General features: G+C 32.9%; 6 protein-coding genes across 6 annotated transcripts; 4 read left to right on the forward strand and 2 right to left on the reverse strand.

Moving 5' to 3' along the window:
- Nucleotides 1-10,661: 10,661 nt before the first annotated feature.
- HELRODRAFT_169601 (hypothetical protein) lies at nt 10,662-14,638 on the reverse strand (the record flags this gene model as incomplete). The annotated part of the gene is made up of 3 exons (XM_009015439.1): nt 10,662-10,693; nt 11,687-11,714; nt 13,718-14,638. 3 exons carry the CDS (start codon nt 14,636-14,638, stop codon nt 10,662-10,664), a joined length of 981 nt encoding a protein of 326 aa, XP_009013687.1.
- A 1,815-nt stretch (nt 14,639-16,453) lies between these two features.
- HELRODRAFT_169602 (hypothetical protein) lies at nt 16,454-18,549 on the forward strand (the record flags this gene model as incomplete). The annotated part of the gene is made up of 2 exons (XM_009015440.1): nt 16,454-16,571; nt 16,862-18,549. 2 exons carry the CDS (start codon nt 16,454-16,456, stop codon nt 18,547-18,549), a joined length of 1,806 nt encoding a protein of 601 aa, XP_009013688.1.
- Nucleotides 18,550-19,260: 711 nt separating this feature from the next.
- HELRODRAFT_169603 (hypothetical protein) lies at nt 19,261-22,659 on the forward strand (the record flags this gene model as incomplete). The annotated part of the gene is made up of 11 exons (XM_009015441.1): nt 19,261-19,297; nt 19,388-19,626; nt 19,934-20,019; nt 20,141-20,240; nt 20,365-20,451; nt 21,107-21,216; nt 21,349-21,456; nt 21,535-21,634; nt 21,741-21,849; nt 22,065-22,198; nt 22,471-22,659. 11 exons carry the CDS (start codon nt 19,261-19,263, stop codon nt 22,657-22,659), a joined length of 1,299 nt encoding a protein of 432 aa, XP_009013689.1.
- Nucleotides 22,660-23,254: 595 nt separating this feature from the next.
- HELRODRAFT_190806 (hypothetical protein) lies at nt 23,255-26,810 on the forward strand (the record flags this gene model as incomplete). The annotated part of the gene is made up of 6 exons (XM_009015442.1): nt 23,255-23,596; nt 24,120-24,298; nt 24,871-25,039; nt 25,302-25,356; nt 25,856-25,935; nt 26,172-26,810. The coding sequence occupies 6 exons, from the start codon at nt 23,255-23,257 to the stop codon at nt 26,808-26,810; spliced, it is 1,464 nt and encodes a 487-aa protein (XP_009013690.1).
- Nucleotides 26,811-37,133: 10,323 nt separating this feature from the next.
- Nucleotides 37,134-39,975, reverse strand: HELRODRAFT_75172 (hypothetical protein; the record flags this gene model as incomplete). The annotated part of the gene is made up of 6 exons (XM_009015443.1): nt 37,134-37,345; nt 37,599-37,780; nt 38,492-38,646; nt 39,068-39,262; nt 39,548-39,750; nt 39,828-39,975. Coding segments are annotated over 6 exons (1,095 nt in total), but the record flags the coding sequence as incomplete, so codon positions are not given.
- Nucleotides 39,976-65,003: 25,028 nt separating this feature from the next.
- HELRODRAFT_128318 (hypothetical protein) lies at nt 65,004-65,213 on the forward strand (the record flags this gene model as incomplete). Its single annotated transcript, XM_009015444.1, has 1 exon — nt 65,004-65,213. A coding segment is annotated over one exon (210 nt), but the record flags the coding sequence as incomplete, so codon positions are not given.
- Nucleotides 65,214-72,089: the final 6,876 nt, after the last annotated feature.

Here is a 72,089-nt window from a genome sequence, read left to right on the forward strand (position 1 = left end):
CAAAATATTTCCCATCTAAATAAGAAACTAAACTAAATATTCTAAATGAAATAAATAAACAAAAACCAATTCGCAACAGAACAGCAGTAATAAATAAACGAAACCCCCCAAAAATCGCAAAAAAATATTGGAACTATCATCAATTACCAAATGAGCTAAAAAAACCGCAGAAACCGAACCTAGAACCGTTATCCAAAACACTAAAATACTAATCCAACTGGGAAACCATTCATTTTCAAACATACCAACGCGCAATACCATACCAAATTTCACACAAAACCAATTCACACAACAAACTACCAGCATGCACACAAGACCAATCCATGCAAAACAAGCGCGCCAAACAAACCAACATACGCACATGAACCATTCATTCAATATGCGCGCCAAAAAAACTTCACAAAAAACAAATCTATGTTCTTTCCTGACGATTTAGTTATGCGTGATAAAAATAGTTCAAAAACAATAATTTACGTGTTCCTACTTTCTTGTGAGTGCACCGAACAATACAAACGTAGCAGCACAATAAACATTTTGTAAGGAGAGCATACACGCATTCCACTTTAGCAAGAACCACAATACAAAACAACGAAAAATCAAGAATACATCGATCAATTAACGACAGCTACCAAATGAGTCGCACAAAATAGCCATAGTTTGTTCACTTTAGTCTTACCATGTGTACAGACTGAAATTCACACGTAGAAATTTCCTACAAACACCGTATACCAGAATGGCAAAATTAAATTGAAATGAATACTAGAAATGTAACATATACTAACACATAAACAAGTACATACCCACAAACATAAACCCATATATACACACACAAAAGGATAAAATACATAAACACCCCCCCACACACACACACAGAGAATAGGGCACAATCTTTTCAATAATTTATCACGCACAATCCTCAATCAACCACACACACACAATCTTTATAATAATAGACATCATCACCCCAGAGATGACAAATAAGTGAAGACAAACCAAAATTGGTTCAGGTAAACGGAATACACGGCGAAGAAATGATTAAACCACATCAAATGCCAACTCAATTCCATATATACACTCCGCATTCCATACATTCCATATATACACTCAATTCCATATATACACTCCATATATACACTCCGTTTCTGATGCATGTATCACCGTGTGCCTCAATAAACATGCGTAGGAGTGATACTTGCCATCTGTTTTCGCATAAATTCACCGATAAGAAAATTGGTAAATTTTCGGAAAAACGAACCAACAAAATTATTTTTTAAAAATAGTAAAAAGATTGGTATTAAAGCGAAAGAAAGCCTTTTGAAAAGTTTCAATAACATTTCTGCAAAAAAGGTGAAGTATAGAAATAACTTGTTTCATTTCTTATCTGTGGTTACATCCAAATATATCAGAATGTTTGCATTTCATCTTACAGTGTTTGTTTGTATTTATGTTTGCAAATATGATTGTTAATGTTTTGAGAATAATATTTTATATAAAGTTATATATATATATATATATATATATATATATATATATATATATATATGTATGTATGTATATATATATATATATATTGATAATATATATAATCGAACAATATATATATATATATATATGTGTGTGTGTGTGTATGTGTGGTGTGTGTAGTTTATGTTGTTTGCCCATTTTTTTATGTACATTGGAATGCTGGATTAGTTTACATTAACTGATTAAATATCATAAACAAACACACGCCGGCAGACACACACACACACACACACGCACGCACACACACACACACACATACACAATACATCGCAGCGCCAATTTGCTCCAACCAAATATTTTTGATACATCAGCAACACAATAATATTATAATAAAAGCAAAAAAACATGCAAAAAAATTCGTACATGTAATTCTATGATATGTAATTATGACTGTCTGAAAAACAAAATTATAGTTACATAAGTGTTAGTCTCAATTTTCATTAATATATATGAGATTCTCATGAGAATTGTGTGTGCTTGTGTGGCTGTGTGTACGTGTGTGTGTGTTTGTGTTGTCATCTACTTGTTCTTTCTTCCGTTTTCGGCTATAATCAGCGCTGAAGGGTTTTACACTGTCAACGTGCTTCCTTTGAAAGGTCAGTGTAGAAGTGTGAAAATGATGAATTCTCATTTTTCTCAGGTAAACGGAATACACGGCGAAGAAATGATTAAACCACATCAAATGCCAACTCAATTCCATATATACACTCCGCATTCCATACATTCCATATATACACTCAATTCCATATATACACTCCATATATACACTCCGTTTCTGATGCATGTATCACCGTGTGCCTCAATAAACATGCGTAGGAGTGATACTTGCCATCTGTTTTCGCATAAATTCACCGATAAGAAAATTGGTAAATTCATAGGGGTTACAGATGAAATACATTTTTTTTCCAACTGTAACACAGTTGGAAAAAAAATGAATGAATGACAATATTCAAAGTTTGGAATAAAAAGAAAAAAAATATCGAGGATATGGTATTTGTTTAGAGACAGTATATTACTGTTGATAAAACATGTATACTATGTCTACATGTCTCTTGGTATTTGGCTGGTATTTGGTACTGAAGCCAGCAAGAATTTGATAGATACATATTCGTAGTTTTTTTTTTAAGAAAAGTTTATTACATGCACATCTATCTTTTCCAGATATCATTTCTAAAAGGTAAACAAAGGAAAACAATCAACGAATCACTTGTCACCATCACTGTGTATCTATGCCCCAGTGTGTACTTGTGTGTCTGCGTGTGAGTGTGCATGTGCGTTTGTATGTGTATGTCCGTGTTTCTCTCAAGTAATGAGTCATAAAGTCAGTTGGTGGATATGATGATTGTCTTTTTTAAGTTTTGTTCATATTAGTATTTTAATAGTTGTCGATAATGGCCAATCTAAGTAAACATTAACGTCAACAACAACAACAACAAAAACAACAACTGATAATGACATCTCAACAGAATGAAAATGATCAGGTTGAAAAAGATTGAACGTATAATGGAGTGCGAGATGTTGATATGTTGGATATGTTGATGGCCTCTCCAACATGAACATGTAGAAGTTTCTTCAATAATTTTTAGGTGCTTCGTGAATAGCTAAAAAAAATTTATAAGCTAAAATAAATTAACTCACGTGTATAATACATGTATGATATGATATGATGAGAAATGCTGAACAGTTTGAAATCTCCAGAAGTATGACTCTATATTTAGGGAGTATTTAAATAAATGCGAAATTATGAAGAATGACAGATGTAGAAAGAACCATCTCTGCAAGTAAATAAAAAAATACTACCTGAAAAATAATACTGATAATAACGTAATTTAGCACAGTAGTAATGATGACTACAGCTTCTAATGAATCAATTGATCCGAAAATGAACTTGTACAAGAACTGAATGAACTAAGCACTGAAAATTGGAAATGCGTTAGTATACTCCACATGAATTCTGCGTGATCAATATAAGTGGAGGACATTGCTTCGACAACTCTGCCTACCTATCACGTCTCAGTTGTACACTTGCACATGTGTTGTACACACTTGTGGACATGTTTTTATGTACATTTTTTGAAAGTGGTACGATTTAAAAGTGTGTGTGCGTATTGTGTGTGTGTGTGATGAAAACTTTTTGTATGAGTGTTGTATGTATGTATGTATGTATGTATGTATGTATGTATGTATGTATGTATGTATGTATGTATGTATGCATGTGTGTGTGTCTGTATGTTGTATGAGTTAATAGTATGCGTTATATGTGTTTGAATGAAATGCATGACATTGTACAACACATAACTTTCCGTGTCGTATCGCTGAACTGAAATTGAATATATCACAACTCTAAACATCAATTTTAAATAAATAAAAAAATTTATTAATCAATTAATCACACATCTATATAATGGGTATTTGAATGTACAACAAGTTTAGATAATAAATTGAGAATGATATGATCGATACACTTCTATTTGTTTCACGATCACTAAAAATAAAAAAAAGTTAAATTACACTGAAAATGAATCTATAGTTGTAAAATAAACAGACTTGTAAGTAAAAACGTCAGATAACTAATTAAAGAGAAAGGAAAAACAATAGCGTAAACATAAAAGCAGATAGAAAAGATAGAAAATTTATGTAAGCAGATCATGTTTGAGTTCACAAAAATTTAAGAAAAAAACAGCATTACATAAAAAGTAGAAAGACAACAAAATGAGGCAAAAATACCAGCCAATAAACTAAACAATTAGTTATCCAGCTTGTATTCAGAATTCATAGAAAAAAAAGTATCATTACTCATTATTTTCATCATCCACTTTCATGGGCACCAACACCAACATCATCGTCGTCGTCATTATTTTTTTTCGTCATCATCGTCATCAATATCACCATATCAACGCAAGAAATATCCAATCCTCCTCATCAACCATATATGAAGACACCAAGAAAATGTTCTGAGCAAACTTAAGTGAACAGAGCAAACAGTATAACCATGACGTGGCAGTGACGTCATGTCATGATGTGATGATGTGACACAAATGAGGTGATGATGATTTGATGGTGATGTGATTATGAAGTCACGTTGCTGTAATATCATGATACGTGATGATTATTTGATTATAAAGATATAATAAAAATAATTTCATCAACACTTTCCTTCATTGGCTGATAGTCATTTAAAAATCTTTCACTCAATTAACTATTAATGAATTCTAGGATTACGACTACGATTAATGATATTAATAGCTTTATTATTCACAATTATAATTACTATTATAATTATTCCTACTATGACTTAGTAATTATTCTATGACTTACTATGACTTAATAATTATTCTTACTTAATGTTGCTCGGATTAATGATATATATATAGCTTTATTATTCAAAATTATAACTCTTACACAGAAAAATAAACAAATAAATATATCAATGTAACAGATGTCTACAGTGTATAACAGTCATCCTATTATTGTTACCATTAACATCATCGTCGCTTTCAACATCACATCATCATTTTCATCATCAACATCATGAGATTCGGTGAATGTGAAATAAAAAAAAGTATGAAGCAATTGGATATGGGCTGGCTCAGCTGGATGAAGCATATGGGTTTCGTATTTACTGTATACAGTACACAAAAACAATGCGTATTTATGTGTATATCTTTATGAATTTGTATGTGTATGTATGTATCTGTATGTGCATTTATGTATTTGTAAATGTATTTATGTATCTGAAGGTGGTATGTATGTGTGTTTGTACGTATACAAGTGTATCTGTACCTACGTAGTTGTACATGTATGTATATGTGTATATATAACTATAGGTTTGTATTTAAATTTATGTGTATCTACTATAAGTATATACATATAATGAATGTTTGTATGTCTAAATAAAGGTATCAATATGATACATATAGAGATAGAGACTTGTGTAGTGTGTATATGATTACCCAGCAATGTGAAGTTCCAACAACATAAATTATTATCAAGTAGAAAGATGGTTATTTTGAAGTTTAGTGAGCTGCGCCATACTATTAATAAATATACGTTTGCTCATGTACTATTTTTAAACAAACACGATCATCATTGTTATCACTACATTACAATAGTCACTATAACATTTTCATCATCATCAGCTGTAAGATCAACATTATCGGGATCATCATCATGATAACCATTAACTTTAATCATCAACATTATTATAATGATAATAACTTGAGCCATCGTTTCATCATCATCATTACGCATATAATCATATTAGCATGGAATCACCATTACGATCGATTATCATCGCCTTAACAATCAATATCATCTTCATCATCCTATGAAACAATAACATTAGCATCACAACACAAACAAATATAAAACAACAAACAAACAGACAAAAACATAGAAGAGCAAAAAGTGGATAAACACAAGAACTTAAAATAGCAACCAAATGATAGGTTGAAAACAACTCTTGTGCAAAATGAAATATAAAAATGTTTCTGGAACATATGCTGTGGAATGTTACCGTATAAAAAATGTGCAAAAAAATCATCCAACGTACAAAGGTACACATAAATCCCTACACATAAACAAACACACATACGCTGCAAAAAAACAAATACATATACAAATTTAAACAAATTCATATATACATGTAAATACATGCAAACATAAAAACAAACACACATACATGGGTTAGACAAGCATCATTCAAAACATTACGTATATATAAATATAAGGGACACATTTCTGAATTAACATCTTATTCAATTATTAACTACATGCTAAGTTTTCATTTAAATTTTTATGACGTTATTAACGTTATTCATAACTACGTTTCACATACATACATACACGCACACAAACACACACATAATGGAAGCAATAAATAACAATATTATAGTATTTATTATAGTTGAATGTAGGTGAGAAAAATATGCCAAAACTAGGTTCATAAACATTACAGGTACATCATACATCACACAATTTTAACACAGGCAAACTGTATGCATGTGAAATTATTTATTATTATTATTATTATTATTATTATTATTATTGTCATTATTATTATTATTATTATTATTATTATTATTATTATTATTATTACAGGTAAAACAAAATGTGAAAATATTTATTTATACAAAAAAAATGTTGGTGACTAACGCAATAATCCATTACTTTAGCCTCAGTTATTTAATTTGAAATACAAGAGAAAAAAAAATCCCATTATTCTACTCCATTCATACAAAGTTAATCCTATTCATGATTGTAATCATCATTGTTCTAAGACATCATTACACATATCAAATTTTTTTTTCTTTACTTTCAAGCCGCATTTTTCATGAAAACATGGATAACATCTTAGCCTGCAAGTAAAACCAACATTCGTCTTTATCTTATAATAACATAGCCACATACTACACACAAAGCAGACACTCCCAAACACAACACACGTGCACATCACAGGCACGCCGCACACACATACACATACACGCACACATACTTCTTACCTATACTATGTAACTGCAAATGTATAGGAAAAACACATAAAAAAAACACATAACAGGCTGCAACAATGCGATTTAAAAAAATATTCACATGGGCTAAATGAATTACTGAAACACATGAAAACGTAGACACAATAATGATGAATAGGTAGCAGCAACTATGAACGTGCATTCAAACTAATGCATTCAAACAAAATAGAACAAGGGAGAGTAAAAACAACATGAGGAATTTATAGAAATACATAAACAGAATGCGTGATGAAGAGAGAATAAAGAGAGAGAGAGAGAGAGAGAGAGAGAGAGAGAGAGAGAGAGAGAGAAAGAGAGGCATGCATAGAGACAGAGAGCAACAGTGATATGAATATCAATGAATTCCCATTACATAAATAATCAAATGGAAAATACACTACACTACAATGTTTTTCTACTAGCCCATGCATACATCACACAAACTTAAACACACACGTACACACACGCGCGCGCATACAAACACACACGCATACAAACACACACAAACATATACTATTCCAAAGAGATATCTAGGGCTTCCTTTACGATCCTAAAAAGCTGTTAAAAAATGAAAACGCTAAGAGGAACATAACAGTTGAAACTGACAAGTTACACGTGGGAGCAGAAATATTAATGTTATTATTGTTGTTGTTGTTGTCGCTGCTGTTGTTGTCGCTGTTGTATTAATAGTAGTAGTATGGGTTTTAATGCTATCATTATTACTTTTATTAATGATATTGTTAATATTTTTAAAAATGTTGTTAATATTTTTAATCCTAGATGAGAAGAGCAATGATACAAAAGATGTGCGGGTGAATGCGCATGGTCATTCTTTTCACTGCACATAACAGAGAATTAAATCATAACGTGGCAGGTGTTTTCTAGTCAAGACAGATTGATCAAGATGGTACTAATGAGGAAAAGAGATTGGGAGAAAAAAAATTGGTAGATCTGCAAAGAAATGGATAGACGACATTACTGAATGGACTGGTGTTGGTATTCTGAATTCATAAAAACTGACCAAAGATAGAAAAGGTTTTAGGAAAGAAAAAAGGAAAAAATAAAAATAAAAAGCATGCTTAGATGTACACCATTGGCCTCGACTGTTTCTCGATGGACAAAGGAGGATCATTGATTGATTGATTGTAGCACAACCACCTTGAATGAAGAATTAATTGTATGAAATTAATAAGAAAAATGACTTTTACATAAGATACCCTTGGATATAATATAAAACTATCCACAATAAATGAAATGAACAGAAAACCTGTACCATCATATTAAAACATCAAACAATATTAACTTGAAAAAACAATTTTTTTCCACTCAACTTCGAAACAACGAGCCATTTATGAGAATAAATATACCTTCATGTATGAAGATTTATTTGATTACTATAGAAAGCTAAAAAAAAAAACAAAAATTTACAAAGCACATACACGGCACATACACACACGCGCGCACATACACACATATGCACACGCACATACACACAAAATTTGTACGAAAGAATGTCTGTTTATTTGGTGCATGTAATAATAGGCTAAAATATCCTTTACTGAACTACCAACTAACTGAATATTTGTTTATTTATGAACTGTTTACATTTTTACAATCTGGATAAAGTACCATATTTGGCATGATTTATTTGCTATTAAATTCACATTGATAATCTTGTTTCAGACCATCTGAAAACTTCCTGTACGTTATGTTATAATAAAACAAGCAACAATAAACAAACAACATGGCTTATTTCATTAATAATATGAAATCAACTCAGTGCAAAACTATTTAGATATGAAATCAATTGCAGTCTAAACAATTTCAAATGGCATCATATCAAAATTACAAAGATTCAGTCAGGAAATAAGGTCACTCATGTTTGCCCTTTATATTGTTAGCACAAATAAAGAACATGTAGGAATCTGACTTGCAGTGGACACATAATAAAAATTTATTGAGTACAAACTGCTGCAGATCTGAATGCTCACACACACACATATATTAGCCCTCAACTATCAAACTTTGGAAGTGATAGTGGGTGTTGTAGAGTGAAATTATTTTGTTAGAGTAAGAGAGGGTACAAGTTCATTTGTTTCTGATGACAATTCATCAACCAACCGAAGTCATTTTGGTTGCAACACAGTAGGTACCAAGCAACACTAATAACACAAGTAACTACAGCAATTATAAAGTTAAATGAGTTACATTATCGTAATTACTTCGTTGTCACATACAATATAAGCATCATCTTCCTCATCATATCATCCACGTATATGGTCTGTCTGGTAACTACTCTGGTTGCCAGCATTTTCAAATAAATTGAGTGTACAAATTAAGTGTACAGCAGGATTACCATAAAATGAAATTACAACAAATCAGGCTGACCCATTCGTTCTCATTTGGTGGTCACTCTTTCTCACTCTCATTTTCTTTTCTTCGTTCTCTCTCTCTCTCTCTCTCTCTCTCTCTCTCTCTTTCTGTCTCTCCATTTTTCCCTTTTTCAATTTTTTTCTTTCTCTCTCTCCCTCTGCCTCTCTCTCTCTCTCTCCCTCTGCCTCTCTCTCTCTCTCCCTCTGTCTCTCTCTCTTGGGGTTTCTCTCTCAAGTTAGTTAATTAGACCACAAAAAATTATTTAATTCAAATCCTAACATGAAACGTAATTACATTTGGCCTAATAAAAAAGACAGCATAAGTTCAAGTTTACATTAACCATTTTTTAGCAATACAGCTAATAAGAAGAAAAAGAATAACAAAACCCCAATAATAATAATAATAAGAAGAAGAAGAAGAAGAAGAAGTAGAAAAAGAAGAAAAAGAAGAAGAAGAATAAAGCCGACTTGAATAAAAACAAAAATTTCTGTGTAAAAACAAAATTGCGAAAATTGAAAATTGAAGAGCACTCAATAATTTTTGAATGGATTTTTGACTGAATGTAGATGCAGTCTCCAATGGCAACCATACAAATTGTCACATACATTTCATTCAATGAAAATTGATTTGGCTTCTTTATAAAATTTATAAACAATAATTTTATAACATTATTATTATTGTTATTAATAATATTTCATATATTATTAAACCATAATTTATAACGCTTCCTATCTATCGATGTATAATCCATACCTGCCACCAGAGAATTTATTTTGTTCAATAATGCTATAAATAACATTGATTATCATCAATAATTTTAAAAATTAATAATAGAAATATACATTAATATGTTATAAAAATGTTGAATAAATAAAATTATTTGAAAAGTCACATCAGAAATATATATTAACATGTTATATGGATGATATATAAGTAGCAGGCTTGCAATTCAAACTGAGAACTTCACAAATACACAAAGATAGGCAACACAATTATAAAAATTATTTCCTACATACAGATGTGAGCAAATAAATAAATAAACATAACGAAGTCAAACCATAAGTTTACATAATTAAACCAACATAATAAACAATAAACAAGTACAAATACATAAGAAACACAATTACTAAGTTAGTACTGTGCAACCTCCTACAGCATAAGTATTCCAAGTTTAAATTAAAAGTACAATAAAGGAACATTAATTGTAGAATCAGAATCAAAGGTTTATTTTCAACTGCATTTACAAGTGCACGTAGTTTAAGAGTAGAAACTCAACTGTATTTCAGGAGCTGAAATGAATTAAATTTGGATTGGTGTTTCACTGAAGATTTTAACATAAACTTTCCTGCTGATTTTCTTGGTTGTCAATTAAAATAATGCCATCATGTCATATGTAACAAACATCAACATGAGCCGAATGCTATGTGCACTGAGACACAGATAATAAATATAAATTCATCTTAAAAGAAATAAAGTTGAGTAGTTTAAAAGAAAACAACATTGAAGTTATTTATACATTTAACACATTTTTTTGTAGCATATATATTTGACGATCAATTCAACACGATGTTTTTGTTTTTATTTTTGTTTGTTCTACTTGTTATTTATTCAATTATTATTTATTTCAAGTTTAGCTTGTTGAATGCACAAACTAAAACAGCTTGCTAATAGGCAAGAAATCTTTTAAGAACCAACCCAATCTATCAAGCCTCTTATTAAATATTATATTATGTATCCATGTATATAACAATATTGTATAACAGCAAACAACAACGAAAGATCTATAAAACATATAAAACTTATATAACAACGTACAAATGTGTATACAAATCTATTCAATGATTTTGTGTAAAACATAAAAATAAGTTAAGAGTTAAATTAAGAAAAATGAAAAAATTGGAGTCAATTCTATTAGAATTGCAATAGACACATAAACACATATACAACGTTAAATAAAAAATAAAACTTTAAATTTTTTTAACAGATAATAATGACTACGATGATGATGATAATATATGTGAAGATGACACACAAGATGACTTGAACTAATAGCACAGTGATGAAAGAGTAATAATAGATAAAAGAATAGTTTTAAGGGTAGAGGTCAAAAATAAAGTAAATGATGATGATGATGATGGGATGATGATAAGACAACAATGATAATAAATGAGTGAAGTAAAGGGGCATTACATTTCTTTACAATTAATGCATGTTGAATAATGCTGTGATAACAATGTGATAATGAATTAACAAAAAGAAAAGAACTATACAAATATTCTAACCTTTAGAAAAAGTTGGGCTTGAAGAAAGCTGTTTATAAACAGAAAAAAGGGTTAATTAATTATTATTTATTGGTTATCAGGTTAAAAATAATAATAATAATAATAATAATTTAGTATATTAAATATTATACAAGTCTGGTAGTGGAAGTTCTTTATAAATTAAAATTAACCTCAAAAAATATGAAATAGTGAAACAAAAAAAACACAAAAACACACACACACACACGCACGCACACACACACACACACACGCACACACACACACACACACAAAGTTTTACAACGATTAGCTTGATGTTATTCTTGTAAATTTTAAAAGCAAAAAATATAATTACATTAAAGTGCAAATATGGGGAATAATTAACATTCATAATTAAACCATCCAATTATCCATTTTTTCCTTCCAATATACACTCATTCAATCCTTCCTAAATTCAATAATTCATTCACTCATTCATCCATTCACACATGCATGCATTCATTCATTCAACAATGCAACCAATCCATGAACGGCCAAGCCAAGACTGGCAGGCAGACCGACAGACAAGCAGATCCAACCTCATAGGAAAATACCCTTTGATTTATACCAACCCTGTTTAATGCAGTTTTCTGATGCTGCTAATGTCAGTGCAAATAACTACAGCCACAGAAAAGGCAAATATGAAAAAAGCGTGCACACATATGTATGAAAATGTATAAAAAGAAATTAATATTTGTATTAAATATAATACATCAGTGTGTATTTGTACAAGAGTATTTCATCATCTAGCCTCGCTAGAGGATGAATGAATGAATGAATGAAAAATGAATGACAGAATGAATGAATGATTGATGAATAAATGGAAGAATGAATGAACGACAGATTACAGAATGAGTGGTGTATGTGTGTGTGTGTGTGTTGTGTGTGTGTGTGTGTGTGTGTGTGTGTGTAGTGTGTGTTAGTGCCTATCTATCTGGTGGCCAGAACTTAAATTTTCCTCTATTCAATCCTATCCACCTGACCATGTGAACAAATAGGCAGATGAACATATAAATAAATTACTCCATGAGGAAAACAGATGAAAAAATGAAAAAGATAAATTAGAGAAACGTTATGAATACTAGATAGATAGATGGATGGATGGATGGATGGATGGATGGATAGATGGATGGATGGATGGATGGATAGATATATAGATAGGAACACATAAAAATAGCAAGATGAATTGATATAAGTGGAGTTATAAAATGATGAATAGGTGCATGCATTATTTGATGAGGATGGCCTGTATAATGGAGGAATAAGATGTGGAGGTTGATGCATTGATGAATTAATGTATGAATAGATGAAATATATGTAATAAGATAAATGGATCAATGAATAGACTGATAAACAGGTGAATGAATAAATGAATGAGTGTATGAATGAACGAAGGAACGAAGGAATGACAAATAAGACATATTAACAAACATAATATGAAATAAAAAGGTTCATTTACAAAATATAAACCAATGAGAGAGAAAAAGAGAGAGAAAAAAAGAAAGAGAGAGAGAGAAATAGAGCTAGATAGTAGATAGGTGGATAAGTGGAGAAACAAATGAAAGAATGCAACAAGCATTTTAGCAGCAGCAGATAGAATCATCACAAAAATACAGGTATCAATTCAACTGTAAATGAACCACACAAATCACTGAATCCATAGATTGCAATATCATTAATGAATGCAAGCTACCATCATCACCATTATTCGTCATCATCATCATTACATATGTCATAAATAACTATCAACATTATTCATCATTATTACAATTATCATCATAACCATTATTATTATTATTATTATTATCTATCATCATTACCACTATAAATCACAACATTATCATCCCCATACACAAAGACATTATCTTTCACATCACTAGTCAGTATATAACATAACTTTCCTAATTTTCCTAATTCTTCGAATTATCATCATAATTTATAACATCACCGGTATTATCACTCTTTTCGTTATCACCACCATCCTCAACATCACAATTTTTATCATCTACTCACTTGGTGAATACGACTTATCCGTTTGGACTCTGAATCAGCTCTATTCTTTCGATACATTTCAATGAAATTGTTTGGTCCAAACTGCGTGGGGTCATCTTCAAGGGCTTTCGTCACTCGAAACTTTTTCTTCTTCTTACCTCCAGGTGCATAAACGATTGTCGTACCTAAAATTGAATTCTGCGTGGTTGGTGAAATCATGGCAGCCACCTCAGGCGTCGTTTCCCTGGAAGATTTCTGCCTGAACGAATCAAAAAATCCTTTAACCTTGGTGGACGTCGGCATCAGACTGCCCAACTTGCTCGACGAAGGTGTCACAAATTTTCTGGCATCTGATCCGATGGAAATGTGTCGACTGCGATGCATGTCCGGTTTGTGATGGTGTTTGTCATTGCTGTTGTTGCTAGCATTGTTGTTCAGAGCTGCTTCTACCTCAGTTGGAGATGGAGACCTCTCCTCTTTGATAATATCCTTTTTTGATCTGAATTTAAACAAGGTCCCAAGTGGACTGCTGTGAGAAGGTTTGCGAGTTTTTTCTGTTTCAAAATTTCCACTGAATCTCACTGAAGAGCGATACTTTTTGTTGAACATATCCTTCAGCAGATTGGCTCCAGTACCTGACACCGTGGCATAATTGCCGTACACATCTTTGCTTTTGCTACTACCGCCAGGCATCTTATCTGTTGGAGAAGGTTTCGGTTTTACTGATTCCGAAGTAGCTTCCATTTCAAGTTCGTTGTAATCGTTTTCGTTGTTGCTGCTTGTTGACTTTCGACGTCGCCTGAAAAATCCAACTAATCCTCTTGCTGTGGGCGAAGGAACGGGTGTGATGCTGGATGGAGATTTTGAACCGGTGTTACTTTCTAATAATTTATTGTCAGGTGATTGCATCCCACTCGCAAACAACTTACTGTGAAATTTCATTGTTTTCAATTGTATATATTTAGCGTGCATAATAAATTAGGTAGAAAAAATTACAAATTCAAATTTTCAGCCACACAATTGGTGTGTTGTTCTCATTATTTCCGTGTGTGTATGGAATACTGAATTAAAACTCATTGATGCTAGTAATTATAAAAAAAAGTGCTTTTATAGAATATCAAAAAGTTATATATTCAACTCTAAACAAATACTACACATACTATTTGCATATATGTTTATACAAAGGTTATATATACACATATGTAACAAAATATATATATATATATAAATGTGAATGTGTGTGATGTGTGAAAAACTATCTGAGATGAGGCCACCCATTAGCATTAAGTAGTCTAAGTAGTCTATACAGTACTATTTATTTTACATATATACCTATATATATATATATATATATATATTTATATTTATATTTATATATATATATATATATATATATATATATATATGACATTTAGATAGATTAGATGCAGAGTTGATTTTAACTGTCTCATGAAACCCTCTGATCTTCATTTATGTTCACAAAAGTCACAGACTGATTTAAAGTAGAATATATATATATATATATAACTTAACATGAATAAATTAAATAACCTGTGCTGAAATTTAAGTTTAAACAAAGTTGAATTGAAATGAATTGAGAGAACACAGCAGACTTAATTAAAAATTCTCATCTCATCCAATCAACCTTACTCAAATTACTAATACTAGTAGTACACGTCATAGTAGTATAATTAATTATATTATTATATTATTAATTTATTATAATTATAATAATACAAGTCCTTTATATTTATTTATACCAATCCTCTTCAAATTGCATAGATGTTCTTCTTCACTTCTCTATAATAAATTTTATATATACTCTTGTTTTATACTTGTTAAACAAGATTACAAGAGTATACAAAATAAATTTAAATAACATAACATAGCACTTCAAAGTAACTTACTTTCGAATTAAGATATAATTTTTTCAAATATAAATTTGATATTTTATTACTACTTCATTAAGTAGTTATTATCAATTGCATATTTATTGAAATTTAAAATATTTTTTTTCTAATTTTTTATTTGTTATAGATTTTTTTTGTGAGGAATAAAAAATTTTTCAGATTGCGAAATGAAAGTGCATGAAAACCTTTCAGCCACTAACATTATGCAGACTGTTCAAAAAAAATTATTTTAATCTTGAAAAAAAATATCTAACCAGAGCTAATTATATCGTCTTATTTATAAATAAATTTGAAACCATTTAAAAAGCTCCACAAATTCGAGGAATACAAAGAAATGTAATAAACAAATATCCGAATAATACCGACAACCAGCAATTTCGGTTGTCGAGTCGAGTGGTGTCGGTATTGATTTAGTCTTGAATTAAATTCAATAAAAAGCGTTATAAAACAGTCAAACATTTATTTCAAACGCACCGTTTAATGTCACTTTTGAGTTTTCATTAGAGTACAACCAGAAAATTAAGATAGTGTAACAAAATAAAGAAAAAAATGTCAAATTTAAAGCGTAATGATATTCACAATATACTTAAAAGCTATATTAATTTTTTTTAAATTTAATAATAAGCATCTCACAACAACTATACTTTGTTATCACAGTTTTTATTTTAGTCAAAATTTGTTAGTTTGAGCTGGATGAACTTTTAAACAGAAATTGATTTAAAGTTTAAAAAACGTAAAGACCGGTGGACAGTTAATGTAGACTTGCACACCATATTCCTAACTAATTGTCAAATTAACTGAATTAAAATAAAAATTAATTTATTGTATTTTATATAAAAAAACGAAAATGTTTGAGAATGACTACTGGTCCGTGCTGTACGTTTTGCGATTGATCCTAGCTTCCCTGCCACTAAATGGCTACATTCATCCAGATGAATTTTTCCAATCAGCAGAGTTGGTTGCTGGTACGTTTTGTTTGTGATTGGTTGCTTGTTACTGTTGTTGTTTTTGTTGTTGTTACTCTCATTTATTTTATTGCAAGATTAATTTATTCAATAAAATATATGAAAAATGATAAAATAAGTTGTAGATTATTAATATATTAATAAAATAAAATGAGTAGTATCTACTAATGAACTAATCTAATCATTTTTTATTATATTGTGTTTTTTCTCAAATTAATCAATGTTTTTGTCCATATAAAAAATTACAATATTAATGGTTAAATCAAATGACTTTATTTTATTTTTTAAAGGTGAAGAATTCAACATACAGGCTCTCAAAACATGGGAATTCACATCCAAGTCACCGATTAGAAGCAGAACATCAATGCTGATTATGGCATATCTTCCATTGTCTCTACTGAAATTCATTCATCAATATATGCCATATTTTTCTCTAGTAAATCCTACAAACCTGTTGAGAGCTTATAGAATTTGGATAGCTGTTTTGAGCTGTTCTGTTGATTACAACGTTCGAAAAATTTTAAAAGAGCTGAATGTGTTTCCTCAGATGTACATTAATTTTTGTGTCAATGTCTTAGCCTCGTCATTTATCATGGTCATCTTTGCAACCAGAACATTCTCAAACTCTTTGGAATTGTTTCTCTTTGCATTTTTATTTAGAATTAGTGTTGTCAATACTTCAAACAAAACAATTTACAATGCTATTTGCACATCTTTAATTCTTACAGTTGGTGTTTTTAATAGACCAACTTTTCTTGTCTTTGCTTTCATTCCATTTATTGGGTTTTTGATAAGAAACTCCAACTTGAAATTTTTACAATTTTTGAAAACAATTATTTTCACAGCAATATTTAGTTTCTTATTTTTTGTCTGCCATGTTTTAATAGATTCCTTGTATTACAAAACTTTAATTTCTGCATCACCTAGAGGCATGTTCAACACACTGACTGACAAGGGTGTTTATTACTTCATCAAAAGCAACCTGACAGTTACAGTGTTAAATTTCATAAAGTACAACACTGACAGTGACAACCTGGCAACACATGGCATTCATTCACGATTTACTCATCTCGTTGTAAACTTCCCATTGCTATTCACGGGACTGACTTATTTTTCGGTGTACGATTCGTTCCTAAGAACCAAAAAGTCGACAACGGTATTTTGGTGGGAGAGTAGAAAATTTGAATTCCACATTGCCTTCTTTTCGTGGTTGGTCCCACTTTTCCTGTTGTCGTTATTCCCGCATCAAGAACCTCGTTTCTTGCTGCCACTGATAGTCCCACTTGTCATTTTATATGCTTCCCAATTTTACCATGTCAAGACCATGTTCTTTTTTATGTGGGTCCTTCCAAACCTGCTGCTCATTCTATTTTATGGATTTGTTCATCAGGCTGGTGTGGTGCAATCAATACTGTCCAGTCAACGAGATGTTGTTCATCCATCTCTCAATTCTGGAAAGACTGTGATCACCGTTTTCTGGCATTCGTACATGCCTCCAAGACATTTATTTTTCGGACCTATTGATGAGTGTCAGCAATTTAAATCTAATTCTGTGAAGGTATCCGTTCGTTGTCCAACAAATTTCACAAAGTTAAAAGTGTTTGACATGAAAAGTGCAACTGAAGACGATCTTTTGAAAAGACTTGGAAAATTTCTCAATATAAAGAAAAAATTTGAAATGGAAAATAGTTTAATTGAGAATGCTGATTACTTCACATACAACAGAACAGTTCTCCTCTACGTCCCTGGATCAGCTATGTATGGTTCCAACTGCACGCTGGGACATTACCGCTTTGAACTCATCAGTTCTCACTGGCCGCATTTCAGCGGTGAGAAACCGCCGACGATATTTGCGTTACAGGCGATCAACTGCATGGATGGTGATCAGAACAGTAGGGACTGCCCTTATCTGCCCAATATATTCTACGAACTATACGTTTCCAGCTCTTATAACGTTTACAATGTTTCTTTGATTTGATATACATTAAATTTAATTGGTTTTATTTTTTACGTGTTTGTTTTCAATTTGTTTAAGAAAATATAATTTAAAGTTACGCTGACATTATTATTCATGAAATATGTCTATTGATAATAACATTAGTTTATGAGTATAATTGCATATTCGTTTGTCTTCATGAACATTCCATCATTTGCGAATGTTTGAACGTTGTGATGTTCTTGTTGGTTGCTATGTCACTCACTGAACCATATTGATTGCCTTCCATTTGCCTGTCGGTTGCTGAGTGTGCCAGTTCACGTTTGCATTGCATTGATTTCTTAGTTTTTACTTTGCTTTTGTTTCGTTTTTTTCTCATTTTTGTTGCTGAAAACAAATTAATAGTTATTTATGTTTCGTGGTTGAAAGGTTTTTACGCTCAGTGACGCGATATTTTGTACAATGGATATACTGCATTCGACATTGATTCATCAAAAAATTGCGGATAAATTACTTTTTAATACGTTAGTTGCCAATAGATATTAAGTTTTAAAGACAGATATCAAACTATTTTAAATCATTTTTAGTAATTCTGGGAGAAGTGATAAGTTTGCTCTGCCTCGCATCGCCAGCAAGGTGTCCTTTAATCCAGGTGGGTGTCTGCCAATCCAGGTGTTACATTTACACTTTCGTTGAAAAAGTTCGAGTTGTAATCTTTTAATGATTGCACTGTTTGTAATTAAGGGTTCGATGATGGCAACAGTATTAAGAGGAACAGATCGACCGAAAGGTAAGTTTTCGCTCTTAATCGATAAGTTTATTGGGAAAATATTGGAAGATGAATCGATTTAATTATTATAAAGTTTGAAAAAATCGGAAGCGGGTAGTCTGTCGTTAGGAGGGTTGCCACCACTCCCACTCACGAGACCACACTCGTCCGCCTCCCTTGTGTTGCCTGAAATTTCTACAAAAACAAATTTGTCACCACACGTCTATGACGAAAGTTTCATGTCAATTAAACTGGTTCCTATCAGGATTCATGATGATGTGCCGAAGTATGGAAGAGAGTGGGGACCGACATCTTACACGTCACACGTTCAGATGTTGCACTATTTCGTGGTTGGTCATTCTAGTCTACGAAAAGTGTTCATTAATATTTGAAATGTGATTAATATATCGCTGGTAATACTGTTATCGCTTTGTGAAACAAAATTGTATTATTTTCTATACGTTTATACATGGTTAGTTCTTAAACAATCCACATCTTTATATATAAAATGTGTCATGTTCGTCCTCACCGACGTAAGATTATTTCTATTTACAACAAACTATTCGTCAAAGGATTTACGACGCAGTTTGTTGCCAATCCTTGCTTGGCAGACTGCTTATTTTCTCTGAATTATGCGTGTTGGTCATTGTTTAACAGGTGAGATCTATCTTGGATGAGTTCGTTAATGATTTACTGTATGTAGTCTGCAAGAAATCGAACAGGAGTGCAAATAGTGGCCAAAGGTAATCTGGTGTTAATAATCCTTTTCTTTCCAACAATTTTTTATTAAACAATAAACAATTTATTATGTTTCATTAGAGTGTATTTATTTTTAACAAATACTTCGAATTGTTTCACTTCCAGATCTTCAGTTGAAGACTCAAGAAACAATAATACAGCAACGAAAGGCGATTTGGACATCAATCAGAAAGTTGAAAGAATGTTTGATGACATTTTAAATGAAGTGAAACTATTTTTGTCATTCATATTGTTCTTTATCTTGTATGTATATTTTTTCGTTTAAAAATTGTTTTTAAATGAAATTAAATTAAATCATTCTAAATTAATTAACAAATTAAATAACTAAGGTCATTGTGAACGAGGTGACAGTGCACTACAAAGTTTCAAAATTCGGTCAACACAAATCGCATGATCTGATTGTCAAAAATATCATTGTACGTTTTTCATTATTTGAACGAACAACGCGAATCTAAAATTAATTTTGTTAACTGCGATTGCTTTACATTGGAAAAAATTATGACAAAAGTTATAAAATTATTAGAACGAAAGATTGTAATTTGAGTATGTTAAATTACGTCTAAAAGCCTGGAAAAAATCTTACATTTGAGAGTAAAGTAAAGGCAAAAATAGTAATTGCCACTGGAGTGCAGTTACATGGGGAAAAAATTAGTAGAACGTTTTTAAATATCCAAACATCAGAAGATTGGAACTAAGTTAGACAGTTTCATGTTGCTTACATTGCAAGCAGGGTTCGAGCAAACGAACCTGTTCCGTTTGAGTGGAAGTTCAGATAAAATCAACTAAATTAGGATAGTGTAGGAAATATTTAAACAGTTTATCTTCTTTCAAACAACGTCGTTGAAAAAGATGTCTTATGGTGTGGTGATAAAATCAGAGGACTAATAGTATTCTGCGCGAGTTCATGCAACTGTTTTATTTTAACTCTGGCTGGTGGTGAATTTTTTCCTAGCCATGGTTGCTCCTTGAAACGTTTGGTGATGATGAATGATTTCGCAATTAATAATAATGATTTAATATAATAAATAATATATGTGAAATATTTATTTAATTATATTTACTTCCATTTAGAACATTACGTTATCTGAAATTTTGAGGAACACAAACAAAACAATCGAATCATTGCAACGATGCAGTGCTTATGTTAAGAAGATCTTTCTCGAATCGCTCTCCAAGTCTAGGTTGGGTGATTTTCATTTTAAACGTAACCATTTTAATGAATGTCTTTTTACATGGCAAGTGAAAATATTGTTAGAAAAGGCATTGTTTTCTTGCTTTGATAACTGTAAATTATATCTAACTTTGCGTGAAAGTAGTGGTCCATTTCAACACCAACAATTCCTGGTGTACCTGACCGGAGAGGAACATGACGTCAGCGACGAGGAAATATTCCACTTTCATTTTCAAGATTTTAACCCGAAGTTTGTGAATAAATTATTTCATGTCAAACTACTTTCATAAATTTATTTAGTAATATTGCAAAATATCATTTTTTCAAGAGTATTAGATTACACTTGTTTGATTGGTTGTGATCAGTGGCTGGCCCCGTCCACTGAACAATGGAAAGTCTTGCAAAACGCTCAACTTGATTATTGGAGTGTAAGACATTTCCATCTATCAAAATTTTGTAGTTACAAAATTAAAAATAAACAATTAAGTGTTGATTAAATACTATTTTTAACAAAATTGACAAAAATTACGTCAGAATTTCGAAGTTTTTACGAAGAACCAGCAAGTCACTCAGAAGTGTGTGGGAATCTCCGCGTTGCAAGTCTCTCCCAACATGAGATTCTCTGCTTTCTCCAATCTCAGAGGTTCAACGAAAGCAATTCAAACAAAATTTTTTTTAATTTAAAATTTTTCTGATTTTTAAAATTGTTACTTTTTTCCTTTTTATTGATTGTAAAATTAGAAGTTTGAATTTATTTTCAATAAATAATCAATCCGTAAGCACTTGAAAAAAGTTTTCTGAAAAGTTTTTCAACGTTAATACTTCACTACATATTTTCAAACCATTCACATCCGCCAGGCCACGTATGTGTAATCGATTTTAATTGGATCCCGCCTCGACTAATCAGAGTACATTTCAGTGAGTCACATGACCCAGTCATCAGCCTATCGTGGACAAGGGATTCGAAGTATTTGATGAGCATGACCAAAATGGTCAGCGTTTGTTTGTTTGTTGGACGCAAAAAATGATGTCGAATGAATGACGGTACGACTGACTGGACTTCATCTTGTTTTTTTACTCTTATTTCAGCATCACTGTCACCATCAATATTGATATTATTGCGATTTGAAAAGTTTATTTTCATGAACAAAACATTATAATGTTTTTAATTTAACGAAATATTGCACAAATGTTTCTCTATTTTGTAGGTTATACATGCGTTGTACATTGCATTGTACGTGAGTTGTGATATTAAAATTTTCAGGGTGTTCTGAACGTGTGGTCTCTGGTGGGCGGAGTCAGTTTGACCAATCAAAAAACAGGAGGGGGTGGAAGTGTTAAAGACGACCTTGTCATCGTGAAGGGCGAAGATGGGTACATCCCTGAAATGTTAGTGCGACTAATCACCATGGAAGCAGCTTCTGGGGATTTCATGTTGCAGACTAGTAGATAGATTTTTTGTGGTTTATATTATCAGTGTTTATTCTTGATTTTCTACGTATTTATTCGTTCTTTCGTTCGTTCGTTCATTCACTCACTGATTCATTCTTTTTTCACACAATCATTCATTCTTTCGTTCATTCTCATTACAACATTATAGATCACATCACGGAAGAATCGAATGAAGGAATGAATAATGTACCAACGAGTGTCGTATTTTTGAATGACAAAAGTGATCATCATCATCACCACCACCACCACTATCATCATCGCGGTGTCCAGGTGATAATGTGATGATGTGATGATGCGAATATATTGAGTGATAATTTGCTATTTTTGTAATTTATTTTATAAATTCAAAGGTCGATAGTTGCTTTAAAATTGTTTTGCTGTGCATACTTGAATCTTCAAACATTCTTTGTTAACATTTTGTTCATCGTCATCATCATCGTCGTCTACAGCATCACTACTACCATAACTTTACTCACTATTGCTATCATCATCATCATCATTATTGTCGTTACGTCATCACATGGCAGCCAGTCATCATCATCATCTTCAACACCATCATCATCGTCATCATCATCACATGACAGCCAGTCATAGCAATGGCTTTTGATGCGGGGAACTTCCTCGTATGCAATTTAGCGTCATTTTCGTCATTGCTACCATCATCTTCATCATCGTTGTCACCTACTACTCACAAAAACAATGATGAGAATGATGAAGATGAAGAAGAAGATGATGAAGAGGAGGAGGAGGAGGAGACTAATGAAGGAGGCAACGATACTGAAGATGGCAACGATGACAATGACACAGAAAATGATGAAAGTGATGGTGAAGAGGATGACAACGAAGAAGAGGAAGATGATGATAAAAGTGACGATAGTCACGATGATGATGATAGTTTTTTTAAGAGCATAGCCTCGCAGCGTACAATTTTCATTAAAGTATGTGACGTATTTATTTTTCATTTCACATCATTACCGTCTGTTTATTTGAATAACTACATTGCAAAACATGCCCACCTTTCCATCTTTCACATTTGTTTTCCTCTCACAAGCAGTCTGTGCAGTTGTTATAGTGCGTTAACCAGGTTCGAATGCTGGTCAAAACTCAGTTTCGTAAAACTGAACTGTAACGCGCGGTGCTTTTTAATACAAGTGTATATGGTGGTTGTGAGTTTGCCACTTGGCCGCTTTTTGAAACCCAAAATCTAAGGCAACTAAACCAGAAATGTAAGCGATTCTGAGTCGAAAAAAATATTGAAAAATATGAATATGCATGTTTGTTCACCAATCACTTTGTTCATCCATTTGTTCATTCACTGAAGTTTAAACATTTCCATGCAAGAGCCAGAGAAAGTTACTCACCAGTGGTGATAAAATCGGCAACAGTGTTGAGGTGGATGCGTTTCTTCACCGTCAACATCATCATCATCATCTTCGTCGTCTCGCTTCTGCTACTCACCAGCAACCCCAGCGTCAACTACCGCAGCAGCAACATCGTCAACAACAACAAAATCTTCAACCAGTCAACAAACCACAAAAACAAGATGGAGTCATGTTGCTGCTGGCTCACGTAAACAGCCGTCAGAGCGATTTTGTTACTATTAATTCGAATGGACTTATTTGTCTATGGAAACATGATAGGTTGGTGATGATAATGATGATGATGATGATGACGTTTGTGATGATGTTGATGGTGAGTACCGATGATGATGATGATGATGATGATGACGCGATGATGATGACGATGATGATGGTTAGTAGGATGACATTTGTGATGATGATTTTGAAAAGGATCGATCGTGACATAAAACTGAATGGCATACACTGGTATTTTCGGCGATATAACTGTCTTCTGATGTTAAATAACTCAATAGTAGTGAGGATAATAATAATAATAATAAATAATAATAATAATGATGATGCTGATGATGATGATGATGGTAATTGTAACAATAATTGATACTGGCCAAAGATGATGATGGCCAAATGATATGTAATGATAAGGTGGTGTGTTGACGACGACAACGATGACAATGGTGATATAGCTGGTGAAGTGAATGACGTTAACGATAACACTTGTACGATACGATACGATACAATTTTACGATACGATACGGTCTTTTATTTACTCCAAAAAAATGAATTCATGAGAGCTCATCCAGCACATTTATTTATGACGATGATGAGAATGGTGGAAATTATTTTTCCAAAAGACAATTCTTGAAGAAAGGGGAATCAGAGAGTGACAGTCACATCGAGCCGAGTAGGTGCTTGAAACTTAAAATGAAAAAATCCATCTACTCGCCATCATTATCGTCGTCGTCATCACCATCATCATCGTCGTCGTCGTCAACATCAACTTCATCATCTGATGACATACACGTTAGTAAAGTCAGGCGATGATGAAAATGATAATGGTTATATATGTGATGATGATAATGGTGATATTAATGAAGATTATGATGATGATGATGATGATAATGATGATGATGACGACGATGATGATGATGGTGAGGATGACGATGACAACGATGATGATAATGGGGAGGATGACGATGATGGTAACTTGTGGTAGATATTGATAATAGTCGTATTAATCCAATTTTTTTTTGGCGCAACCATTTTTCGTCACCATGTTCTCCAGATCATGTTCGTACAGGGCATGGATGATAGCCGCAATGAAATGAATTTGCAGACAGGTGTTCTTATTTGTTATAGTTTAAGAAATATATCTCACTCATATTTTTTTTTATAACTTTTCATCCATTTGTTTTTATATTAATTTTCACGTCACTCATTCATTCATTCATTCGTTTATTCATTCGTTCATCCGTTCATTCATTCATTCATTCATTCATTAGTTCATTCATTCGTTCGTTCGTTTGTTCGTTCGTTTGTTCGTTTGTTCGTTCGTTTGTTCGTTTGTTCGTTCGTTCGTTAGTTCGTTCGTTCGTTCGTTCGTTCGTTGTTCGTTCGTTCGTTCATTCATTCATTCATTCATTCATTCATTCATTCATTTTTATTCACTCATTCATTCATTCATTTACTTTCTATTCATTCACTCAATCATTATTTATCTGATCTGATTTAACTATCATAAATATTTTTTTATTAAATATATATATATATTTTATTTATATTATTTTATTTGTTAAGAATAATTAACTTCGTGAAAATTTCTTCCCTGGTTGATTGTAGCGGAGAAACACATAGAGAAGCACATGAAGAATGGCTGGTTACTGTACTCCAGTAACATTCTTCAAGGAGGCCAGTATGTTGTTAGTAATGTTGCTGTTGTTGTTGCTGTTGGTTCTTTATTGTTGTTGTTGCTGTTTTTTTGTTGATGTTGCTGTTGTTGCTGTTGTTGTTGTTGTTGTCCTAATAAAAACATATCAGGTGTTTAGTAGCAATAACAGGTTCTCAGATTTGTAGCTTTAAGACAATTTAAAAAAGGTTCACGTTGCACTAATGGCTGTCATGTCGTAAATAGTTTCCCACCCATTCACTGACGCAGACCTCAGTGTACAAGCCTATGGAGGATATAAGCAGCAGTGCCATCATCAATAATGGCACCAGCAACCAGAACAGCAACAACATGCCACTCAACATCAACAGCAGTAACACCCTGCTTCTCAACAAAAACAATCGCTACCAGCACTTTAGTAACATTTCGGCGTTGTCGCCACCTTACAGTAGCCACAACGGCCACGACAACAGCCACTTCAACAACAGTATCGATGATAACATTAGCAGATTCTACACGGTGACAAGACACACAAAAGATAAAACTCTGCTATCATACTCTTCTCAATCTTACAGAAAGCGCACTGCTGAATGTGTTAAATTCTACGTCTCCAAAGTTGCAAAAACTTCAGTAAAAAATTCGGAAATGGATTCAAAAACCAGGTCTCAGAGGTCAAAGGTCAACGAAGATGGAAATAATAGCAAGAGTGGAAACAAATATAACGATAAAGTGATGGGTGATGGTTGGGAAGATGGCGAGCAGAATTTTGTGGCAGTCATCTTGCTCTATCCGCCGTTCGCAAGTGGTGCTGCTGGTGGTGGTGGTCATCACGAAGGAGGTCATTCGTTCATCTATATGAAATTTTTAATTACGATTTTGAAGGCTACTTTAATAAATTTTTCGCATTAACTTTATAAAAAATAAATATTTAACGATATGAAAATAGTTATTTATCTATATGAAAATAATTATTTAACTATATAAAAATTACTATTTTTAATTTTTATTACGCGTTATTAATAAATCATTGTGAGTACAAAAAAAACCAGTCAACCATTTACTCATCCAACCGACCGACTGACCGACCGATCAACTAACCAACCCATTTTTCAACCAACCTTTCAACCAACCAACCTTTCAGCCAACCAACTAACCGACTGACCAACCAACCAAGCGACTGACCAACCAACCAAGCGACTGACCAACCAACCAAGCGACTGACCAACCAACCGACTGACCAACCAACCAACCGACTGACCAACCAACCGACTGACCAACCAACCAACCGACTGACCAACCAACCGACTGACCAACCAACCAACCGAACGACCAACCAACCGACTGACCAACCAACCAACCGACTGACCAACCAACCAAGCGACTGACCAACCAACCAACCGACTGACCAACCAACCGACTGACCAACCAACCAACCGACTGACCAACCAACCGACTGACCAACCAACCAACCGACTGACCAACCAACCGACTGACCAACCAACCAACCGAACGACCAACCAACCGACTGACCAACCAACCAACCGACTGACCAACCAACCAACCGAACGACCGATCGACTAACCAATCACACAGCCTCAGTAGACCTGGTCCTCATCAATCTCAACACGACTTCCCTACTGAAGTTTAGGAAGGAAGTTATCCTCACCAGCGCCCAATATCAACTCTGCTCTCATGATGACGTCATTTGCTGTGACGTGCGTACATTTTTTGATCATTACATTACTAAATGTATGTAATCTGAAAAAAAAATGTTTCAAGCTATTCCAAATTAGTTTCGCTTAATCTGTCGGTATGTGTCATTTAAAAATTGAATAGAATATCTCGATAAATATATATGACTCTAATGCGGTGTAACTGTGGAGCGTCTGGGTCTGTATTGTAGTGACCAGATTCAAATGCAAAAGGAAACCTCAGTTTACCATATACATGTGTCTGTCTGTGTTAGTTGACACTCCTGAGTTATGTAAAAGGATTGCAATTTTTGTAATTGGCAATTAACATTCAATTTCAATTCAAGAATTTTTATCACGATTTAGTAACTATATCATAAGATACATTTTAATGATACACTCTCTAGATACTTCTATCGGCTAGTAAAATAAACTCCTCCTACATTGTGATGTCATTAATTGGCGAGCTGTCAATCATATCAATTGAGACTGGACAGACTGTATTCAAGCTCTCCGATAGGACACCTAGACTGGAAGGTCACAAATATAATTTACAAATATTCAAAGATATATCTATATATGTATGTATCTACATATATATCTACATATGTATATATATATGTATATATTTCTCATTTTTTTGTATGGTGCAATTTTTGTGAAGTAGGTACTTATCAATGGATGTTTCAAACATGTACGTACGTCCTGAGATCTCACGCTACGTACAATTAAGAAGGATAGCCTAGCTAATTCTTGGACAGCGGACAACATTCGCCAAATGCTATCATGAATATGTGATAATATTCATTATATTATCATTATTATTTATGTCATTATCGTCACAACAATCACATGTACAACAACCAATCACACGTACAACAACCAATCACACGTACAACAACCAATCACACGTACAACAACCAATCATACGTACAACCAATCACACGTACAACAACCAATCATACGTACAACAACCAATCATACGTACAACAACCAATCATACGTACAACAACCAATCATACGTACAACAACCAATCACACGTACAACAACCAATCACACGTACAACAACCAATCACACGTACAACAACCAATAGGACTCGAAGTTGTTCAACACTACCCAATGAACGTACTAGTAGCATCATCTCAATGGAAAGATTATACATTCATCTCGTTGTATTCGCCTTCTTTGCTCTCTGTATGTTGTTGTTGTTGGTGTTGTTGTCATCGTAGTTGTTATCTCTGTTGTTGTTTATCTGTTTGAAGTCATTTTTGCTGATGGCGACATGTTTCAATGATGTTAAATGAAGTGTCAGTGTTAATGTTATTTGAGAACTATGTGTGTTTGTAGTTATGTAGTTTTAATCAATGCAAATTTCAGCGGTTGTTTCCACATACCAATACCAGTCAAAATTTTAGAGTCTTTTTTGTGAAAATCGACGGTCGTTTGTGTCTTTAAAAGGATATTATACCAGAAAAAAAATCTATTTATTGTATGTTAAATATTTATGACCTGATTGAACCAGTGTTGATTGAACTGTTAACAAATGGATAATGTCTGGTTTAGGAACTTTCGAAGTTTCAGAACCCTCTCGTCATCGTCATAACAAGAGACGCTAACAACGACAAGAATGTCAAACGCTTAAAACTTCTGTATAACTCCGTGTTAGACATTTCCATTTTCGTTCACCTATTTCATGAATTTTTGAATTCTGCAATGTATTTTTCATCTTTTCAAATGAGAATAACGAATTTAATTTTCGAACTGAATTAGGAGCGAATGAAAAAATTACAGTCGTCAGAAACTAACTAAATTGATTTCTGAAAATATTTTTTAGAATTATCTGGCTCCTCCCATAGAACTTTTAATATAAAATACCAATCTGACTGAAACAAGACGTACTTAGCATTGCAGGATTACAATTCAAATTCTTTTCTTTCATATTTTTAAAATTAATTAACTTAAATCGCTAATTAATATTTAGTTAATTGATTGATTGATTGAGTTATTGATTGATTGACTATGTTTTTGTACACAGATCGGCTAATATGGAAGATGAGTTGATAAACCTCTTAAAGTCAAGTTGACATTGGTCAGAGATACCTTATACCGGTTTATCGTTTGGAAACTAAATAAATTTTACAATAAACTGAACAATGCCAAAAAAGAAGGCAATTTCTATAAATGGAAATTTATCGCGTTATCTCCTCAAAAATGAATAAAACACCTAAAAAACAACATGATTTATATTGTTTATTACCATTACTATAATTGCTATTCATAATTATTATTATTATATAATTATAATTGTTTCCCAAGAGAGCTGACAAATTATAGAATGGATGAACGTGGAATGTTAACGGATTGGTACGAACATAACGATGTACAAGTAGGTAACAACAGTGAATAGGGACGGTATTTTAGATTTAAAAACTGAATGAAGGAAAAATAATTAATCTATCAGAAATAAAATTTTAAAAAACAGATTAATTTTTTATTGATGATTTTATATGTAATGAGTGTTATTTCGTAGTTAACCTTTAGACATTTCATGCGCCATAGAGCATGCAATTGTTAAATTAAATAATAGTAACAATAATAATAAAGCTATTATTATTTTTATTTTTTTTATTATAATTAATATTATTCATCAGTGATATTAGTAAATGAGATGACTTAATTGTTAGCCAAATTACAATTTTTAGAATTCAACTTGAAAGAAAATAGGAAAGAGAATGGTGGAAAACTCAACACAGCATTTAAATAACCATAGGCTGACGTAATAATGTTTGAGAATAAACAACAAAAAACATAGCAACAGCCATAAAAACAACAACAACAACCATAACAACAACCAAAACAACAACCATAGCAATAACCATAGCAACGATTATCATTACAACATAACCTCGTATGAAATGAATTCAAAGCTCTATAAGATTGGTGAGTAAGAACGTGTGATATAACAAAATATTTTAATAACAATAAAGAAATATTATTAATTAATGTGGGCAAATATTTGAATAATGGAAATATATCTTTGTGTGTAGTAGTAACATATTTATTTGAATATAAATTTACTTTTAAAAGTATGCATGTACGTGTGTGTGTGTATGTGTGTATGTATGTATGTATGTATTTATGTATGTATGTATGTATGTATGTATGTATGTATGTATGTATGTATGTATGTATGCATGTATGTATGCATGCATGCATGCATGCATGCATGAATGTATGTATGTATGCATATAAACGTATATACAATATCACAATAAACCAGAGCAATATACAAATAAATTTGAAAAAGAGAGCCACAACTAAAGATGAAACAAAAAAAAAAATCAGAATGATTCGTATAAGCCAGAAAGGTAGTAATAGTAGAATCTAAAATATTAAAAGCTGATTGGTCGATTGTAGATAAAAAATAGAGATATATAAATTTCCAATATAATTCAAAACATAGTAAAACGAATGAAATTCTTTTTTTATGAAATAAGCTAATGCATACAATACACATACACGCCACACACGCCATGCACACGCACACACACACATATATATATATATATATATTTAAAATGACATAGTCATGCATTTTGGTATAAATTTGTTACATATAAAATAACATTACAGAAGAATAAGTAAACAAAATTTTAACATTTTATAAGAATATTAACTAATTATAATTAAATTAAATTAATAATAATAAAAAAACAAATTATTTTCTTTATTTTTTAAAATTAAGTTGAAATAAATTGAATAAAGAGGTTATGATTGGCATTGAAAATAAAATAAAAAAACACATAACATCTCAAAAAACTCAATAATTACTTCATAAATTAATAACTTTGAAATGCGCTTCGAAGATGCTGATGGTGATGAGGACAATGATGATGATGGTGATGAGAATGATGTATAATGATGAGAATGATGTATAATTATGGTGATGATGATAAGAATGATGTCTAAAACGATGATGATAATCATGGTAATAACAATGTTGATGATAATAACAAAAATAATAATAATAATGACGATGATGATAATAATAATAAGAATGTTGACGATGTGATAGTGACGACAACGATGATGATGACCGTACGTTACAATGGTGACAACCTAATGATAAAAACTACCAAAAAACATAACGGCTCCCAAAGAATAGATAATATATGGCCCGGCTATTTTAATTTCTGAATATATTATAAACACCTCAATTAACCAATTAATAAATAAATTAAATGATTGAATGGAAAGTTAATAACTAATTGACCTATTAATTAATTATTTATTAATTAAAAAATTGAACGTAAACGGCATTGAACAGAACGGAATATGTGATAGCGTTTTATATAAAACAATTTCTAAATATAACTATAATTAAAATCTTTATTATTATTATTATTATTATTATTATTGTTATCAATGACAATTGGCAATAAAAATGATTTTAAAATGTCATATGAAATTAACCTTGATATCAGCTTAAAATATTAATACGATGCTAAAAATTTGAAAAAAAAAAACAAAACTACACGTAAGTAAATACTATATTAGAATAAACATGCGTCAGATTATCATCATAGACCAAAGCATACACGTATACTGACACACAAATAAACACTCACACACATACACACACACACACGAGCGTGTGTGTGTGTGTGTGTATGTGTTTGTGAATAAGAGTGTGCGTGTTTGTGAGAGTGTTTGAGTTGTAAGCACGCAAAAAATGATATATGCTTCTTAAGACTAAATGAATGGAATCAATCTAATAAATAAAAATGGAATTGTCATAATGCAAGAAATAAGTGAATAACTAAATGAACGAAAGAAGAATAAACGAACGAACGAACAAACGAACAATTGAAAGAATGATTAAACCAAAAAAAAGAAAGAGGAAATAAAATAAGCGATAGCGGTCAATCAAATATATTGTACGATGTACGCCGACACAAAATTAAAAGAAACCTAATAATATTCATCGCCGAATTCAACATCAACATCCTCACCGTCGTTATTATTATTATTATTACTATTATTATTATTAGTAGTAGTAGTAGCAGTAGTAGTAGTGGTGATGGTAGTAGAGGCAATAGCAGTAGTAGTGGTAGTGGTAGAAGTCTTGTTAGTAGGACTGTGGATATTGTTGAAAACTTCAATGTCATCCTTCTGTTCATACTGTTTTGCCTGCAATGAGGTTAAGTTATTACTTTTTCATTTCCGAATTAAATGAATGGTTGGTTGATTGATTGATTGATTGATCGATCGATTGATTAAAGGAATGATTAGCTTAATAATTGATTGGCTGGTTGGCTAATTAAATCAATTATAATTAATATTGAGAAACTTTCTTTCTCGTGCCTTATCTTCTCAGTAGAAGTTAAAATGTGGTGATATTCAACAAGTGACACAGGGAATGTTATTCGTTGTTGACCGCGATCTCTTTTCCCTGCATTCTTTCCAGTAGTTGTTAGATTTTCCATTCTTTCCTCCCGTATGATGTGACCGAAAAAGTTTAACTACTCCCTTCGGATTGTCAGTAGTAGTTTCCTCTTTTCATAACCGGACTGTTTTAATACATCTTCATTCGAAGTATGAGAGGTCCCACTAATTTTCATAATTCTTCTCAAAAACCACATCTCAGCCGCGTTAATCGGCTTTTTTAAAAGCTTTTTTCTTTAAAAATAAGAAGACTTAAAGAATAAATAAATGAAGGAGTGAAAAATGAAATGAAGAAATAAAGGAATGCATGAATAAAAGAATGAATGAATGAATGAATGAATGAATGAATGAATGAATGAATGAATGAATGAATGAATGAATGAATGAATGAATGAATGAATGAATGAATGAATGAATGAATGAATGAATGAATGAAAAACATCAGAAAAACGACTGAATAAAAGAATTGTGACTCATACATATTGAACTAGGTTATAAAAAATGAAAACAACTAGAAATGAATCAACTTTAGTTTGAATGTCTATCAAAAAAAGAATAACAATAATAACAACAACAAAAACAACAACAACAACAACAACAATAATAATAATAATAATAATAAGCTGAAGAAGAGTAACAAAACGGAATCTGAACACCGATAAAGGACACAGATCACCCACTATGATGTTAGCAATGGCAAGTTCAATGGCAGTAGAGCAGGACATCAGCCTCATCACATCAACGTCAGTCAGTAACTCATCCATCCCCTCTCTTGTCATCATCCTCATCTCGCCTCTATCCATATCTCTAGTATCATTATCCAACGCTTGGGAGGATGAAACGTTCTCTGCCGTAGAGTTGTTTCTATATTTATCTTTAATGATGTATTGTTCTATATTTAGAACACCGGATTTTGCTGGAACTTTTGATGAGGTATCAGTTTTATTGCACGGTGATTGCTGCTGTTTTAAATGTCGCTGTAGCTTCGTTGAGTGGTGGTGGCTGATAGAATGGTGTTGTCGGTAGTGATGATGTTGCTGGCGCTGCTGCTGTTGCTGATGTTGGTGCGACTGATTTTGATACGACGGCTGCTGTGAAAAGACAAGTTTGTTGATGTAATTGACTTGTAGCAAAGCAAACTCGATCAACTTTTGCTGACGCATGCCCTTGAAATCAGCATTCAACTGTCTCATCTTATTGTCGGAGAAGAAATAAAAATAAAAATAAATTAAATTGAATTTTCAAAAAAAAAAAACAACAAAAAAACAAGATCGTTCATTGGGTTTATCAAACATTGTACTTGAGAAAGTTGGCCAGTGACAAAGCAGTCCAAGCTCCAAACTCTTGGATTCATAAATAATCATGACTCAATAATAATGAAGATAAATAAACCCTAACATGGTCATCGTCTAGTAGAAGCAATGGGGGAGGTGAAGAGGACAACGATGATGAAGCTGGTGACAACAAAGCTGGTGATGTTGTTAATGATGATGTGGACGGTGACAATGATGACTCAAATATCAGCTGAGACAACGGTGACATGATGAAACTGCTGTTGCTATTGAGATTGTTGTTTGATTTGTCTGGTGGTGATGATGATGATAGCGTGGGTGAGAAAGATGATGATGATAATTTTGAGAGGTCCAGGGAGAATCTGTTGAAGAGCGGTCTGTGAGTTGATGTACGCAATGTGATGTCACTCATTTGATGTTGATGCTGCTGCTGCTGATGATGATGAAGGTGATGTTGATGATGAAGGTGATGTTGATGATGACGTCTGTGAATCAACGATGGTGACGAGGCTGGTGAAAACGGCAATGACGTCGATGGCGATGAAGTAGGTAGAAGTGGCGGCGGTGAGGTCGATGGAGACGTAAGTGGTCGCGACAGCGATGAAGACGACGACAGCGATGATGCCGATGTCCTGTTCAGTAACTTTCCAAAACCTGGATCGTTATCATCATCATCAGCAGCGGAAGGAACAATCGTACCTCCATCGTGATCATCATAACCATCATAACCAGCATCACCATTACCGTCGGTCTTATCATCATTTATCATTTTTGATAATTTGATTTTATTTTTGATCAACCAATGGATGGTAGAAATGCACTCCTTCAGTTGTTCTATGATGACGCTGACGTCATTGCTGCTGTTATTGTTGATTGCTGGAGCATTTTGATTTTGTTGGAATGAAGTTGTTGTCGTTGTGGAAAGTGTATCGCTTGGGCAGCAGGAATCGCTGAATAAATGGCAAACATTTTACCTATACAGTATAAACAATTTAGTTGAAAAGAGTTTAACTTCATAAGCTCGCCAACCAATTAACCAGCCAACCAAAAAAACCAACCAACCAAGCAACCAACCAGCCTACTAAACAAACAACCAGCCAGTTATTCGACCAACCTATCTTCATTTTCTTCGTATCTAACATCCAAACTCTTGGATGAGTGGAATGGAGTTTTCTTCCTAAGGGGTGCTCCAACCTGTGGTTCAGTTGTTGCGCTTGTTGTTATCGTTGATGACGTTAATGATGACGTAATACGACGTAACATTATGATGTAATAATACAGCACTGCGATGACGTCATCAATAATAATTTCGATTTTGATGGCTAAAATTATGAAGAAGTTGATAATAACAACAGCAAATTATAACATCAAAAAGTAGGCACTAAAAAACAATGGCAATGATGTGAGAAATGATGACGACAGTGGTTATAAAACTAGCCACGTTGATGATACATGACGAGGTAATGGCAAATGAGTGAGAAAATTGTGAAAACTTTTTTGAGGGCTTCGAGCAAAGATGGGGCAGACTCTCTCCTCTTGTAGAACAGACCCTTCTCGACTGCATCAGCATCTTTCTTTCGTAGTTTTACCATATTTAAATTCGTTTCACTGGATCTGTTACTGCTGCTAATGTTGATGCTGTTGTTGCTAATGTTGATGTTGTTGCTGCTAATGTTGATGTTGTTGTTGCTACTGTTGATGTTGTGGACTGGTTGTTGCGTGGATTGTTGCTGCTGTCGATGTTGCTGTTGCTGCCTGACTAGATTGTTGTTGTTGTTGCTACTGAGATTGTTGTCATTGTAGTTAATGTTGGCGTTGATTATCGGACCATTTATTTTCCTGTTGAAGAAAAATTGTCATGAAAGTTTTAAAAGTTTCGAAAATCGAGAATGAAAAATTATTAAACATTACTCAAGCATCATTTATAAAACTATCCACATATGCAAATGTGGACCAATAACAGCTGTAACCTGGATGCAGTCAGTCGTGGCAAGGTAGGATATGTGGATAATTATATTCATAAAAAGTTTTTCAATCCATCGATCCATCGATTTTACATGAATACAATCTATCAAACTTCTACTTTTTTTATCAGGCAACCAATCAACGTTTTGATTAATTCATTATCCATTATAAGACAACCATTCATTAACATTACATCTCCCCATGTATTTTTCCAAGTTCTATTTTCCAAGTAAACAGCAACAACTACTACAACCGCAGCTGCTGCTTCTACTACTACTGCTACTACTACAACCGTTACAACTACTACGACTACTTATACTAATAGTACTACCACAGCAATTAATGTTACAAACCTTCTACTATCACCATGCAAAAGCAATTACTACTTACTAACCTACTTACTACAGCCACTACTACTGCTACCACAACTACCATTACTACAGCCATACGTTATCACTACTACAATTAAAACCATTACAATTACTAACTCGTTGATGGATAGGGAATAATCCGCACTGGAGTGCAGTTGCATGGTGGAAGGAAATTTTAATGACGACGAAGTGAGGATGGATGATGGTGTAGGAGGCAGATGATGGAGGTGATGATGAAATGTGGAATGGTGGTGATGGAGATGATGAGGATTGTTGTTGTTGAGGTGGTGATGCTGCTGCTGCTGCTGCATACTAAGGTGTTGCTGGCAGTTCTGAACGGCATCTGTGATGGCGTCGAACCATCTGGATTGGCATGAGTTGGGAATTCGTAATATAATCAACGGATTTGTAATATACCACGGATTTGAAATATATCACGGATCAGTAATATATCACTGATTTTTATTTAGTTAAACCAACCAACTAAATCAAAACAATCAAATAGCTTTAAATAATTATAGTATAGTAATAAAAAATACGAGTAATGATCCGAAATTGTTAAAAAATTACTCAAATAAACACTGCGAAGTACAGACTTGTTTCTAAGTTCTTTGGTCTTTGCAACCATGTGGTAGAATTGTGGCGAGTTACTGTCTATGATGTAGAAGGCGTACTTATCTGGGTTGGTTCGTTTCATTTATGGCTTTATTTTATTCACCTCATTTCAAACAATAAGTTTGGAGGAATCAATTCATCACGTTATTTTAATACATTTCATCATTGAAACGTATTTCCTCTTTCCATTTCACTTTTTAATTACTCCCATCCAACCAATGCACGTATAAAGAAACATACGTGTAACTTTTTACACGCACGTTCACACACACACGCACGCACATTCACACACACTTACACACGATCAATGTCTCACCTTTCCCGGCATTCTTGGTCAGAAGGCCAGACAGTTTGAGGACAGGGTAGTAGGTGAACTTGCGGTCTTCGATGGTCGTCGTCTGACATTTGAAGACCAGTCTGTCTTCCTGCTTGATGAGTAATAGCAAGACGTCCTCGCACAGGATGCAGTGCATGTCGTGACTCTTCTGCCCTCCCGCTCTTTTGTATCTGGGTTAGTGGGTTAGTAGATCGGGAGAGTTCGTGAATGTAGGTTAGTATGTCAGGAGGTTTTTGTTTGCTTCGTAAATGAAGGTTAGGTCGGGGGTTTTCAAATACGGGTTAATGAATCGTGATATGAAGATATTTAGTTGTGGTTGCGTTTAAGTATTCTGTTGAATGGCATTTTTGAGAGAAAAAAAATTATGCTGAAGGCAAAGAGTCGAAGAAATAAGCATTATTAAGATTATTTTTGTAACAAAATTGTTAGCCCTACCATTTCACAAGAAACATCCTAAAACGAATGTGTACCTCAGTGCACACTACCGTCCAACTATTATTGCAATATATAAAACTGATGACGTGATATTGTAGAAACTAATCTCATTAAAATCTTTGACGAATAGATTACTTGCTAGCCCATTCGTTATATGCCGAACAAGATAGAAACGACAATCATATGAAAAGCCAACTATATTCAATTCAATTATTTGATTTAATTAACGATCTAATCAATTTATTTCATCGAAAGTTTTTTGAAAAATGTCTAAAAAGAGTAACAGCGATAGATGTATTCTTTCCAAAAAATTATTAACTCTTCAAAATATTGCTGCTGGTTTAAAGTCTGTTTGTACCAACGTATGCATAGCAGAATACACAGAATAATAATTACAACGCGTTGATATTTGTAGGTAGAGATTATTTATTTCTCACTTGACGACCAGTTCGCCATCCAAGATTAGTTTCTTCTTGGTCAGGTCGAGTTTTTTGTAAGGTTCCATGTTTGGATCGGTTGAATTTTCGATGAGACGTGTATCTAACCTCGACTGCAATTCATCCAAGTGACGCTTGTTCTCACACTCTCGCATCTGAATTGATGGTTGGTTATGTTGAAAAATTATGATGGAAAATTAATTTATTAAGTGTTGGTATAATTTGTTGAGCTTCCAACATAGAGAACGGGTGAATGGAGCATAAAAAAGATAACACATGTGAGAATTTCATTCAAATTGAAATAAACGATAAAAAAACATTAAATGGCATTACTCTTCAGTAACCGCCAGTTCTTATCCAAACATTCAAATTCAGCCAAACAAACATTCAAATTCAGCCAAACAAACATTCAAATTCAGCCAAACAAACAAACGACCAGCCGATCCAATGTCTAACCAACCGACCTACCAACCAACTGACTAAACAACCAACCAACCAACTGACTAAACAACCAACTGACCAACCAACCGGCCAACCAACTGACCAACCAACTGACCAGCCAACCCACCGACCAACCTGGCCATCAACATATCTCAAAATACTCTTAGTCAATCTATTGGCCTCGATAAGTTTCGAATGGTCATCAGACAGTGGAGATGAATTGTTGATGAGGTTGTCAATGAGAAGAGGGTACTTGGTGATTCGTTGCATCTCTTTTGGCAGAAACTCTTTCAAGCCAAGCCGACCGCTGTAGGGACTGAGAGAAGCCTCCTACGTTGTATGTTCATCATTGTGAAGTTTAATAACATAATATTTAACAAAATGATGTCTAACAATATAAGGTTTAATTATTAGTTTTTATCACCACAAGTTTAATGAATATGAATCTTGGGATGTATGTTGTTGTTGTTGTTTGATGAGAAATTTTTTTGTCAAAAACATCAGTAATAAGATGAACATTTGAAATGCGCCTTTCAACAGCACAAAATATCATCAACGACGGATAGACAAAATTAATTATAAAAATCATCTTCAATAAATTGAAGATTCATTTACTTGAAAGATCTGCATCAATTTCTCCTTCTTCTGTTTCTTCTTAAGGACGAGTAGGGCGTGGGCCTGGTCCCTGCAGAAAATGGAGCAGGCCTTCTTCAAATGGTCGCCCCTGACCCCCGAAAATTGGGACAGGATGACGTCACCAACCTTCGTAACCAACTTCTGCTGTTCTCTACATTTCTGAAATTCCCTATTTATATTTTCTGAAAATAAAATTAAAACAAAAATTAAAAACTGATTTGAAAAAAAAAAGATCAAAAAAAAAACATCAGTTACCGACCATGAACCCCGATAAGTTCATCCAGGTTTGGAAAAATGAGGCCAACCAGGGCTGGGAGGATATTTGGGTCATTCCTCATTGGACGTTCGTACAACATCTTCATGACCTTCAGGTGACGTAAGTGAACTCGCTCAGTGTGGAAAAGTTCTGCATGGTTGGATCAGCGATGAAGGAAGATAAAATTAAAAATTTTCAAAAATCTGCCTAATGTTGAATTTAAATACTAAAATTCCGGATGGCAAAATAAACAAAAGACGTATCGCGAAATCGAAATTACAATTATGATTCACGAATTACAGAAGGAAACATACATCAGAAGGATTCTTTCAAATGACAACAATAAACAGATCCCAACAAGACAGTCATCATCAGCCTTACGAACCATTCAAAGTTTCCTGAAACTTTAGCTCTTTTGGTTTCAGTTTTTTCAGTTCTTCAGGAGAAATAAAGGCCTTGATCGACGGAAGTTCAAGGTCAATGTCGAGGTCAGGGTCACCGATGAGGGCCGATTTGACGGCCAGCGAACAAGAGCGGGATCGAAAAAGACCTGTGTATGACTTGGAACTGCTGAACTCAAACGATGTGCTCGGATCTTCAAACATGGAAGCTGCGATGGAGAAGAGAGATGAGCTGATATAAATAGATAGATGGATAATGACAAAGATGATGATGATGATGATGAAAAATGATCATGTGAATTGTGAACATTGAACAAGCGTTGTTGACAATTTAAATTCATCCCAAAATACCAATCTACGCGGAAATATATCCATTATAAAATCACAATGTACCTCATCATCCATGTATCATCTATCAATCCATTGAAGCAAAAGTAAAATGAAAAAAAAAATAAAAAAAACTTGTTGAACTAACAAAATGATGTGAATGAGAAGTTGGACTTTCGTTTGGAGTTGAAGCACTGTTCAGTCAACTTGATGAGGCAGTGATTGTGCACAAGTGCATCACAGGCTAGATGGGTTTAATGCATTCATTGACCAATGATATGTGTTGATAGAATGTTACTGGATAAATTAAATGACCGAATGAATGAATGAACGGACGAACGAACGGACGAACGAACGAATGAATGAGAAATAAGTAAAGAATAAGTAATTAAAATGATTGATTTATTAGTTGTAACCAGATGTTGAACTTAAACTTTATTTGTTTGAATTCAAACTAAGAGTTTTATTCATTTGGTCATGATATTCCTTGTGGTTTTTTTCTTACAGATTTTTTTGACTTCTATCCATCCCTTCATTCATTCATTCATTCATTCATTCATTCATCCATCCATCCATCCATCCATCCATCCATCCATTCATTCATCAATCAATCTCAAAGAGGAAACAGACCAAGACTAACACAAACACTTGAAAACATTGGTGCCCATGGACCAGGTAGGCTTGTGGCAGACACCACAGTTGGACATGTTGGAGAAGAGCTCCGTCTTGAAGACGTGGGACTTGCACTTGTGTGGGTATAAAATATATGCTGGCCTTATTATCGTATGGAATGTTTGCTATATATTGGCTGACCATTTTAAAACAATGATTGCAGTTGATCATCACTTCTTTAAAATGATGAATCAACGTGAAACTAATTGAAACACTTTACATTGTAATTATGATACATTATAGCTCATTTCCTTAGATCCAACGAGAAAGCCATAAAACGTCACATTTCATTTGTAAATTTCATTAGGAAAATTAACTTCAAAAAGGCAAACAGTGCTTTAATTAGCCAAAACTCCACAATGAAAAATCTATATGGGAAGAGTCAAACAATTAAATACCATGAAATAGTGATGGATACAATCGCAAAGTTACCATTTAAGAAATATAACACAAAATATCAATCTAATTAATCTCAATTACTAAAAAGAACAAAATTTAAAAATTGTTAAAAAGAACCTTCTTCATCTTAGAAGGAACCTTTTTAGACACGAACGTGGGCGAGTCAGACATGGCGCTATGTTTGATGCCGACATACTGCATGAAAGTAGCTAGACAACAGGCCAGTGCTTGCTTCTTATCATCATGTTCCTCGGAACTGGAGATGAATGTGACGATGTTTGTGATGAAGTTTGTGATAATGATGATGATGATGATGACATCGATGATGACGACAATAGTGTAGTTGTGTCTGTCATAACACTTCAGTTATTCATATACTAATCAACATCATTATGATCGATAGAGGCAAACAAAAGTATAACAACTAACGCAAAGGCCTCGTAGCACTTGATAAGCTGCTTCTCAATATACTTCAGCTGCTTGCTCATCTCCATGTTCCTCAACTCAAACTCATTTATGAGGCCGATCTTCTTGAGAAAATCCGCGAAATGCTTGCGCACGATGGTCTGCAGGTAGTTGTCGACGTTGTTGAATTCGTTGCGTAGGGTCACTTCGTCGGCTTCCAACATTTTTGAGAGGGGGGGTACGTCCAGTTGGTGCTGTAACTTGAGAGGCTGTTGTTGGTGTTGTTTGTGTTGGTGTTGTTTGCGTTGGTGTTGTTTGTGTTGGTGTTTGATTTAAATGCGTTGTTAGTTAGTTGTTGAATGGTTGCGTCTCGCTTGCTTGATGTATTTCATGCTGTGGTCATTTATTGACTCTCGTGTTATTTACTGTTATTTATTTGCGCTGCTGATCACGATGCTACTGGCGTTGACGCGTTGTTAGCGTTTTGTGACTTGAGTGAGACGTCGTTGATTGTGAAAAAAGTTTGATAGAATTATTAAGAGAGAAAAAATAAACGAAAAATGCAGATAACAAATGTAACTGTTCTAACAGGTATGAATGAATTAGGCAGCACAAGTAAATTAATGAGAGGTGCGTGAAATATTAATTAAATTTCTTGCTAGCAGCTGATTGTTTTCATTACTTGAAAGCGCACCAAGTAGAGTACATGTCAGTGCACTGAACGACAACATCATAAAAATGATACTTGGCAGGCAGAATTTAGAGCAAACAGACAAACGGTCTAAAACAAACAAATGAATATATAAAAATATAAAAATAACATTAACAACACAATCAAAAATAGACAGACAAAAGCAACAATAATAACGCATACCACAACAGAAACCAACAAGACAACAAACACAACAACATCAACAAAACGCAACAGCATAAACACAAAAACATAAACGAACGGCATGCTGTTCTAGAAATGTTGAGAATATCTCATAGATCCATCTGCTGAAGTTAGCGTCATCCAGACTTGATTGAGTGAGGAGGTAGTTGCACATGGAGTACAACATGGCGTTCTGCTTGTTGTCTTTGATGAGGTCGTATATGAAGGAGGCGGTCAGGGCGGGGTATTGCAAATATGAAGACATCTGATTCGTCAGCTGAGTTTGAACGATAAGAAAAATATAAGAAAATACTATAATAATAAAACTAAACAATAATAAATAATTAAAAAATGTTAATAAAATTAATCTATTTAAAAACAACAAGGCTGGCTGACGAGAACTGTGACGACATGAGTGCAATCCGTGCTTCTCTTCGCTGTCATGGTTCAAATAACATCAGTCTGAAATCCAGACTACCATTTACCTGGTACAGATGATGTGGCCGTGCTTGGGTGGGCAAACGAACACCTATACACGTCGTTTGCTGTAGCACAGAAGTTCGGTTGTGTTGTAACGATGTGAATGGGAATGAAATTTCAAGCAGTCCTTCCGTTTTTCAAGCTAAATTTCCAACAGTAATAAAGCACCAAAAAACTAAAATGGTATATTCTTCACAACGAACCGTTTGATTGACAGTTTGGTTGGTTCTGACGTCATACTGTTGCCTAACAACTACAATCTCCATGTGAGTGCGTGATGACTTGATGATGTTGGACACCATCTCGTTGTCGTACTGAGATACGTTCGTGCCATTTATCTGTTGTCGTGCGTGCGTCGTGTTAGCAATTCTCTCAGGTAACATCAAATAATTGAGCTACAAAATGGCGCAACATTCAACTTTCACTTCGATTACTAAAAATTTTATTACATTTCTCGCAAACGCGCGACGATTTTTTTTCACTATTATATCATATTCATCATCATTGTCAACATTATCATCTTCGTCGTCGTCGTCGTCATCATTGTTGTCGTCGTCACTGTTATAAGTAAACATAACACACTGATCAACAAAAATCGTGAAACATATAAGTGAACAGGATGAAATGGATAAATTAAATTATAACAAAATTGTACAATCCAAAGATACCATAAGTATCATATCTCTACTCTTCAATCCGTGCTTGGCTGCTATACCACCTGGTAAATATTATTAATAAATTATAATTATTATTATAACAGTAATAAAAATAATATTATTATTATTTTCATTATTAAAACAAAGATGACAATAACAATAACAAAAACAACAACAACAATAACAATAAAGTATTTGATAACAATGCCTTGCCGGCTTTTATAATCATAGAAAATAGCTGGCACAAACCTTCAGTTACAGACAATATCACAACTGGTTTGTTTCCACCTGTCTTCATGCCATAACCACTTGCATCTCTCTTCAAAACCGCTTTCCACTTGATCAAGTCAGAGATGAAATTGTCTGGTTGCTGTCTTTGTTGTTGTTTTTGTTGCTGCTGCTGTTGTTGTTTCTGTAGCTGCTTTTGTTGTAGGAGTAGCTGCTGATGTTGTTGCTGTATTTGTTGTGTTTTCTCTTGATTCTGTTGATCTGGATGTGGTTGTAAATGTTGTAATTGGTGGTGTTGCAGTTGTTGTTGAAGTTGTTGTTGTTGAATCTGTTGTTGTTGAAGTTGTTGTAATAGAGGTAGCGAGGTTTGTCTTGAAGTAGATTTTTGAGGTTGCTGTTGAGTCGAATGTTTCCTCAATAAATCAACTTGTTGTTGAGGTTGTTGCATGAATTGATGTTGCGGCTGTTGTTGTTGTTGGATTGAAAACTGTTGACGCTGTTGTTGAAACTGTGTGTCTCTCAATCGATCATTTTGTTGAGGTTGTTGGTTGTCACTGCTGTTGCTGTTGTCATCAAAAACTGAAAAAGTAGTTCTAGACGTTAGTGGTGGCGTTGATGATGACGTAGATGACGATGACATCATCAACGACGATGACGTAGGTAATGCTGATGACATCACTGATGATGACGTAAATGGTAACAAGTTTTGACCAGAACATTCACTCTTCATCCTGCGGTCAATCAAACATTTAATCTCAATTACATTCAATTAATTTTTTTAATTAATTAACAATTAATTAATTTTAATTAATTGAGTAATAATGTCGTAATCAGCACACATAATACTTCAATTTAATGTTATATTAATTTTAGCAATTAGGTCAACAGACATTGCTCTTATGTCATTTTTAATAATTATTATGAATATCATGATAATAAACTATAATAAACAGATCATATTTTTTCACTCATCTTCATCATCATGTACTCATATCATATCATTTACTATTATCAAGCAATGAAATTTTTATTTACTTATTTCTGATGTCACGACATCAATATTGTGTGTGTGTGTTTGTGTGTGTATACGCGCACGCGTGTGTGTTGCTGTGCGTGTGTGTGTGTGAGTGTGTGTTTTATCATTTAAAATAACAATTAAAGATCTCTCTTGTCTATCAATAATAACAATTGTATCATATTTTTGTCGTCATTGGTGTTATTCCCATCATCGTCGTCATCACCCTCATTAATAACATCCATATCACTGATGTCATTATCATTAAAGTTATCATTATAATTATTGCCATCATCATCATCATCATTATCATCCTTATTATAACCATTATCAATTTCATCATCATCACTATTAACGTCACAATTATAAATGTAATCATCATTGATGTCATCTTTAATATCGCCATCAGTAGTTTCATCATCATATCAACGTCATCATCAATAATGTCATAATGTAATGTTACAATGCAATGTCATAATGCAATGTTATAATGTTATGTCCTAATGTAATGTTATAACGTAATGAATGTCATAACATAATGTTATCAAAACCTGATTGGCAAGTTTGGAAGGTTATGCAGTTGTGCACTTCTCAGCAAGGCATCAATCTGGTTGCTATGTCGACGAAGCTGGTTTTGACCACTCAAGTAGCTGACATGTTTATTGCTATCAACATTATTATTATTACTATTATTATTATTATTATTGCTTTTGCTATTATTGTTAGTGTTATTTACACTATCGGTAATAACGAGCTTGTCGTCGTCAGCTTCCTTCAGAACCCCACCCGCACTGCCCTTTCGAACTTGCAGAAGTTTCTGATCAACATCTGCAGTCCCTTCCTCGCCCTGACCTTCAACAGCCCTCTGACCTTCATGGACACCTCTGCCATCGTGGGGAAATCCGATCTCTGCAAATATTTCGTCCATATTTTCCAGCAGCCTGTTCACTTTCGGCCTGAATTTTCTTCTAATGGAGGCGTTTTTCGTTTTCTTATCCATTTGGGACCCAATTCGAACAAGAGGACTTTTCTGCAGCATTAAAACTTCATCATCTTCATCTTCCTCTTCCTTTATGTCAATATCATTATTAACATCATCGACGTCATCATCGTTGTCATCTTTTCTGGCAGCTTCAGTCGTATCAGTGGCTACGGAATGAGATGCAGAAGTGAAGTTAGTGCTAGTTTCGATGGGAGAGGTGGGTTGAGGAAAGGTGAAAATGATGGTGTCGTCGTCGACGTCATCGTCGTTATCACCACCTTCATCATCACCATGATCAATGTTGTTATCATTATTGTTATTATTATTGTTGTTGTCGTTGTTGTCATCATTGATCTCATGATGAACGTTATCATCATCTTCATCACCACTGATATCTCTAATGGCGTTATCTTCAGCAGACATTTCGACATTGAACTCTTTTAACTTGGGACTGCTTTTAATGTGACAGCCATCCATTGTGTCGTAGTCGGCATTACTAATACCATCAGCATTACCATCATTAGTGCTCTTCTGACTGCGATGTGTCTTCTGATCCATGCCATCATTATTACGATCATCACCAGGGTGAACATCATCCTCAGAGTCAATGAAACACAAACTGTCCTCAATCTCCAGCTTGGATACCTGCCTCTTCATCTCAACAATCCTCCCGCCATACTCTCCTTCAATCTTCTGCAGATCTCTCTCAAGTTTCTGCTCATATGATAACGCTTTTTCAACTTTATCATCATCTTTTTCATTTTTATCACCATCATCGTTGTTACTATTATCAGCGTTATCATCATCCTCACCCGTAATTTTTTTTCCAGCTTGATTATCATCTGCGTCAACTACAACAATTTCAGACTCGGGTGCAGCAGCTGAAGACGTTGCAGTGGCAGTAGTAGATGTAGCCACATCTGCGAACTCATTCTCAGAATTGTAGTTCAAGTTTTCCATCATGTGAGCATTATACACTGACATCTGTTTAGAAGGTGAGTATGGAATGGGTGATACATCCATGGGTGGTTTTTCATTGTCAGGTGTCAGTTGAAGGATGGGTGCCTCTTCCACTATTACAACAACCTCATCAGAATGTTGTTTGAAGAGGCAATTGTCATTACTGAAGTTGTTTAATGCGATTTCGTCGTTTGTTAAAGTGTTGTTTGTTATGTTGTTGTTGTTGCTGCTTTGGATTATTGTCGGAATGTTATTTTGGTCGTTGTAATAAGAAACGTCAACATTAACAGCTGCTATATCTCCATCTTCATCAACCTCAGAATTATCCAAACTGCTGATCCCAAAGGCATTGGCAAGGTTGTGGTTGTCTAATGAAGATTTGTGTTTGACCTTGTCAAATATACATTCTTTGGCTGTGACCATGGAGATGTAACTGTCATGGCTGAATTGTTTTTGCAGTTTTCGATTTCGAGATTTCATTTCGTAACGTTTTTTTAGGTTGTTGATGTTGCTGCTGTAAGAATTATTCTCTACATTTTTGTCGTTGTTTCTATCCCTGGTACATACACTAGTTGAGATCATATTTCTTTCGCCGAATGAACGTGCTACGCCATTCTCACTACCAGCCCCTGTTCCACATTTTGCGCTATCAATAATAACTTTGGAGCTACTATACTCAACTTGTTTCCCATCTGATTGCTCATCATTTTCATCAGCAGCCACCTCCAACTTGGACTTGAACCCCCCTGCTGTTGTTAGTGGTAGGTCCTTGGGAATTGGATCATCTCTCTTAATTACGCCATTTTCCGATACATTGTCCATTCTCTCCTTATCAAAGAGATTCTCAACATTATCATCCTGTCTGTCTTCATCATGGCCATCTTCATTTAATGTATCATCCTCGTCAGATCTAACATTTACGAAGCCTGCTTCTTCATCATGAACACCCCGACCATTATTGAGGCCAGTATCAGCAACATCATCGTCATCTTTAAGGTTACTATCATCGTCACAAACATCTTCAGCAGCAGTCTGGTAACATTCGCTGCCTAACTCACTCGCTGCATAGTCCATGGATCCACTTTGAAATGTTGAATTGGGTTCATCTGGGCTGTCCAGTGGGCTGGTTGTCTGCAGGGGTGGGGTTGAGTAGAGGCTGAGAGATTTTGGCGCTGACGTTGGCTGTGAAAGTTTTTGTGTCAAGATGTGTTGTTGTTGCCGATGCTGTTGTTGAGGTTCTGATTCAGATGTTGGCGGTAGATGTTCTATGCTATGTTGCTTTTGAGTATGTTGTTGTTGCGGTTGCTGTTGTTGTTGCGGTTGCTGCTGCTGACTCGTTGCTAGTTGTAGTTGTTTAAATTGTTGTTGCTGTGCTAGACCACTCGAAGTTCCTTGTCTATCATTGAAAAACTTTAAAAATTCCTTGAAGCCAGTGAAGTTGCTACTCTTTCTTATCACCTTCGCTTCATCATTATCTGTAGAGTGAGCTGATAACGGTGATGACGATAACAACGACGATGACGATCTATTTTTAGGAGAAATTTTATTAATGAAATTGTCGAAAAAATTAGAAATAGGAGGTGTTGATGAAATCGCCGTTGACGAAGTAGATGTTGCCGATACTGAACTACTGGTTGGTTTGTGCTCGGATTCGCAACTGCTGCCTTTATGTTTAGCAGCGGGAATAACGCTTACATTCTCTGACCTTGAGTGATCATCATGTTGGAAATCCTCGAGAGGAATCAGGCAACCATCTGAAAAACTGAACGGCATTTGCGATGATGTTATTGACTGCAAACTCTTGCTCCTTGACGACAGAGATGGTTGTTGCGAATGTTCTGTTTCCTTTGGTGTGCAATCGGTACTGTTGTTGTTGTTGTTGTTCGTGACATCATTGTTGTTGGTGGTGGTGGTGACATCACTGTTACATTTGTCACAGTTGTTGACGTCGTCGTTAGAATGTAACCACTCAGGTAATGATTCACAATCAACACAACTTTCTGCAACATCTTCTCTGGCAGTCACCGAATTATTTACGGCTATCCTCATCGGTGAAGTTGTAGTACTGACGAGAGGAGTGTTGCGTTTTGTATCTGGCGCGGTTTCAGAGGTGACAGTTGAAACTTCACTATTTGCATCAATAATATTAGTAGCAGTGGTTGCAGAAGTCGTCGTACATGGTTGCGCTGTTGACTCACCGAATGTGAACATCGTCTTGGCAACGATGCCCGGAGAGTCAATTGCTGATTGGTCGGTCTCGCTGTCCACAGAGTTACCCATGCTGGGGCATTCTCAAAAACAGTTTGATGATGACGCAGTGACGATGACGTAACGAGCGATGACGATGATGACGCAATAATGACGACACAATAATAATGACGATGACGTAATAATAATGACTATTGTGATGTAAGCTAACTAGGCTGTTGATTTTAAAATGATGATGAAACAGAGAGAATGATAGAAATTATGAAATTGAGAGCCGATCTCAGTAACTTTGTATTAGAGAACAGAACAAAGTTAATGCTATTTGATAGCCAACTATATTACCTTAACTATAATCTGTGAGCAAACTGTAAAGCAAAGACACTTACTATGAATAACGATGGCTTCAAAATTTTATAGTTTGTAAAGAGACATTTGTTGAAATATTTATAAAGTATCGGACATGATATTAGAAATTAGGAAGTAAATTAGATAAGATAATGAGCGATAAGATCAAGACAAATTTAAAGCCACATAAAATATAATCAGTGATGATGCTGGCAGTGCTTTGTGATGTTTGAATCATCTTCTTCTCTCACATTTAATTAACCATTCATCTGTGTAATCTGAAATTAATGAAACTTTTATTTCAATTATTACATAACTAAAATGTAACGACCAACCAAACAAACGAACAGATAATAATAATAAAAAAAAACCAACAATCATAAACAAATGAACATAGAATAAAACTAATAAATTTTTTTTTTCAATTTATCCATATGTATGTTTATATTCGTTTGTGCGCGCGTGCGTGTCTTTGTCTGTGCACACGTAACTAACAATTAAATGAACATGTTTAAACAGAAATATACAGTAAACTAAGCACGAACATATAAACATACTGTCTGTAAAGCGATTATTATTGACTCATTTGAGATCATACTAAATAACGAGTATATGTATATTGTATATAAACATAGTTTTAAACATTGTAGACATTATACACATATACATACATATACATAGTTTTAAATACAAACCCGACAAATACAAACCACACCATGTTTGGGCATATACACATATTGTATATTAATACCTGTATCAGGAAGAGTACGGTATATACAAACATTGTATAATTGTATACTATATTAATACCCAAAGAGCAGACACGCAGGGCATACAATTTTAGATAGAAGAGTGATTGATTTATTGTAGAATAAACAAGAAGAGATTGTTAGTACACTCAAACACATACACAAGAACACATTAAGTTTTTACTGTTATTAGTATTATTGTTGTTACTATCGTTGTTATTGTCGTTGTTCTTTGTTATTGTTTTCTTGTTAGTGTAATTGCTGATGTTGCCACACATTTCATACAGGTCAACACACTTGAAAAGTGAGTTCATTCACTATCTCAAAGATATACAAAAGCATATGATCACAATAATAATGATATTGTGTTAAATATTAATCCACAATCACTTGTAAATTTTATGAGGACATTGATTCTTAAGGAGAAAACATTAAAAAAAGTGTATGAGAGCATTGGGTTTAAAAGTTGAAAATTCCCATTCAATGTATTATTCAGATGAGGCAATCTTACACTGAAAAATTGTTTTTAAAATGCTCTTATTTGTAGGTCATACAACAAATTTGAAAATGTAAAAACAAATGATTAAGCAAGCATATTACATACACATACACACAGACTTTTATAATTTTTGTATTTATAACCACAATTGAAGTAATAGGAGAGATAGTGATTGTAGCAAAATCTGATCAAGTAGTACACAAATTAAAAAAATTATTTCAAACATCGAAAAAAATTCATATTTTTTTTATAAAAGCTAAAGAATTTTGGAAGTTTTGAAACCATTTTAGATTTCAATAAAAGAAAAATTTGATCATAAACAAAATAAAATAGATGATGAAATTAACACAAATAATAAACTGGCAACTATTTCAATAGTTAAGCTTTTCATCTTAAAAATGTTCATGACAAATGGCAGACATCCCAGCAACCATCATCTTGTAATTAGGGAAGTTGAAACAATTTAAAACTCTAGTGCTTCATACAACAGCTCATAATTAAACATCACTGAATGTAGCTGACATTTTAATAACAATCCTTCTTCTGAAGATAATAATGGACGTTCATAATTTCTAACTAAAAAATTATTCTTCCTCTTCATCTTTTATTCAATTTATCTTTTGATAATGATAAGCCTCTCTAGATGTCTATCTATATCGGATGATTCTTGTCCTAATAAAAATTATTTGCCCAGTTACTTCGATGACTTGTAGTTTTTTTAAACTTTAAAAATTATTTGGTCAACTTATTTATTTCTAACCAGCCTATTTGCCTCAGGCAGGCAAAACTGTCCACTAGGCTTGTAATGATTCTACAAGAAATTCATTTCTAACTATTAACAAACATCAAAAAATTAATAAAAAGAATCCAAACACAAAACCGATCAAAGGTTAAAGGTTAAACTAAGTCATAATCAAAAGTCAAAATATTTTAAGAAGAAATAAGCAAACATAGTTTAAGCCGTTAACAAATATATATATATATCAACTTATGCCCATTCATTTAAACAAATGAGTGTAAATATTTCAGTTGAGCAAGCAAATGAGAAGAAGAGAATGCTAACATTGGAGCCAAAGTAAATTAACAAACAACTACACTGATTAACAGGCAAGTCCATATAAATAAAGATATGGCAAACCTGGATGACAAATTTCCAGATAGGTATATAGAAAGTACTGCTGTCATACACAAACTGCATGCATAACAAATGGACAAGAATGAACTGTAGTAGTGTAGAGATAATTTAAACTAGAAACTAATTGCAACAAAAAGTGATGAAGAATATATAAATAACTATTGGTCAAAATAAGGGCATGTTTATTGGTGTAACGGTAAATAGCCTGGCCGGATATGATCGTATATCTTGGGTAGTCATTAGCTGAGTTCAGAAAACGTCTTAAGACATACCTATCTGGTAACTTCTAGTGATCTCCACCGATGATGGCTTTGCTTTCAACATGCTATCCTTTAGCTATTAGCAATTTATACTGGGGAGAGCGCTGATGAGAAGCAATTATAATTGGCGCTATACAAATTCAAAATTTGATTTGATCATCATAAATATATATATATATTTATATAAATATATATATATATATATATATATATATATATATAAATTTTCCATATGAACCTCTACATACGTGCACCAAATATAAAAACAATATGTTTTCTGACTTGATCAAAGTATTATATGTATAAAAGTATTGAAACACATATATTAATATGTAAGAATGTATACATATGTGAATATACAATGCATGCATGTATGTATTTTTTTTTATGTATGTATGTGCGTAATTCGCTTTTAACTTGTAAACAAATGATGGCTTATTTACTGCCTGTGAGAAAGTAATAATGTACATATCAACTCACTATATAAATGACAAGTGTGTTAAGGGACAGGCCAATTATTATTATAAATTAAAACTCAAGTTTATGATTTATGTTAGTTTAATCAGTATTGTATCTGTACGTATAAACATACACGTGTGTGTGTGCGTGTGTGTGCGTGCGTGTGTAAGTGTAGATTGATAGGTAAATGAGATATTGATACTATAAAACATGACAAACAAACAAATCATTCTAATTACAGAATTACAGTGCCAATCTATTATCATTAATTATGTACCATGTTATATTTTAAATTTTAATTATGTTATAATTATCATTTGTTATAATCAATAATTATCATTAATTATTTGAAAAATTTATAAATTGCGTCACATCCTTAGCAAAGTTATGAGTTATGTAATGAGGAATTAAAATAAAATCTTGCTCAATTCAAGATAAATATAATATAAGTGAAGGAATGAATGAACGAACGAACGAACGAACCAATGAACAAACAAACGAACAAACGAACGAATGAACGAATGAATGGATAGAATAACTAAAATTAGTAAACGAGTGAATGAATGAATGAAATAATTCAATGAACGAATGCATGAATGAAATAATTCAATGAATGAATGAATAAATGAATGAATGAATGAATGAATGAATGAATGAATGAATGAATGAATGAATGAATGAATGAATGAATGAATGAATGAATGAATGAATGAATGAATGAATGAATGAATGAATGAATGAATGAATGAATGAATGAATGAATGAATGAATGAATGAGCAAAAGAACGAGTGAATAAAATGAATAAATGAATGAACACCCCTACAAAAAAATTGAATAAAAGCTAGATATTAACTAACTTAATGCATATTTATACTTAGTGAACCAACAACAACACACAATCAACATTCAGCTTAATTATTATTACTACAATTTAGTACTTAGAAATATAACTTCACCACACACTAAAGATATCCACATATTTATTATAACCTGTGTTATTGTTATTCAATATTATTATTATATATTATTATTATTATGATTCAAAGGAATTTAGCAAGCACGTGATTTCATTTCTTAATATTTATATGAAATATGAAGATAATAATGATGAGGAATTTTAAACTTCTTATTGCTGAAGAAACTTAAAAAATACCTCAATAACATAACATGACATGACATGACACAACATAACGCAACATAGCATAACAGAAATGATAGTGGCTCAAAGACAGATCATCTGTTTAATGTTAGAATCCAGTTAGACTCACAATTTGGCCAATTTGCTTTTAAGAATATTTGTATATTCTGTTGTCACTGCATCGCTATTTAAGCTGCCATTGACAACTCTGTTACTGAAGAAGTTATATTTCATTGGCTCAGTTCTTTCTTTGTAAAGCTTTAGTTTATGACCACTGTTACATTTGTTATGAGGCAATTTAAAAAATCTCGCAACCGATAGATCTTCTTCGTCCGTAATAAGTTTGTAAGTTTGGATAAAATCTCTTTTTGTTCTACGTGTTTCCAGCTGTATCAAGCTTTCTTCGTATTGCAGGCTTCATGGTCCTGTGATCATCTCTGTAGCCCTTCTCTGAACCTTTTCAAGAATTGTTTTGTCCTTTCTGAGATAGGGACACCAAAACTGCACTCAGTGGTCCAAAGGTGGTCTCACAAAGGGTTTGTACAACCTTGTTATAATATTAATGATTGTATTGAAATGAAAGAAGTAACGAAACAGATATTAATCAGAACCATTTGATCAAAGTATTTTGAGTATTCAGCAAAAGACTGTGTGTGTAGAGTAGACAATCAACTCACAGCCATTCCAACCACCTACCTAGCTACACATTAATAGTAATACATCATAGATGTCTCAAGGTAGCATAGGCTGTTACTACAATACATCAAGACATCTATGTTAATACACAAACATCGTTGTTTTAACCCAATACTCCAGTTTTCATTACATACAAAATTCATAACAACATAACATCAGCTGATTACAATGATAGCTACGTCACTTCATACACCTTTTACACTGGGCATGAATGAACACATTCTGAATGGATTAAAATTATAAATTATCATCCTATTTTGCCTTTAACAAATGATAATTAAACTTCGTTATTACAAACTCAACTGATAACAAAACATTACTGAATATCAATCAAACAGACATCACATCAAAATCACTTGAATATCAAACAGACATAACATCAAAATCACCTAAGTACAGTGGCCAAGCTGACCTCCCACAACAACCAACATTTTTCTTTATCATTCGACCTCATTCAGAAGAATTGTTGTTATTATTATTTAATTAATTGGAAACACTTTATTTTGCTAATTAGGCAAGAGAGTCATTGAATTGTAGGAATGAATTATTTTTGATTAATTGATTGGTTGGTTGATTGACTAACTGTCACTGACTGACTGACTGAATGAATGACTAATTGATTGATTGATGGATGGATGGATGGGTGGATGGATGGACTGATTGAACTGCCTGCTAGCTAGCATCACCTCTCCATCTCACGCCATCATCATCCACACGGTTCATATCAACTTTCAACACACAGCACACACAGTCCTGCCTGTACTTTAAACATCGGGAGAAGCAATGCTTAACTGCTGATTGGTTAATGTGAATAAACATCATTATTGATTGATTTATTGATTGATTGTTTGTTTTTTTTTTGTTTACTTGTTTGTTTGTTTGTTTGTTTGTTTGTTTGTTTGTTTGTTACAATACAAACATACATACAGCTGAATATTTGAAACATTGTCATCTATGTAAAATAGATCAAAATAAAACCTTCAAAATAATGAAAGAAGAAGAAACAGTATGAACAGTATGAAACATAAAACTTACAACTTGTTTAAAACTCAAAATGTCAATCAACACGCACATCAAACACACACACACACACACACACACACACACATACACACACAAACACACACACACATAAAAGACACAGATCAACACAGCACATAATTTGATGTACACACACACACACACACATGTGTAGTTTATAGTATAGTATAGTTGCCTACATAAGCAAACTCGCATTAGAAACATGTACATGCAATACAGGCAGGAGCATACAGAGCTAATCATAAACACCTGTTTAATTTATCAATATTGCTTTGTTTTGCAATGGCTAATTCCCACTGTTACGAGTATCATGTGCACACTTACGTACACACACAAACACACATCACACAAACACACATACAGGTACCTCTACATGCCCAAACAAGCAGTTAGGCATGCAAATAAGTTATAAAACTAATATACTGGGAAAAAAAGTTACACAAAAATACAATATAAAAATGTCATACAATAACAAAAATATCACAATTAAGCAGCTAACGAATTTGAAAATATATTGACGTAAAAAACCATTTTCAATTACACAATTAAATAATGATATGAAATAATTTTTGTCCTGCTTATAGATTTTATTTATTGACAGAGAGCTTTTGATTCACAACTTGCTATGCTTATCCCTGTGTGTTTGTTTGTGTATGTATACCTATATATATATATATATATATATATATATATATATATATATATATATATATATATATGTAAGTATGTATGGTGTGTGTATATGTATGTTAGTGTATGTTAGTATATGTATATCTGTATGTTTGTGTCTTTGTTTGTTTGTTTGTATGTATGTATGTATTTTAGTTTATTTGTATGTATATGTATATACATATATATATATATATATATATATATATATATATATATATATATATATATATATATATATATATATATATATATATATATATATATATATATATATATATATATATATATATATATATATATATATATATATATATATATATATATATATATATATAATATATATATATATACATACATACATATATCCACTTAAATGTGTAAATGTGAAATTTATTTCCTTTGAAACCAGTAGGAAAGTTCATAATTTTATCTCATGTTATTCCCTTCATATCATATAAATAAATCTCTTGAATAAGATTTAAATTCACAGACACAAACACACGAACATACGCACGCAAACACACACACACGAACAAACGCATACAGACGCACACACACACTACAAATACTGATTATCATATCTCAAGGATGTTTCAAGAAATCTAAGCATGCTAATACTTACTACTTCCTTGTAACCAACAACACACAACAGTAACAAGACGAAACAAATTACTACCAAAGTAACAAATACTACTGCTACTCCACATCTCTGTACACCTGCTTACTGCATCATCATATCATCATCAGTACTATTATTATTATTATTCTAATTATTATTAATATTGTTGTTATTGTTGTTATTAATGTTGTTGTTGTTGTTATTGTATACTATGTTTGATAATATTCAGTCACCAGCTTATGTAAATAAATTTTGAAATGTACTTAAAAACATAATGTTACACACACACACACACACACACACACACACGCACGCATACGCACGCACGAACGCACACACACACATTCATATAAGAAAGATGACAATGGGTGTAACATCACTATACTAATACCTTATATTTCCTTACAAAATAATGATAGATGGTTAAATTTTTAGTAAATTAATAATAAACCAATAAATTCATTCAAAAAAAATTTTTTCTTCATAAAAACTAGATTTATTTGACATATTGATTAAGATAACAACATAATCATAATATAACTCTGATGATGGTGTATCTATTAATGTTAATTCAACCATTGAAACATTACCTAATAAAATATTCTAATTAGATTAAAATTCAGTTTAAAAATAAAATTTAAAATATTTTTAACTCAATTAACCTATAAATGAATTTTGTCAAAAAATTACTTGAAAACCTTACACAAGTTTCAATTTTAAATGAATTTATGAACGATGAACTTTAAAAGATTTTATGTTTATCTTTGTTTTCTAGAACATAAAAATATATATTGATTTACTTATTAATCATCGTCTTGAAAAGTCTTATTTGATATTATAACAGGTTTCTGAACTAGATAACCATATTAACAACTATGATCAACACAACACTCATTTTAAATTTGAGCAAACAAAAAAATGGCAGAATATCTACTGAAATTTGTTTAAAATTAATAATGGTTTTATAACAGTTAATAATCAATTGTTTAAAATCAAAATACTTAAAATACTTAAATGGAAGAAGTAGGAGGAACATTTACTTTTGCTTTGAGAATATTAAATTTTAAAGAAATTAATAGTAAAAATAAATCTATTGAAACAGTTTCAACTAATACTCTTCTTGTCTTCTTATCTTATGTATTGTAATTTACTAATTTAGTTTGTTTAAAACTTTAAATTTTAAAATAAATTCAAGGTTAAGACTGTAAGAGTTAAAACATAATATGACAAAACTAAAAGAAAAGGGCTAAAACAATTATTTATTTTATTATTTAATTTAACAGAACTGTTTCCAATAAAATGTTAACTTCAACAAAATATTATTTATACATGACATTTAAATAACAAATATAAAAAAATAATAACAGACAAATTACAAAAGATTAAATTAAAAATTAAAACAATCAATTGATTATGATTGGATTTTTTTGTTTTAGTAATTAAGTTATTAGTAGCTGTTTAGCAATATGTGAAATGTACAAAAAAGAACGTAGACCTACTTTAAAACTAGAGCAAATAACTCAATCTAAGAAGCGCAAAAACCATTCTTTGCAGTCACTAATTTCAAATGCAACGTCCATTTTAGAGGTTAGTACGAAACGATGAAACCGTAAAAAAATAGCGATCAACCAAACAAGGCCATTATTTATTAAAAGGTGTGTCTAATCCCCGTGTTAATTGTGTCTGAAAATTAATAACTTAGCGCTTTATTTTGATAAAAAAGAAACCTAACGCAATTTTGAATTTTATTAAATCATTATTCCATTTATTTTTTTACTATATAAAATTATTAAAAAATATAATAAAGTAACACTATATATAGAAACGTACATAACGCGAAGGGTTTGATGTTAAGTGTTCAAGTGAGATACTTGAATTAAAAGGGTATATAAATATATTTATAAAATTACAATATTTATGTATATAATTATGCATGTGTGTGTGAGTGTGTGTCTAGGTGTCTGTGTGTATGTGTATAACAGATAACCTTTGACCTGATTAGTTAGCAAATATTTTTCTTTGAGATCCTAGCTTATCATTTTACAAAATGTTGACAACCCTTCATTGATTTATACCGCATTTCTTCAACGATTTCCGCGTTAAAACCTTTTCTTGTGCTCAAAGTTAGTGTTTGTGTTTGTGTGTACGTACGTGTGTGATGTGTATTTGTGTTTGTTTATCAGCCGCCACATAAACAAATAATATAATGTTTTTAATCAAGAAGAGAAAGAAAATATAAAGAAATAACAGCAAAAATTAATATAAAAATCACAATTGATGCACCAATAAAACAAAATGAAACAATGGAATTTTATTATCTGAATTGAACTATAGTAGGATTTGATTTTTACGCCAAGCATGCTAACATAACATAACTGGACTTCAGATGATTCACTTGACTGGGGTCTGATAAGGAGCCACTGCCGATTAAGTATTCAAGAATTTCAACTCTTCGAGTTTTGCTTTGAAATTGTTGTTCGATTCCACGGAGATCGTCTCACCGCCCGGCTCATTCCAGGTGTTTACCGACCTGTTGCTTAAGAATCTTTGCTATAAAAATATCTACAAAAAATGTATGTTCTAAAATTGATAAAATTTGTATTTAAAATAGCGAAAATCATAACTGCATCGTAAATATATTAAAATTATTATCATATGTTAAATAGAAAATAATACTAAAATGGAAAATAAAATGTTAAATAGTTATATAGATGTTTGAGAGCAAGCACATCTTCCCTGATCTTTCGAAAAACTTTCCGGCTCTGATGCAAACTAACAGAAGGTCTTTCATATTTTCATATAGGTAATCAAAAAAAACTGAAAATTGTAGAAGGATGGTTGTCTTCGCTTTATTTTTTTAAACGCGTAGAGTTCTGTCTTTGAAATTGGAAAAAATTAAGGTTAAATTGGACGTATTCCTGGCGTAATATAATTTTACTCTTATCAGAAATAGCTACACACAGAATTTTACAGAGTATAATATTTCTGACAAATTCTGGAGAGATCTCAGAAACTCAAGCTGTACGGCACTTGACGATTTCCTATTTAACGTTATAGTTACTCTTTCGTCCAATGAAGTATTCATATTCTAATGCGAGGAATACCATGAAGGACGTCGTCAGTTGCGTACATTAAACTTTTTAGTTAAGAAATAATTAAGAGCAAATAAAATAATAATGATTAGTAAGTAATTCACAATCGTTAATTTTTTATTTTATGTAGCTAACTGTCGTTGTTCGTATTAATTTTTTAAACATTTTTAAACATTTTCCAAATGACTCTCATCTTCATTCACTGTTTCTTTTACTTAATTTATTCAATTTATTTATTGCAAATAAAATTAATGCTTTTTAAATGAAAGTTTATAAATTGTTGTTTGTTGGCTATAATAACTGTATAACATTATTATATATAATTATATGACTTGGATTAACTAAATAAAATTAAAAAGACGCTATTGGGTGAATTTTGAAACACTTAAAATGTTTCCCAAATTGGTGAAAATAACCATTCCTATATGACACAATAAGCATTATTAACCAACACTGGAACTTAATTCGCCGCCAGACCCGTTTTAGAATATGAAAAAACATTCAGTAAGGTAATTTCAACAAAAAGTAACCAAATCAATGCGTAATATGTTAAGAAAATTACGTAAACTCATTCAAATTAGCATCTCTTCCCACTAATATCAGTAGTTAAACAGAAGTCGCTTGTTCAGAGTTGATTACTTTAAAATATTTTAAGCCTAACATAAAAATCAATAACGAGACAAAACCCAGAAAATCATTGTTCATCAGTCTCATAATCACGGCCGTCAGCTGTCAATCAATTTTTTTCATCCAATCCCGTCAGAGCTCTTGCGTTTGTAATGATGCTGATGCCACTCCCATTATTTATTTTACAATCAAACTAAATAATATAAGCATCCTCACGTACCTTATACGAATACGTTTGTGTGTATTGGTTTCCATACGATCAGCTAATAATAGTATAAAATGTATACATTCATGTATGTATACGTGTATGTATATAAGTTAGTTGTATTATAATTAGCAATTTGATTTATATGATAAGAGTTGGTTTGGTTTTTGAACATTAACGCGGCGTTGCACGATCGATTGATTAATTTAAAAACACACACATACACATACATACATACACGTACACCGCTCACATTCACAGTGAATGATTGAGTAACTGAACAAGTAAATGGGTGCTTCAATGAAGTTTAAATGAAAATTAATTTAAAAGTTAGGAGGAAAAAAATGTCGAAACTACAAGTTAAACTAGGAATTTAATTACCAATATCTTTGTATCAAGGTTTGTATCTAGGTGCATATATATTTGATAATAATACACGTGTGTGTGTGTGTGTGTGTGTGCGTGTGTGTGTGTGTGTGTGTGCGCGCGTTTGTGTCAGTGTCACTGTACATATTATTGGATGTGTGAGTTTTTTGCAATTGTAATTGATATTAACATTGAAAAAAGTCATCATTGTTTATCCGGCATTCAAATGCATCCTGACTTGAAAGTTTAGTTGGTGTTGTGTGTATGTGAGTGTGCAACCAGCAGTAAACGTTTCTAGAAAAAATGGTGGATTTTTCCATGTGATTGTGTATGCATGTTTGCAGTGTAGTTGTGCATTGTAAGTAGTTTGTGGTGGCAGTGAAAGATGTTGTTGTTTTTATTATCTGTACAGGTCAAATAAAATTTTATTAGTCAGAAGGTTGAAAACATAGGAAATATGATTTGTTCAACCACATACACGTGACGTCATCTGCCTCACATGACGTCATCAACAACAGGACCAACAACAGCAACTACATCATAACCAGGAAGAAGAAGCATCATTGACGACGACGTCATCAGCAACGTCAACACGGACAACATCTTTGCAAATAATTTCTTGAACGAAATTAAAAGCATTTTTCATGCTAGTAGCATGTGAAAATCTGTAGCGCCAAGAATTTTGTTGCTGATCGTGTTGAGAAACATCAATAAAATCAACAACAAAAGACATCAACAACAAGAATATTGACATTAGTAGCAACAACTACATAACAACAACAACACAAACATTACGTCAACAACAACATTGGTTTAGCAACGTCAACAACACACCAAACAACATCAACGACACGCCTATAACAAGCCGGTCAGCCAACAAAAACTTGCTTTGCTGCACGATATAAACAATCGCTTCCTCTTGCGGGCCAACAACCCATCTTCAACTTCGCCAACATGTCAACAGATTCTAACTAAATAAAGAACCGAGAATAGTTTCGAAACATTCGAATATCAATTCTAAATTATTTAAAGACGACGCAACAAGCGCAACAGATATAAAAACAGTTAAAACAACAATCAAAACAAAAACACTTCCAGTACAACCAACATTTTTACAAGTTTAGAATTAAAAAAACACTCAAAAATGTTACAACTAAACGCGCAACTTTTGCATCAGCCACAGCTGCAACAATATCAACAGCCACAGGAACCACAGCATGGACAACAGAATGCGATATCCCACTCCATTGAAAATCTTCTGAAACCACCGACATCCAACTCAAGTAATATCATCAACACTTTTTCTTATTCATGAGTTTTTTTTATTTAAAAAATAATTTCAAGTTAGTTGAGAATTTGTAGTCGACATTACAATTTTTGTGGCTTCTTCGACCTTACATACATAGAAGAGGTTGGGTGATTAGAAGATCAGATTAAATTATTTGATTGGTCGGTTGATTAATTAGTTGAATAGTTGGCTGGTTAGTTGTCTGATAGATTTGATTTAATGAAGGATTTGATTTGACAGATTCTTGGTTTGCCTAATAAATGTCACTGCCTGTTGCGAAATAATTAACTATTGGGGTATCAGTAGATGGATTTCTTGTCACTCTTGCCAAAAATTTTAAAAGTGTTGAAAAATTTATAATGAAGACTTGCTGTCGTAGTTGTCACATGTTGAACAGTTTTTGTTGTGGTGAACGTTTACTCGATTGTCATCTTGCAATATCCATTTCAACTTGTTGCATACAACACTTTTGACGTCGTTACTGATCTGGTTGTTCATAATAATAATAATAGTTAATGTTTTAAGCAACAAATGAATGTATTAACACGTATTTACTGAAAAAATTCTAAAATCATGCCAAAGTAACAAATGATAATGAACAACAATTTCAGGAGCATGGAAACCGATGACGGGACCTTCTCCGAAAGATGACCACCACAAGACTGATGATAACGTCAACGTCAGTGTAATTAATGATAGCCAAATAATGGGAAACAATTACGAGAGCATGGACAAGAGGGAAATACTGTCCACAATTCGTAATATGGACCATTGCGATAGAAACGTCGTAAAATATGATGCAAAGACCGCTGATGTTAATGATGACTTCCTGTGTATAAAGTTCAAAATTGGAGCACGGACCAACGACTACGACAAAGGTGTCAAGAAGAAACGCATTTGCAAATCAGAAAGCGTTATTTCATACGGTTCAAAAAGCAAAATCATCAGTAGAGTAAGTAATAACACCAATAACATCAACAACAACAGTAACACCATCAACAACAACAGCAACAGCAACAACATAAGCAACAACAACAATTACACTAACATTAAAACAAATGGAAAAAGCTCCACAGAGGACACCAGAAACTTGGATGGAAGCCCAAATGATTTAAAAGTTTATGGTGAAAATGACAACAACGAAAATAATGACGTCAAAGATTATAACAATAATAATAACAATAATAATATCATGAATAATTATAATACTAACGACAAAGCTGTTAACGATAATAAACAAACTAAAGTTATTAAGAAAGTTTACAACACTAAAAAGCCATTCATCGACTTGTTTGAACTCAATGGCCACAATGACGATCAGAATTTTGATAGAGACAGCAGCCGGGAAGATAGCTATAGAAACCAGTCTCAAAATCTCTTCTTAAAATTTATTAAAAGTGACATTAAACTAGCCTCACATCACAGCAACAACGTTATCAGCAGCGACATCAGTAACAACAACATCAATTGTTTTGATGAAACCGCAAACAAATTTTTAAAAAATTCATCAAACGCTACTACACCATCCACTCCGTCCTCGCTTCCAGACATGATTCCAATATCTCCACACACATACGATTGTGGCGCTGATGTGAATACACTGAAAAAATTTAATAGTAGTAGAGATTGTTCAAGTGCTGGGGCTTTAAATTTTGGATCTAGTACACAAATTTGGTTGGCTAAACAGCAATTAAATACAATTGCGACAACAAATCAACACACCCCCGACAACCGCAACATTGTTGCCAACAGCAGTGATTTGAACAACAACAATGTTGATATCACTCAGAAGTATAACAATAGCATCAGTGATGATATCAACAAAAGCGTAGACATCAGTGCACATGTTCAATCGGTTTGCGTTCGTAACTTAAAAATCAGGCGCGCTAACACTGAGGAAAATTTGTTGTTTGTTGTTCGTAAACAGCAACAACAGAAGCGACAACAGAAACTGCAACATCATTCTCAACAACAGCGACAGAAACTGCAACATCATTCTCAACAACAACAACAACAGAAACTGCAACATCATCCTGAACAGCCTCTAGACCAGCAACAGCAGCAACAACTGCAGCCAATTCTCAAACACCAAAACATATCGGAACGATTTAACTCGAGAAACATTTTCGGCCAGCGACAACAACACCCAACGTTCATTACTAACTTCCCACAACAACTTTCTAAAAAGTTGCCAACCGCCTTCTCTCAACGACAGAATCAACTACACCACATTCAACAACTACTACCACCACAACAACAACTTTCACAATTGTTTTCAAATTTTCACCAGCATCAATCCATGCATCAGCAACAACATCTCCACTACCAGCAGCAGAAGCAGCCGGCAGACAAGCAGAGAGAGTCGCACACGAACCACCTTCTAAAACGACACAAACCAAACAGGAAACCTCGAACTTCGTACTCAGTCAAGCAACTCCTTCTTCTGGAGAACAAATACAAACGAAGGCAGTACCTCAACGCCAACGAAAGACTCGAGTTTGCCATCTCACTGGGACTCGATGAAAATCAAGTCAAAATCTGGTTCCAGAATAGGCGCGCCAAGTCGAAGAGACTGCAGGAAGAGGAGATAATGGAGAATTGGGCGACTTCCGATGTGTCTCCGTCGTCATTCGTTACGTCATTTACGGCGGACAATGCTGTTACGTCATCGTTATCTTCGCCCCCGATAACGAGAGCAGTCGGAAGAGACAATTGCTCGTCACCAAAGTCGTCAGCGTCACCATCGTCGTCAACATCGTCGCCAGTGAGTCCTTCCAATGAAACGTCTGCCAATTCCAACCATTTACCTAATGAACATCATCACCTCTCCACTCATATTCATCATCACCAAGAACAACATCAAAGAGTTAAAGAGCATTTTCAGCCATTTGAATCACGTAATGATTCATCTGACTCATCTCAGCATCATCAACCTCCAAACAACTCTTCATCTCCACCACCACCTCTTCCTTTTCTCCTTCCTTCATCTTTCCATCCGCATCATCCTCATCAACATCAGCCATCGTTTTTTCTTCATCCTATCCACCATCAGCACAATCAACATCATCACCAGCATCATCATCATCATCAGTTTGCGGCTAACATTGGCCCACTACCACGCCTTTTGATACCTCATGCTTTGACTTGGAGTTCATTTCAACAGATGAAATTTGTAAAGTGATGATGAAGATAAAGATGAGGATGAAGATGAGGATAAAGATGATGAAGATGGCAACGAAGATGAAGATGGTGATGAAGATGATGACGATGAAGAGGATGATGAAAATAGTAATGATGATGGTGATGAAGATAATGAAGATAAAGATGGTGATGAGCATGAAGATGGTGATCATGATTACGATGAAGATGATGATGACGATAGAGAAAATGAAAAGGATATATTTACGATGATAATTATGATTGTGTCGGTGATACTACCACTATTATTATTATTTATAATTAGTATTATTATTATTATAATTATTATTGTTATATCACAATTTATGCGGATAAGTTGTCACTTATAATAAAAAAAATTTTTTTTATAAGAAATTTTTAAACTGAAAATCTCTGAAAGTTTGAGTACCATGTTTTGCTATTAGCCACAAAAATACATTTGCGTGAGCATGTGTGTGTGTGTGTGTGATGTGGTGTGTGTGTGTTTGTGTGTTTGTGTGTGTGTGAGTGAGCATGTGTGCATAAAACTGAGTATAAATTGATTGATTTGTCAATCACAATTTATTATACTAAATACTAAGTACTATCTAAGTACTTGTCATGTTTTTGTTATTGTTTTTTCGAAGTTTTTTTTAATTAAATTGTAGATAAAAATCGCGAGTACGTATTGTTAAACTTTTGGAAAAAATACACATACCATTGCGCGATGCCCCGATCGTCTTTTAATTTTGTTCCAAAGTAAAACCATGAAAATAAAACATGAAAAAATTACATTAAAATTAAATGATTTCAAATAAACAAAAACCTGAATGTATACGCGCGCGCGCACACACACACACACACACACACACACATATATATATATATATATATTGCAAAAAATTTTATTGAAATCAAAGGTAATCGAGAAGTTATAATGAAAACTTGTGCTGATTACCTTAACTGAGGTGCAAGATGTTCAATAATTGTTAAATTAAGCAATAAAAAAAATATGAAAATTAAATAAAATATATATATATATATATATATATATATATAATTAATTAATTTTTTCAAATCAGTATAAAGTTTCGAAGTCAGCCAGCCAGCAGCAACTAAACAAGCTACACAGCAACAACAACGGCGGTAGAAAAATCCATACCTCGAAAACATCGGAAGCGTGAACATCGCAAACACACAGAGAGGAAATCCAGAAAGAAATGAAAATAAAAATATATGGAATTGTATATAATAATTATTTAAATTATTTTCACGCCAAGTTAACTGACGTTAAGCTGCAGCAATTTAGGTACGAGTTTGTTCTACGTAATTGTCGCTCGGCTACGCTACTGTGCTAAATTCATTTTAATTGATCGTGCATACATTATACATATTTGCACGCACACGCTAAATAAAACACACAGACACACACATTCACACGCACACAAACACACATAGAAATAAATATACACCTACAAATCATAACCATCTTCATTGGTATCAGCATCAATATCATTCAATTTATTTTACACCACCTTCACTCTTATCATCCATATGAATTTGTGTGTGTGTGTGTGTGTGTGTGTGCCTCCTCCCAATTAATCAAATTCAACACCAAGGTGAATTTCATTTTTACATCGAGAACATCATTACCAATATCAGCCTCATTATCATCTAAATATTCATCATCATCGTCGTCGTCATCGTCATCACCTTCATCATCATCATCATCATCGTTGTTGTGATCACAGTCATCATAATCATCATCGTCATAGTCATCGTAATCATCGTCCTCGTCATCTCTTTCATCATCTTTGTCATCATCATTAAAAATTATTATCATTTAGTTTGCTTATCATCTTCATCATCTCCATTGTACTTCCATTTATTAGTGAAGTAAGAAAAACTAAAGTAGCGATCCTAGTATTAATTGTAGTAACATTAACACTGATACTACTAAACCAGTACTGTGAAAGTATTCAGAGGGAGTTAAGCGGTGACGAAAAAATTTCAATATAATTAATATTCTTCTCACTTTTTAAACAGAAAATTAATTATGCTAATCACGAGCACCGATTGCACGTTCGTGTGTGTGCGTTCGTTTGTGCATGCTTGTGTGTGTGCATGCGTGCGTGTGTATGTGCGTGTTTGTGTATGTGTGTATACTATATGGGTATGTATCTGTGTGCATCTTTGTGAGTATGTTTGTGTATGCTTCAGTTCTTAAGAAAATTTTTTGTCTAAGTATTTAAGTTACATAGTGAGGAACATAAGAGGAACAAAATAAATTTGTTTTTGGAAGTTTCAATTTTGATACAATACAATACTTTGTATCAAACAAAATTAATTATCCTTTAACTTATTTCTAGGCGAATACACAGGCTTACAATTTTAGCTGAGTTTTTCTGACGAAACGATACAATACCCTTCATGTTTTTAGTTTTTTTTTAAAAAATCATGCAAATAAAAACACGCTATTACACATACAATTACTTACAGCATAGGAGTCTACACAGGCACACATGCATATATTATTGTACTCGCACACAGCAACACACGCAACCCACACGAACACACGTTCATCTCACACAAACATACACACACAGACACACACAAACACACACAGACACATACAAACATCCTCAAAAATCTCTACATAGACACGCGCGCACCGCAATTTTATGCAATATACACGTACACATACACATACGCACACGTTTATCACACACACGCACGCATACGCACGCACACACACACGCTTATCACACACACGCACGCACACATATATGCACACGCACACGCAACACTCGTACGCATTAGAGTGAAAAAGAAATTGATGTAACGAATTGAATCGGTTGTTGTATTGTGTTTAATGGGGTCAGGTGAGGTGCCGTTAATTAGGCATAACTCTTCCTGTGCGCTGACATCATTCATGTTTGCTGTGTTGTTGCTGTTGTTGCTGATGATGTTGTGTTGTTGTTGATGATGTTGTTGTTAGTGTTGTTATTGTTGTTGAAGTTGTTGTTGCTGTTGTTAGTGTTGTTGTTGTTAGTGTTGTTGTTGATGTTGTTGTTAGTGTTGTTATAGTTTTGTTATAGTGTTGTTGTTGTATTTTTTTTTAATTCCATTTATTCACAAAAAAGTGAGTCAGCCTAGCAATAAATGCTTATCTAGGGTTGACTCCCATAAACAAGAAATAACATAGTAAGTAATCAAAAAAAAATCAAAAAAAAACACAATAACATAAATGAGTAAAATAAATGTCTTTTAAATTTTTCAATGTTCTTAAATTTTCTTGAATAAACTTAGAAATAAAACATCGATACATTTAAACTTAAAAAATGAATAAAATTAAGAATAAAATATTAATAAATTTAACTTAAACAATTCAAAAATGTTCTCAACTTTTTTTTAAATTCTGTTAGATTACTTGTTACTTATTAATATCATTGTTATTCATTTCATTTTAAATACTTTTTTGGTTATTTATTTTAATTTATATTATTGACGTTAAAACGCCGGAGTAGATTGATTTCATTCAAATGAACTTCAGAAGCCTTTTCGAGAAGATTTTTATTTTGTTTACAAATTTGTATTCCTATGTATAGTATATATATATATGTGTGTGTGTTTGTGTGAGTTTTTTGTTGCGTGTGTGTTTGTATGTATATGTGTGTGTTTGTATGTATGTGTGTGTGTTTGTATGAGTTTGTTTGTTTGTTTGTGTGTGTTATATGTGTGTGAATGTTTTTTAATCTTTTTAAATATTACATTGTAATGTTTGGTTATACTGTTGTTACCATAGCCTATTATTATTGAGTGCAACATTATACTGTTGCTTTGTGTACGTTTTTTAATGTAGTAATATTTTGTGTTATCATCAAATTACTCTTTGTTACATTGTGCGGTAACTTATACGGTGATTTGCATACGCACACGTGCTAAAAGTGTATACAATGTGTGCGTGTAATAGTTTTTAATAATTTAATAAGTGCTTTGTGTGTTTGTTTGTGTGTGTTGTGTGCATGTAGTGTGTGTGTGTGTGTGTCAATGTTTGTGTAGTGTCTGTATGTGTGTAGTGTATATGTGTGTAGTGTGTGTGTGTGTGTGTATGTGTGTGTGTGTGTGTGTGTGTGTGTGTATGAGTGTTGTTTTGGTAACATTGAGTTCATCCTTTTCATTCATTCAGTCATTAATTGTTAGTTAAATATCACGTTACGATAGTTTTGGCGTTAAATTCATCTCACGTGCTAAATAATTGCATACTGATACTACTACTACCACTACTACTACCACTACTACTACTACTACTACTACTACTACTACTACTACTACTACTACTACTACTATTAATAATAATAATAGTACTGCTGCTACTACCGCTGCTACTACTACTACAACTACTATTAATAATAATAATAGCACTGCTGCTACTACCGCTGCTACTACTACTACAACTACTACAATTACTTTCGCCGCTGCTTGCTACTAATGTTTTTCTTAAGATGCTAATTTTGTCTTTGTATTAATATTTCTATTTTGATTAGTATTTTTTTCTTTAGGTTTGTCTTCTAGTTTTTTAATATAATTTTAAAGAGTTCATTTTACTTCTTTTACCCGTAATTTCATTTTTATCACAAATTAATTTCGTTTATTTTGAAGAATTCGCTTACATCGTTTGATGTGAGAGATGAAAGACCACATTTATTAGCCGACCCGGTTGGACACCTTTGTTGTCATCATCATCATCATCATCATCGTCATCGTCAAAACCATCATCATCGAAGTTATTATCAACTTTATCACCATCATCATCATAGCCGTTATTATTGTTTTTACCTTTCTTAGTTGCTATCATCATTTCAATATATTATATCACCTCCATCAATATAAATCCATTAGTATTATCATTATAATCTGCATCGCATTATCATTATAACTTCCATCGCTCTTTTATTCATAGTCAGAAATCGCATTCACCATCAAGTTATCATCATAATCATTATCACTGCTACACCATCATCATTATTATCACTACTACACCATCATCATTATCATCATAAACTTTTTGTAATTATTTTCATCGCATGATCGTCATCTTCATCAGATAATCATGAACATTATTAGAAAGATTTGCATTTAAAATCGTGTTACTGAATTAATTGAAACCGTATAGAAAACACGGAGTCTGAATATTTTTGTATTACAATTACACTAATGTTGTTGTTATTGACATATTTCATATGACGTCATTAAAGACGTTATCACTTTCGTCATCATCTTCACCATCAGCAACATCATCGTCGTCGTAATCATCATCGCTATAATGGGTAATCATCATTAACAATAGTTTCAATCACTCTAAATATCATTATGAGTGACGCCATTCATAAAGGTCATCATCGTTATTATCATTATTGTCATCACCATCGTCATCATCTTCATCGCTACCACCATCTTCATCGCTACCACCATCATCATTATAATTCCCATCATCTCCATTGTTATTGTTGTTGTTGATGTTGTTATTGTTGTTGTTGATGTTGTTTTTGATGTTTATTGATAAAAATCATATTATTCGAATTTATTAATGCAAATTACGTTTCAGCCATTTTAAAATGGTAAAGTGATACAAGAAAAAAGGGTAAAATACTGTTTTCAGTCACTTTTAACTTAATAATAATCATAATAACATATAAAAAAGAAAAATAATAATTTAACTTAAACTTTTAACTTAATAATAATCATAATAACATATAAAAAAGAAAAATAATAATAATAATAATAATAATAATAATATAATAATAATAATAATAATAATAATAATGGTCAGACTTATTTAAAGACAAAGTTGAAGTAATAAGCTCTGGAGTTAAAAATATTGAAAACTAAGTTAACGTCATGTAAAATCTTTGATGTATTTTAATATAATAATAATAATAATGATAATTATTATTATTATTATAATAATAACGATAATAATAAATTTGAACAGTTCACGATAACATTAGCAATGATGACGACGACGACGACGACGATGATGATGGTAAAGTTAGTGACGATTGAAATAACGTTAAATATCGAAATGATGTTATTATGAGGTAATTAAAATGATTATTGTAAAGTTGATGTGGTCAACTGTGTTGATGTGATGTGATGATGAAGATGATAGTGATAGTGGTGATGATGACGTGGTTATTTCGGCTGGTGACGTCACTATTTGAGAACCTTCGTGTGAATGTATTTTAATTGTTGGTCTGATGATGAAGCTAGTGGAGATAGTATTAAAGATAATGACGATGATGTTGAT

Source organism: Helobdella robusta (assembly GCF_000326865.2).
Source record: "Helobdella robusta unplaced genomic scaffold HELROscaffold_16, whole genome shotgun sequence".
Taxonomy (NCBI): Eukaryota; Metazoa; Annelida; class Clitellata; order Rhynchobdellida; family Glossiphoniidae; genus Helobdella; species Helobdella robusta.